Here is a 50,694-nt window from a genome sequence, read left to right as displayed (position 1 = left end):
TATAAATCTGACATTGTACACCACCAAAAATAAAGTTGAAGAGGCTGTGAGTCTAAAATATCAAGGCTGTATCTATACAATGTGTGTGCCTTTGTTTGTTTAAAATTCAGCTTAAATAACTAAGCACCATATGGGAGGTCTGTGTCCCACCACTTATGTTATTGGGACTACACCACTGACTGTATCAAAGAGCCTAACCTAACCTAACCAAGAAAACCATCAGATGAAATTTTCCTGTAAGCTCGTTGATAATTATGATTTTATTTACATGTGTTTAATATTCTGCAGGTGTTGATAGTCATGCCGACAGTCACAAGATTCATGACGGTGGATGAACTGACCCTGGAGGAGGTGAAGACCTTGCAGTCGGACACCCAACATTGTCTTGTCAGCCAGGCCGAGACTGGCATACAACAATACTAGGGTGTTCATTGTGAGTCTTACGCTTTATGTCACTATGACTATCTCACTGTTATGCTCTGTGTCACTATCTCACTGTTATGCTCTGTGTACTATCTCACTGTTATGTCTCTGTGTCATATGACTATCTCACTGTTATGCTCTGTGTCACTATCTCATGTTATGCTCTGTGTCTATCTCACTGTTATGCTCTGTGTCACTATCTCACTGTTATGCTCTGTGTCACTACTCACTGTTATGCTCTGTGTCACTATCTCCTGTTATGCTCTGTGTCACACTATCTCACTGTTATGCTCTGTGTCACTATCTCACTGTTACTCTGTGTCACTATCTCACTGTTATGCTCTGTGTCACTATCTCACTGTTATGCTGTGTCACTATCTCACTGTTATGCTCTGTGTCACTATGCTATCTCACTGTTATGCTCTGTGTCACTATGACTATCTCACTGTTATGCTCTGTGTCCTATACTATCTCACTGTTATGCTCTGTGTCACTATGACTATCTCACTGTTGCTCTGTGTCACTATCTCACTGTTATGCTCTGTGTCACTATCTCACTGTTATGCTCTGTGTCACTATCTCACTGTTATGCTCTGTGTCACTATGACTATCTCTGTTATGCTCTTGTTACTATCTCACTGTTATGCTCTGTGTCACTATCTCACTGTTATGCTCTGTCACTATCTCTTCATGCTCTGTGTTCACTGTATCTCCTGTGTCTGTATCTCACTGTTATTCGTGTCACTATCTCACTGTTATGCTGTGTCACTATCTCACTGTTATGCTCTGTGTCACTATGACTATCTCTGTTATGCTCTGTGTCACTATCTCACTGTTATGCTCTGTGTCACTATCTCACTGTTATGCTGTGTCACTATCTCACTGTTATGCTCTGTCACTATCTACTGTGCTCTGTCACTATCTCACTGTTATGCTCTGCTATGACTATCTTTGTCATCTCACTGTTATGCTCTGTGTCTATGACTATCTCATGTTATGCTCTGTGTCCTGTGACTATCTCACTGTTATGCTCTAGTCACTATCTCACTGTTATGCTCTGTGTCACTATGACTCTGCTGTTATGCTCTGTGTCACTATCTCACTGTTATGCTCTGTCACTTGACTATCTCACTGTTATGCTCTGTGTCACTATGCATCTCACTTGTTATGCTCTGTGTGCTATCTCTGTTATGTCTGTGTCTTGACTATCTCACTGTTATGCTCTTGTCACTAACTATCTCACTGTTATGCTGTGTCACTATGACTATCTCACTGTTATGCTCTGTGTCACTATGACTATCTCACTGTTATGCTCGTCACTATCTCATTATGCTCTGTGTCACTATGACTATCTCTCTGTATTTGTCACTATCTCACTGTTATGCTCTATGTCACTATGACTATCCCACTGTTATGCTCTGTGTACTATCTCACTGTTATGCTCTTATGTCACTATGACTATCTCTCTGTTATGCTGTGTCACTCACTGTTATGCTCTATGTCATATGCTATCTCTTTGTTATGCTCTGTGTTCACTATGATATCTCACTGTTATGCTCTGTGTCACTATCTCACTGTTATGCTCTATGTCACTATGACTATCTCACTGTTATGCTCTGTGTCACTATCTCACTGTTTTGCTCTGTGTCACTTATCTCACTGTTAATGCTCTGTGTCCTATTCTCACTGTTATGCTCTGTGTCACTATGACTATCTCTGTTATGCTCTGTGTCACTATCTTACTGTTATGCTCTGTGTCACTATGACTATCTCTGTTATGCTCTTGTCCTTTTCTGTTATACTGTATGTCACTATGACTATCTCACTGTTATGCTCTGTGTCACTATGACTATCTCCTGTTATGCTCTGTGTCACTATCTCACTGTTATGCTCTATGTCACTATGACTATCTCACTGTTATGCTCTGTGTCACTATGACTATCTCACTGTTATGCTCTGTGTCACTATCTCTCTGTTATGCTCTATGTCACTGTACTATCTCACGTTATGCTCTGTCACTATCTCTCTGTTATGCTCTGTCACTATCTCACTGTTATGCTCTATGTGCTACTCTATCTCCTGTTATGCTCTGTGCACTATGACTTCTCTCTCTGTTATGCTCTGTGTCACTATATCTCTCTGTTATGCTCTATGTCACTATGACTATCTCACTGTTATGCTCTGTGTCACTATGACTATCTGTTATGCTCTGTGTCACTATCTCTCTGTTATGCTCTATGTCACTATGACTATCTCACTGTTATGCTCTGTGTCACATGACTTCTCACTGTTATGCTCTGTTCACTATGCTATCACTCTGTTATGCTCTGTGTCACTATCTCTCTGTATGCTCTGTGTCACTATGACTATCTCACTGTTACTCTGTGTCACTATGACTATCTCTCTGTTATGCTCTGTGTCACTATCTCTGTTATGCTCTATGTCACTATATATCTCTCTGTTATGCTCTCTCACTATGACTATCTCACTGTTATGCTCTGTGTCATGACTATCTCACTGTTATGTCTGTGTCACTATGACTATCTCACTGTTATGCTCTGTGTCACTATCTCCTGTTATGCTCTATGTCATGATATCTCTCTGTTATGCTCTGTGTCACTATCTCGTTATGCTCTGTCACTATGACTATCTCACTGTTATGCTCTGTGTCACTATCTCACTGTTATGCTCTATGTCACTATGACTATCTCTCTGTTATGCTCTGTGTCACTATCTCACTGTTATGCTCTATGTCAATATGACTATCTCTTTTGTTATGCTCTGTGTCACTTTGACTATCTCACTGTTATGCTCTGTGTCACTATCTCACGTTATGCTCTATGTCACTATGACTATCTCCTGTTATGCTCTTGTGTCACTATGACTCTCACTGTTATGCTCTGTGTCACTATGACTATCTCTGTTATGCTCTGTGTCACTATCTCACTGTTATGCTCTGTGTCACTATGACTATCTCTGTTATGCTCTGTGTCACTATCTCTGTTATGCTCTATGTCACTATGACTATCTCACTGTTATGGCTCTGTGTCACTATGACTATCTCACTGTTATGCTCTGTGTCACTATCTCACTGTTATGCTCTATGTCACTATGACTATCTCACTGTTATGCTCTGTCACTATGACTATCTCACTGTTATGCTCTGTGTCACTATCTCACTGTTATGCTCTATGTCACTATGCTATCTCACTTTTATGCTCTGTGTCACTATGACTATCTCACTGTTATGCTCTGTGTCACTATGACTATCTCACTGTTATGCTCTGTGTCACTATCTCACTGTTATGCTCTGTCACTCATGCTATCTCACTGTTAGCATGTCACTATGACTATCTCACTGTTATGCTCTGTGTCACTATCTCTCTGTTATGCTCTGTGTCACTATGATATCTCATGTTATGCTCTGTGTCACTATATTCTCTCTGTTATGCTCTGTGTCACTATCTCTCTGTTATGCTCTATGTCCTATGTTTATCTCACTGTTATGCTCTGTGTCACTGCTCTCTGTTATGCTCTGTGTCACTATCTCACTGTTATGCTCTATGTCATATGACTATCTCACTGTTATGCTCCTTGTGTCACTATGACTATCTCTGTTATGCTGTATATCTCTGTTATGCTCTGTGTCACTATGACTATCTCACTGTTATGCTCTGTGTCACTATCTCACTGTTATGCTCTATGTCACTATGACTATCTCACTGTTATGCTCTGTACTATCTCTCTGTTATGCTCTGTGTCACTATCTCACTGTTATGCTCTATGTCACTATGACTATCTCTGTTATGCTCTGTCCTGTCACTATCTCACTGTTATGCTCTGTGTCACACTATCTCACTGTTATGCTCTATGTCACTATGACTATCTCACTGTTATGCTCTGTGTCACTATGACTATCTCTGTTATGCTCTGTGTCACATGACTATCTCCTGTTATGCTCTGTGTTTCATCTCTCTGTTATGCTCTGTGTCACTATCTCACTGTTATGCTCTGTGTCACTATGACTATCTCTCTTTTATGCTCTGTGTCACTATCTCACTGTTATGCTTCTGTGTCACTATGACTATCTTTTATGCTCTGTGTCACACTATCTCCTGTTATGCTCTGTGTCATATCTCACTGTTATGCTCTGTGTCACTATCTCACTTTCTTTTATGCTCTGTGTCACTGTGACTATCTCACTGTTATGCTCTGTGTCACTATACTATCTCACTGTTATGCTCTGTGTCACTAGACTATCTCACTGTTATGTTCTGTCACTATCTCACTGTTATGCTCTGTATCACTATCTCACTGTTATGCTCTGTGTCACTATCTCCTGTTATGCTCTGTGTCACTATCTCACTGTTATGCTCTGTGTCACTATGACTATCTCACTGTTATGCTCTGTGTCACTTGACTATCTCACTGTTATGCTCTTGTCACTATCTCACTGTTATGCTCTGTATGCTCTCTCACTGTTATGCTCTGTGTCACTATGACTATCTCACTGTGCTCTGTGTCTTTATCTCACTGTTATGCTCTGTGTTCACTATCTCACTGTTATGCTCTGTGTCACTATCTCACTGTTATCTGTTTTCTCACTGTTATGCTCTGTGTCACTATCTCACTGTTATGCTCTGTGTGTCACTATCTCACTGTTATGCTGTGTCACTATCTCACTGTTATGCTCTGTGTCCTTGACTATCTCACTGTTATGCTCTGTGTCACTATCTCACTGTTATGCTCTGTGCTATCTCACTCATGCTCTGTGTCACTATCTCACTTATGCTCTGTGTCACTATCTCACTGTTATGCTCTGTGTCACTATCTCACTGTTATGCCTGTGTCACTATCTCACTGTTATGCTCTGTGTCACTATCTATCTTTATGCTCTGTGTCACTATGACTATCTCACTGTTATGCTCTGTGTCCTACTATCTCCTGTTATGCTCTGTCCTCAATCTCACTGTATGCTCTGTGTCACTATGACTATCTCACTGTTATGCTCTGTGTCACATCTCACTGTTATGCTCTCTGTGTCACTATATTTCTCCTGTTATGCTCTGTGTCACTATACTATCCTGTTATGCTCTGTGTCACTATCACTGTTATGCTCTGTGTCACAATCTCACTGTTATGCTCTGTGTCACTATATCTCACTGTTATGCTTTCTGTCACTATCTCACTGTTATGCTCTGTGTCACTATCTCACTGTTATGCTCTGTGTCACTATCTCACTGTTATGCTCTGTGTCACTATCTATTTATGCTCTGTGTCTATGACTATCTCACTGTTATGCTCTGTGTCACTATGACTATCTCACTGTTATGCTCTGTGTCACTATGACTATCTCACTGTTATGCTCTGTTGTCACTATCTCACTGTTATGCTCTGTGTCACTATGACTATCTCTCTGTTATGCTCTGTGTCACTATGACTATCTCACTGTATGCTCTGTGTCACTATCTCACTTATGCTCTGTGTCACTATGACTATCTCTACTGTTATGCTCTGTGCTATCTCACTGTTATGCTCTATGTCACTATCTCACTTTTATGCTTTGTATCACTATCTCACTTTTATGCTCTGTGTCACTAGACTATCTCACTGTTATGCTCTGTGTCACTATTCTCCTGTTATGTTTTGTCACTGTGACTATCTCACTTATGCTCTGTGTCACTATCTCACTGTTATGTTCTGTGTCACTATGACTATCTCACCGTTATGCTGTGTCACTATCTCACTTTTATGCTTTGCATCACTATCTCTCTGTTGCTCTGTGTCACTATCTCACTGTTATGCTCTGTGTCACTATGACTATCTCACTGTTATGCTCTGTGTCACTATGACTATCTCACTGTTTTGCTCTGTGTCACTATCTCACTGTTATGCTCTGTGTCACTATGACTATCTCTCTGTTATGCTCTGTGTCACCATCTCACTGTTATGCTCTATGTCACTATGACTATCTCACTGTCATGCTCTGTGTCACTATGACTATCTCACTGTTATGTCTGTGTCACTATCTCACTGTTATGCTCTGTGTCACTATGACTATATCACTGTTATGCTCTGTGTCACTGTGACTATTTCATGTCACTATCTCACTGTTATGCTCTGTGTCACTATGACTATCTCACTGTTTTGCTGTGTCACTGTCTCTCTGGTATGCTCTGTGTCACTATCTTACTGTTATGCTCTGTGTCACTATCTCACTTTTATGCTTTGTATCACTATCTCTCTGTTGCTCTGTGTCACTATACTGTTATGCTGTGTGTCACTATGACTAACTGTTATGCTCTGTATGAGCTATCTCACTTATGCTCAATGTCACTATCTCACTGTATGCTCTATGTTACTATGACTATCTCACTGTTATGCTCTGTGTCACTATGACTATCTCAATGTTTTGCTCTGTGTCACTATCTCACTGTTATGCTCTGTGTCACTATCTCACTGTTATGTTCTGTGTCACTATGACTATCTCACTGTTATGCTCTGTGTCACTATGACTATCTCTCTGTTATGCTCTGTGTCACTATCTCACTGTTATGCTCTATGTCACTATGACTATCTCACTGTTATGCTCTCTGTCACTATCTCCTGTTTATGCTCTGTGTCACTATCTCACTGTTATGCTCTTGTCACTATCTCACTGTTATGCTCTTGTCACTATCTCACTGTTATGCTCTGTGTCACTATTCTCACTTTTTATGCTTTGTATCACTATCTCACTGTTATGCTGTGTCACTATCTCACTGTTATGCTCGGTGTCACTATTCTCCTGTTATGCTCTGTGTCACTATCTCACTTATGCTCTATATCACTATCTCACTGTTATGCTCTATGTCACTATGACTATCTCACTGTTATGCTCTGTGTCACTATGACTATCTCACTGTTGCTCTGTGTGTCACTATCTCCTGTTATGCTCTGTGTCACTATGTCACTGTTATGCTCTGTCACTATCTCACTGTTATGCTCTGTGTCATTATCTCACTGTTATGCTCTGTGTCACTATCTCACTTTTTATGCTCTATGTCACTATGACTATCTCACTGTTATGCTCTATGTCACTATGACTATCCCACTCTTATGCTCTATGTCACTATCTCACTGTTATGCTCTATGTCACTATGACTATCCCACTGTTTTCTCTGTGTCACTATCTCACTGTTATGCTCTCTGTCACTATCTTACTGTTATGCTCTCTGTCACTGTCTCACTGTTATGCTCTATGTCACTATCTCACTGTTATGTGTCATTGTCTCACTGTTATGTCTGTCTATCTTACTGTTATGCTCTCTCACTATCTCACTGTTATGTCTGTGTCATTATCACAGTTATGCTCTGTGTCACTATCTCACTGTTATGCTCTCTGTCACTATCTCACTGTTATGCTATCTGTCACTATCACTCACTGTTATGCTCTGTGTCACTATCACTATCTCACTGTTATGCTCTGTGTCACTATCTCACAGTTATGCTCAGTCACTATCTCGCTGTTATGCTCTCTGTCACTATCTCACTGTTATGCTCTCTCACTATCTCACTGTTATGCTCTATGTCCTATGGCCTATCCACTGTTTTCTCTGTGTCACTATCTCCTGTTATGCTCTCTGTCACTATCTCACTGTTATGTCTCTTGTCACTGTCTCACTGTTATGCTCTATGTCACTATCTCACTGTTATGCTCTGTGTCATATCTCACTGTTATGCTCTGTCACTATCTTACTGTTATGCTCTCTCACTATCTCACTGTTATGCTCTGTGTCATTATCTGATTATGCTCTGTCACTATCTCCTGTTATGCTCTCTGTCACTATCTCACTGTTATGCTATCTGTCACTATCTCTCACTGTTATGCTCTGTGTCACTATCACTATCTCACTGTTTATGCTCTGTGTCACTATCTCACAGTTATGCTCGGTCACTATCTCGCTGTTATGCTCTCTGTCACTATTCTCACTGTTATGCTCTCTCACTATCTCACTGTCTCTGTGTCACTATCTCACTGTTATGCTTTGTGTCACTATCTCACTGTTATGCTCTGTGTCACTATCTCACTGTTATGCTCTGTGTCACTATCTCACTGTTATGCTCTGTCACTATCTCACTGTTGCTGTTTTCTTGTCTGTGTTTATTCTGTTATGCTTGTCACTATCTCACTCACATATGCTCTGTGTCACTATGCTATCTCACTGTTATGCTCTGTGTCACTATCTATCTCACTGTTATGCTCTGTGTCACTATCTCCTGTTTGTCTTGTATTTTATGCTCTGTGTCACTATCTCACTGTTATGCTCTGTGTCACTTGACTATCTCACTGTTATGCTCTGTGTCACTATCTCTGTTATGCTCTGTGTCACTATCTCACTGTTATGCTCTGTGTCACTATCTCTTGCTTGCCTATCCTGTGCTGTCACTATCTCACTGTTATGCTCTGTGTCACTATCTTCCACTGTTATGCTCTGTGTCACTTCTCACTTATGCTCTTGTCACTATCTCATGTTATGCTTTGATATCTCATTTTTGTCTGGTCATTCTTTGCTGTCACATTCTTATGCTTGTCACATCCACTGTTATGCTGTTTTTTCACTATCTCACTGTTATGCCTTGTCACTATCATCTCTGTTATGCTCTGTGTCACTATTCTCACTGTTATGCTCTGTCACTATCTCACTGTTATGCCCTGTGTCACTATCTCACTGTTATGCCTGTCACTATCTCACTGTTATGCCTGTGTCATTATCTCACTGTTATGCTCTGTGTCACTATCTCACTGTTATGCTCTTGTCACTATCTCTCAGTTATGCTCTGGTCACTATCATCCACTCTTATGCTCTATGTCACTATCTCACTGTTATGCTCTATGTCACTATCTATCCTACTGTTATGCTCTGTGTCACTATCTCACTGTTATGCTCTGTCACTATCTCCTTTATGCTCTCTTTTTTTTATGTGTTACTTCACATCTACTGTTATGTTCTTCACTCTCACTATCTCACTGTTATTCTCTGTCTGCAGGTGACAGGTGAGGAGAGATACTGAAAGTGGAACATTAGAGTGGGTAGTACTGTTGCTGGGTGGATGGTGGCGTGTCTGAACCAGGGCAGGCTGAAAGAGAATCTGAGTCTTAAGTACATTCTCCTGCTGAAGTGTGCATAATTACATGCATAGGTATTCAGGATCTCTGTAGGTCAGTGTAAGCGACATAGGTAGGTCGTCTGCATGATGAAGTTCAGTAATGGAAGCTTCCGACACCTTTGTTCTTGCCTGGAGTTGTCTTATGTTGAAAAGATCCTTCATCCATTACTCTATGTCCACCCCGTCGCTAAATTGATGTTGAAGAACTTTGACCGGATGCCATTGTGCAGGACACTGCCATTCATGCCGTAGTGGAGTTGCCTCACAATGGCGATGAATTTGGTGGGCAGCCAAACCGGCTGAGGTCCGCCAGAGGGCTTCCCTGTTGACCAAGTCAAAGGCCTTGGTTAGGGATAAAGGCCCTGTACAGATCACGATGCTGTTCTCTGCACCTTTCCTGTATCTGGCAGGCAGCAAAGATCATGTCAATGGTGCCACATGATGGTCTAAAGCCACATTGAGATTCTGGGAGGACTCAGGTAGATAATCTTGCTAGCTACGGACAGCAGTGACATCCCGCAGTAGTTGCCACAGTTGGACCGGTCTCCCTTGTTCTTATAAATATTAACAATGGAGGCGTTTTATGAGCTTGAGGAAGTTCCTCCTTTCCCATATATTCTCCAGGAGAGAGTGGAGACGGCTGGTAAGCAGAGGTCCTCCTGGTTTATACACCTCGTCTGGGATTCCATTAGGCCCTGAAACTTTGTTTTTTCATGTGTTTGATGGCAGTAGTTACCTCATCCAGGGATGGTGGATAGCTGAGATGGGTCAGCTGAGGTACCTGCTGGGTAGTCAGGACATCCACATTGGTGTTTCAGTTGAGCAGTGAATGGTAGTGCTCTTCCAGCATTGAAGCCTTCATCGTCTTTAATTACGAATTACCATCAGATGACTGGAGGGCTGCGCAACGAGTGATTGGCCCATAAAACTTTTAGTGGAATTGAAAATTTGCGCTGTTTGGCGGATTTGCAAATGTTTGTGTTTCACATGCTTTATTTTAAGCCAGTCATTCTTTAAATTAAAGTTCTCGCTGGGCCGCTGCTTTCTTCTTGGCGGAAGGTATCGGCTTTGGTTTGAGACTGAGGGATGTTTTGCCAGTCAGATAAATCAGCATGTTTATCATTGATGAGTACAGTACATTGATTGCCGGGTCATTTACATTAAACCAGTCCTGATGTATTCTTTGATCTGGCCGAGGGTCTCTACAGTTTGTTATATCAGCCCATGTTCGAGTTGGTTTCTGCAAGCAGGCTTTCCGTTAATCCTCCAGACCTTTAGTATTAAAACCTTCTGGAGGCTTGCTGCCTCCGCCATTTTGGGGTGAATGAAGTGAGAGCTGGGCTCTGACAAGTCGATGATCAGTGTCACAGTGGTCTGAGCCACATGGTACGGGTGATGAGGACATCTCGGCGATCTCTTTCTCCGATAATGATGTAGTCAATGAAATGCCAGTGTTTTTGCCACGAACCCTTGAACTTGTCGGCCTGCCTAAACAAGGTGTTGGTGATAGTGAGGTTGTGTAGCACATTCTGGAGGAGGAGTAGGCCGTTGAAATTACACTTGATTAGTCTATTTCACCCTATGGTTCCCTGCCAAATGTCAGCATCTCTACCAACTCTGGCATTGAAGACACAAAGGAGCACAACCTTGTCTCTGGGGATAGAGGTTAGCACTGTCGAGGTCGGCATAAAAGGCCTCCTCGATATCTTCCTCTGCATCCAGTGTTGGGGCGTATGCACTGATGGAGAAGGCATGACATGAGTAATTCAGTGAATCGAACGTCATGAGGCGCTCGTTGATCCCAATAGGAATTTCAGTTAGCCTGTAGGTTGGCATTGGCAGATGGCAAAGTCAACTCCATAAATGCGGTTTCTCTCCAGCAGGCTTATCCTTCCATTAGTTGTAGCCAGACCCCAGTCTGGAACCGGGACTCAATGGCTGCAATGTCGATGTTATACCAAGCCAGCTCTTTCAGGACGCTCATTTGTGCCAGTATCCAGTAGGGTCCTTTCCATGCAACGACCATAAGAGATTGTATTGTTTGTTTTGTTTGGATCTGTGATTTTAATTGTGTTTTTGATGGCATAAGATGACCTTACTGGTGTGCTGCCCAGTCACATTGGATTTTTAGGCAGGCTATGTTAGGGCATGTCTAGCCCCCACCCCATGGGTGAGCAGAGTGGCTCCTCGAAAAGGTTGCTCAGTTGCACAGACAGGACCGGATTGCACTGCTGCCTAGATCCCAGTGCATAAACGACCATCTTATCTGTGCCGTCCATGTGCAGAGTTGTGACTAGAGACTCATCTCTGCCTGTCCCCGTCACTACTTGTAAATGCCTTAGTGAAGGACGTTCAGGTGACGGGCAAGTCGAAAGGAATGATTGAAACCGTCTTTGACTCATTCAATATTTATTAATGGTCAAAACCTGCAGAGAACAAGGCGTTTATTAGTATTACATAATTAGTTAGTCTCACACAATTTCATCTTAATTACAATTGATTATTAAGCATAGCGATATGATACAAAGTTCATAACTCTATTAATCTTAGATACACTTATTCCGCATTGCCTTATTGCTCCAGATAAGGCAGAAACAAGTAGGCATAATTAGTCCACAATATTTCAGTACAGGTAGTTCTGTATAACGCGATAATTGTGTTCTTGTAAAATATCGTGGTTATAGAAAATCGCGTAATAGAAATAACAGGGCTTATGGAGAAAATAGGGTTAGGTGCAGATTACTACTGAAATCGAAAAAAATTTAGTAGTTAGCCTAACACAAAGGATAGCACAGTTCTAAATAAATGTTACATTCATATCTAATAATGAAATCATACAGTAAATGTAACACTTTACCTTGAAAAAATATGAATGTAACTTGATTTTGAGGTTGATTAAATCGAGCTTCTTCTTCGTGTTATATCCTTTCTTTTACGATCATCACTATTCGAATACCAGAACGCTTCTTGAGATATTCTTCTTTTCACAAAGTTACTACAAAATTGAAAGAAGTAAAAATCGAGCAAATGTTATAAATATCGTTCCATCATAAATTTATCAAAACAAACAGAACTCACTGTACTGAGGTATGTTACTAGGCTGCCAAGTGATCAGTATGGTGTTCCAGGATTAAAATGTTTGTTCCAGCCTCTGTGGTCACTAGGCGATCTAGGCCAATCAAACCTGCACTAGAATCAGGACCTCTTGTCTGTACAACACACCCCCGTCCCATGATGTCACAGAAACAGAGATTTAACTGGAGGGTCAACACTCCGGCTAACGCCCACTTCCCATGATGTGCGTGTTCAAGAAGGCATACACGGGTCACTGGCCTTCGGGCCCCGGATACGGCTTGTACATGTACCTGGCACACTACCCCATTGGCTCCTGGGACCACTGCCGTGACCCTGCCTAATGGCCATTTGTTGCAGGAAGATCTTCTCCATTGACCAGGGTGGTTCTATGTACCTCTGTCTTTATGAGTAGTGAAGGTACTCCTCACCCAGCTGTTCTAGGAGCGGTTCTGCTAGGAACTGCACGCGCCGCCACCGTCGTTGATATGAGTCCTTCAGAAGACATCTCCGAAACGAATCGTTTAGATGCGTACCTTTCTGGCGATAGGCGGACGTGGCGTTTCGAATGGCTTATGTATATTGTAACGCCTGTGTGTATGTTATACTGCCGTATCATTTATAGCCTTTATTCAGCCTAGCTAACAGCGTTATTGACAGCGTGTTACCGTATCCCACATGGCAAATTAATATTTCAGCGACATATCTGGAAGCCTGTTAATGTCACTTGCCACATGTTTGCCTAGAGGCTAGTTGACCCCCTACAGAAATGAGGCGCCACCTTCGCCGCTGCCTTCGTTTTGTCGTAAATAGAACCTCGAAAACAGGTGTTTTGTATTGCATCCTGTGAGAATGAAGCATTACCCCGACATATGGCGCGGTGAACCGATTTTTACTGGACCGATATACAAGTGAAATTAAAGTTTGTGCTTAAGACCGGCTTAACTGGACCCTATATGTCAACCACACTTCAATAGCGTCTCTTCAAAAGAATTTATAACGCGCTTTGAAAGTGTCAGTGACATTAATTTCTACCTGCCAAGTGTATAGTGCATTGTGTGTTTAGTGCCATAACTTTATTAACGGTATTTCTAAAGGATTCCCAGGTAAAAGCATGTTCGAGACGTAATATTGAAGGTAGAGTTCAGTGCTGACCTCCCCTTACTTCATACCTGGAGAGAATATGGTGCCCCTCCACCTTCTGGCTGAATTGCTACCCAGTAATATACACACACACACACGTACGAACACACTGACTGCGGCCATTCCTTTATATATATATATATATATATATATATATATATATATATATATATATATATATATATATATATATATATATATATATAATCTACTTATCTGTGTATTTAATTAATTTTTTTTTGTCTGAAATCTTGTTGATACGACAGGCTGACCGGTCAACACTAATTTAAGACACAGTACACAGATTAAGTTATGTTTCGTGCCTTACGCAGTTGTGGAGCCACCACCTGGATGAGTCAGTACGATGACAGCTCGGCAGAGATGGATGACCAGGTTGAACAGGATGCTCCAGCTCCCACCACATCGCTCAGCCCTTCACCTCGATATTCAGCATTGTCTTCAGAGATAATTGCTTTAATGAAGTTTATGAGGGATGAAAGGCGCGAGGACGAAGCTAACAGACTTGTGGAGAATGAAGAAAGAAGGCAAGCAGAGGCAGAGAGAGACCACCAACGGAGATTGGAAGACAGTGCACGGTTTGAAGCTTTGATATCTCGCCTCACTGTTAACCAAGCCCCTGGCTCTAACACTGCCTCGGTATCGACTGATTCAGATACTCATCAATGCTTTCTTCACGCCCCCCAGCCCCACCTAAAGCGCTGCTCAAACACCGCCCATCTTGAAGCCTGATGTGTATTTCCAGACTTTTCGTGAATGGCGGCGACGGTGGACTGATTATGCTACAATGGTGGATCTCCAGAGTTTGTCACAGCCTAAACAACTTATTCAGCTGCGTATGTGCCTGTCCTTGGAAACTCAGCGTGTCTTGGAACATACGTTGCAGGTACCTCCGACCTCTTTGTTGTCTGTAGAGGAGGTACTGGATATTCTACAACGGCACATCAAAGGGCAGCGGAATGAAGCTCTACGCAGGAGGGAATTGTTTAGCTGCAGACAGATGGAGGGCGAGACTTTTGAGGCCTTTTATGTACGACTCAAGAGAGCCTCGGAAGAGGTAGATATATGCCCAGGTAACCACCAGCAGTGCGAGGAGACCCAGTTGAAGCAGGTGATCCTGATGGGTGTTAAGGACGAGGCACTTGTCCAACGCCTCACCTCCCTCGACTCTTCCTCTTCTCTTAAGGATGTGTTGACGATATGTCGCTCCTATGAGGCTGCCAGGTGTGCCACCTCTGCCATCCGAACTCCCCCTACAGCTGTACGCGCTGTGTCCCGGTACAAGAAGGACAAGAAGTCTACCCCAACGCCTTTGCCCACCACGCCCACGCCCGGCTTTTTTTGTAACAACTGTGGTAAGCAGCACAGAACACAGGTGTGTCCGGCTGCTGAGTCTACCTGCAACAGTTGTGACCGTAAGGGCCACTGGTCACTCACAATACGGTGCCCAGCCAAACGCGTCCAGTGCAATGTGTGCGGTCGTCTGGGCCACTACGACAAGTGTTGCCCTTCCAACAAACCCAAGGGACAGCATCGGCGGAAGCTTCAGCGCCCTTCCACCAGTGAGGGCCGCCTACAGTCTTCCAATCAGAAGCATGACGACCCTGGACAACGCTCGAGCCATATTAGGAAGGTGTACTCCCCCTCACGTCCCAGGACCAAAGTCCCCCAGTACATCAGTGTCATTGTGACCAACGGCAGTGTGTCATCCCGTCTTCAGATGTTGCCCGACACCGGTGCTGATGCTACAGTCATCGGTCCCCAGCATTTGCAATGCTTGGGGCTCTCTCTAAGTGATCTAGGACCACCCCCCAAGGATCTCCGCTTTATTGCAGATGGTTCACAGATGGCCCCAGCCCTAGGTTCACTCCAAGCACAGGTCACCTTTGGCAACAGGTCGTGTCAAGCCTGGATTGATGTGCATAACGGTGTCCCGACTCCTTTGCTGTCCTACAGACATTGTCAAGAGTTGGCCATCATCTCCCAGGGCTTCCCTAAACCTATTCTCGAGGTAAAACACGCCAACAGGGTGCACGAAGGGAGCAGCAACTACCCTGCTGTTGCCCTACCCCTACCTCTTGCCAGTGACACCTCTCCTTCGGATGCTCGGAAGTACTTCCTGAAGGAATTCAGCGACGTTCTGGTGACCAAGTCCGCTCTGGAATCCAAGCCTCTCAAGAAGATGGTAGGCCTCCCGATGAGGATCCACCTGAGGGACGACGCGAAGCCCTTCGCTATCTACACCCCTCGACTGGTCCCCCTGGCCTTCCGCGAGGCGGTCAAAAACGAGCTGGACTCCATGGTCGCCCAAGAAATTATTGCACCAACCGGTGATGACCCGTCTCCATGGTGTCACCCTATGGTAGTCGTCGCAAAACCCAAAGGTGGTGTTCGGATCACCACTGACCTCTCCAAGCTCAACAACCAGGTGTCTCGTCCTGCGCACCCTTCTCCCACGCCCTTTGCAACTACAGTATATGCAGTGTGAACCCGAAGGCGCGCTTCTTCACGACGATTGACGCCCTGTGTGGATACTGGCAGATAGAGCTTGCCGAAGAAGACCGACCACTTACAACTTTCATCACCCCGCATGGATGTTACAGTTATTGCCGTGGCCCCATGGGATTCGCCGCTACAGGAGACGCTTTCTGCCTTCGAGGTGATATGGCCCTACAAGGTCTGGCAAACTGTGTGAAAGTGGTCGACGACATACTCGTGTACGATGAGGATTACATGGATCGCCTCTGCCGTATTTACGAGGTACTCAACAGGTGCCGGAAGCACGGCATTGCCCTAAATGCCGACAAGTTTGTTCTGGTCAGCTCTTCAGTGGACTTTTGTGGGTACACCCTCTCAGGGAATGGTATCGCAGCTGACCCGGAAAAGGTCCGCGCCATCACGGATTTTCCCACCCCTGCTAACCTCACTGACTTGAGGTCCTTCATCGGTCTCGTCAACCAGTTAGCAGAGTTTTCGCCGGACATCTCCACAGCTGCCCAACCACTTCGCCCCCTGATGAGCCCCAAGAGGACATTCCTGTGGACCCCAGACCACGACAAGGCCTTCCAGCAAGTGAAACAGGCCCTGTCTAGTCCACCTGTCCTCGCCACGTTTGACCCAGCCTTGCCGACAGTTCTGCAGACAGATGCCTCACGCTTGTACGGCGTGGGATACGCCCTATTGCAGGATCACGGTGGAGGCCAGTTCCGGCTCGTTCAGTGTGGCTCGCGTTTCCTCTCTGACACTGAGATGCGCTACGCCACTATTGAGTTGGAGCTGTTGGCTGTGGTTTGGGCGATGTCCAAGTGCAGGTCTTACCTCATAGGCCTGCAACACTTTCACCTAGTGACCGACCATCGCCCGCTTGTCCCGATCCTCAACCACTACACGCTGGACGCCGTTGAGAACCCTCGCCTCCAGCGTCTGAAAGAGAAGCTCTCGGCGTACATCTTCACAGCAGTGTGGCGTGCTGGTAAGGAGCTCTGCATCCCTGATGCCTTATCCCGCTCTCCTGTCAGCCGCCCTACTCCAGAAGACCATGTGCTTGACGCCGACCTCGCTCATTCTGTCAGGACTGTGGTCACTCTACACGCCGTCCAATCCCTTCGTTTGGACCTGTCAACAGATGATGACAAGGCAATGGAGGACCTTCGAACAGCGGCCCGAGATTACCCTTCCTACGTCCGACTCGTCGAGTGTGTGGGAAATGGATTTACTAGCAACCACTATGAATCGGCTGCTTGTGCAATTAACCAGTCCGTTCACATATATTTATATTTGGGTTTAAGGAATGAAACCCAAACGGTAGTTCCTTTGTTTTATTATAAAAGGTTGTATATATAATTCCTGAGTGTAGATCAACCGTAAGTCTCACTGTCTAGGAGTGAATGAGAAGGGGACGGCGTTTATGTATTATAAACGTTAGGTCACGTCCTTATGATATGAGTTGAGGTGAGCTACTGAAGCTTAAGGGCCACGCAGTGCGGGCTTACAGAAATGCTGACTATGGGTCTCGCCCTCTAGGGAGAGTTGCCCGCTCACGTGTCCAACTCATGTCTTACTCATAGACAGTGGAAAGTTACAGGGTGGTGAATCTGAATATAATATCAGATGTATTGACCCATTTATATAATATGTTCTGTTGATGAGACAGGGGCCCATTACAGCTATGACCTTCACAACACCCTGCTCCCATATTGGAAACTCCGCGATGAACTCTACTGCGACGGGGACCTTGTTCTGTACGGAGCACGTGTAGTTGTCCCTGCTGCCTCACGTCCCCACGTCTTGGCTCGCCTCCACGACAGTCACCGTGGAGCTGAGGCCACCAAATGACGGGTACGACAGACTGTGTTTTGGCCCGGCATCAACTCCGACATCTCCAATGTTGTCCGTGAGTGTGAGCCCTGCCAAGTATTACAACCCAGCCAGCAGCAGGAACCCTTCATGAGTGACGACAACCCCACCCGCCCCTTTGAGTCTGTGTCGGCCGACTTTTTCTCTGTGTCAGGAAAGTCCTTCCTTGTTATCGTCGACCGTCTCTCTGGTTGGCCGGTTGTCGTCAAGTGCGGTAATGACACGACGTCTGCCGCCACCACCAGCAAGTTCCGCCACTACTTCCGTGACGTGGGCGTTCCTGTGCGCCTGTGAACCGACGGAGGGCCTCAGTTCACAAGCCGGGACTTTGCTGTGTTCCTTGACCGATGGGGAGTCCGGCATGTGTTGTCATCGCCCCATTACCCGCAGTCCAACGGCCACGCTGAGGCTGCTGTCAAATCCCTGAAGCACCTCATCCTTAAGGTGGCCCCTTCTGGGAATATTGACTGCGAGGCCTTCGACCGGGGTCTTCTTGAACTCTGCAACACACCTAACTACACCGGACACTCCCCTGCCCAGGTCTTGTATGGACGCCTCCTTCGTTCTTGTGTCCCTGCTCACCCTCAATCCTTCTCCAAGGAGTGGCAGGCCAAGACAGAGAATTGTGATCGCCGAGCCGCCGAACGTGTTCAAGACGTCGTTGCCCGCTACAACGACCACGCCCGTTCTCTCCCCAGGTTGAGTGTCGGCACCCAAGTCCGTGTTCAGGACCCGACCTCCCTACGTTGGGACAAAGTGGGCGTAGTCATGGATCTCGGTAGGTCACGGGACTACCAGGTGCGGTTACCCAGTGGTTGTGTGTGGTGGAGGAACCGCCGTTTTCTCCACCCCGTAACAACGCCTTCTGCTGACCCCACCACCAGTGTTGAGTCCCATACCTTTTCCAGTGTTTCAAGTCCCTCGACGCTCAGAACGGATCCAAAAGAAAAGGTCCGCTCAAGACTTTGCTATGAGCGTATAGGGGGGAGGGAGGTGTATGTATATTATGTATGTGCTCCATTTATATACACTATTTATTCAGCCTAGCTAGCAGCGTGTGGCAATGTATTTACCATGTCCCACACGCTTAATTAATGTGCCTGGCGACATATGGGAGCTGTTAATGTATCACTTGCCACATGTTGCCTAGAGGCTAGTTGACCCCCCATACAGAGTAAGGAGCGCCACCTTCCTTGTGTACCTTCGTTTATCCAGTAAATAGAACCTACGAAAACTCTACAGGTGTTTGTGTTTGCTCCTGTAGATAGAACTTGATACCCAGAACACATGCAGAGTGCATCTGTATCTAGAGACTCCAACACCTCCAGGTGCACTGCACGAGTAGCTAGGCAGGTGAATATACAGCCACATCTCTTGGTACTCTTTCGTCCTTGTCTTACTGTGAACGGGCCAAAGCAATCACTGCCCCTTTAAGTAAAGGGACGCTCCCCTGGCTTGGTCCGGTCTTCGGGCAGCATGGCTTCCCTTTGCTTAGTGGGCTTCCAATTTTTACGGCGGCAAGTGACACACTCCTTGATTGCCTTGTCGAGCAGAGAGCAGCAACGGGCTATCCATAACTCACACCGGAGTATGGACAGTGTATGTTCTCTCCCGGAATGGCCAGCGCCCACCGCTTGTGTTTCCCGCACTATAAGTTTGGTCACTGGGTGGTCTCTGGGCAGTAGTATTGGTCCAGTTCTTTCTTTGGCATCTTGTAACCTTCCTCCTACTCTGAGCAGCCCGTCTTGGCCTAGGTATGGCTCTAGTCGGTACAGTTGACTTTGTCGTGGCAGCTGTCAGTGCTGCAGGAGGCTCATCTCCTCACCATAGGCCTCCCGTTGCAGGAACCGAATGATGTCCCACTTGGAATTGCGCAGTTCAGGCAATTCCAGCGGCTTCGATGTTGCACCCTGAAAGTCGTGTCTCAGGATGCTGAATACTCGCCTGATTCAGGATACACCTCTCTGCAGTGCATGCAATGATGAGTACCTGCTTCATAGCAGTTGCATTATGGCATCGGCGTTATTTCCTGCTGTGGCTAATGACACTTCCTCGAGCTTATCCTCGGGATCATTCTCAAGTTCGTATTTTATTCCAGTTCTCTCGGCCAATACTCCTCAGGTAGAGGCAAAATGGAGGGACCATCAAGCCATCTGCATTTCTTTAACATGTCTTCAACTTGTATGCCTCTTGTAGCATCATCTGCTGGATTCTATCTTGATCCTACATGTCTCCATTGGGCCTTCTCCTTGACTTCGTTTATAGCCGAGTTCCTGTTGGCAACGAAGGTATGGAAACGTTTCTCTAGGTTGGCGATGTACTTGAGCACAATCATACTGTCCGCCCAGAACATGGATTCTTCAAGTGGGACTCCAATTTCACTCCTGATAGTCTGGTCTGCTCTTGTTGCCAGGACTGCAGCACAGAGTTCTCGCCTTGGAACCGTTAGCTGTTTAGAGGGACCAGACGAGCCTTGCCGCGGACGAAAGAACATCCGGCATTACCTTCATTATCTACGGTCCGTAGGTACGTCACAACTGCGTAGGCCACTTGTGAGGCGTCACAGAAGTGATGAAGTGGCACGACCCAGGCCCTCGGGTCTGTAGCAGCGAGGAACTTTGAAGTTTAACAGTGATTTCAAATCTTCAAGCCAGCGTAACCACTTGTGAAGGTTTTGCTTAGCAATGTGTTCATCCCAGTCCTTCTTTCGCCTGCATTCGTCTTGGAAAATGAGCTTGACTTTGATGATGAAAGGGCAGATGAATCCTAGAGGGTCATACACCGAGCTTACCACTGCTAGTAAGCCCCTTTTTGTCGGCGGTCGGGTGGGAACCTGAACCTTTGCTGCAAACTGGTTTCCGTTCAGGTCCCACATGACTTCCAAGGCCCTCTCCATGGGTAGGTCTCACACATCCCAGGTTCACTTCCTTCACTCCTGCATGTTGACTTTCAAATGGTATCGTGTTGAGGACTTCCTTGTCGTTGCCGATCCATTTTGTGAGTTTCAAACCTCCCAGGGATAGAAGATGTCGCAACTGCCGAGATGTCATAATTGCTTCTTTTGGTTCAGTTACTGACAGGAGCAGGTCGTCTACATAGAAGTTTGATTTCGCACTATTTGCGGCATGCGAGAACCCATCTCCGAAGTCTTGGAAGGTCCGTTGCAGAGCATAGGCCACGCACGAGGGACTCCACACTCTCCTAAGAGATGCACTGTCATCCTACATGTCATTGTCGTTTGTGTCAATGCTCCACCTTCTCGCCATTAGGGCGATCGGCTCTCGTCTAAACCGAATGAGCACTCCCATCAATTTGTTGTTTAGGTCTGGTCCTTGGAGCACTTGGGTGTTGAGTGAAGTCTTCGTGAAGACTGCTGCACAATCGAAGACTATTCGTACCTTGTCTGGTTTGTTGGGGTTCAGTACTTGGTGATGAGGTAAATACCAGCTACTTCCACCGGAAGTACAGGTTGACAATCCCTTATCCGAAATCCTTGAAGCCAGAGGTATTTCTGATTTTTTCGGTTTTCAGGATGCGGTGTTTTTTTTATTATTCCACATTGGGGCTTAGCTTAAAATATAATGAATACTATAGAATATAGTATTAATAATAATAATATTGTTAGTTTATTATAGTAGCCATTAATATTGACAATAATAATAATACAGTAATAATCCTAGTCTAGTGCTCGTGTTTCTCACTTTTGACTTTTTTCTATTCATGTATTTCTTTTTATTATTATTATTATTATTATTATTAGTATTATATTTTATTATTATTATTATTATTAGTATTATTATTATTATTATTATTATTATTATCATTATTTTATTTTGGTGTATTTTTTATTAAAATTTTTATTTACTATGAATAATTATTTTAATTATTATTACTATTACATTTTCGCCCTCCAGGCCCCGATGGGGGTCAGTGATCTATACCTGGGTGGGCTAATCCCTTAAAAAAAAAAAAAAAAGTTTTGCCCCACAAAAAAAAAACCTTTAGGATTTCAGAGTTTTTCGTTTTTCGGAATTTTGGATAAAGTGTTGTCAACCTGTATATTGTACCTTCTCTGCTAAGGGAAGTGTCTTAGTGCACTTATAGGAGAACACTTAAGTGAGGTGTTCACTGGGTAACAAGTGATATGAGTTTGCCCGCTCTCTCCTGCTCAGGCATGAGACGCTAGGAGGAGTGGGCGAGCTATTTGCAAAATCAGCTTGACCTCTGGCTCAACCTCTGATGAAGTTGCAGACCTCAGCATGTATGACATGAGCTACAGCTACTCCTCGACTTATGACATACTCGACCTATGACCGCCCCAGCCGTACCCAAAAAAAATAAAATTACGTATTTTCGAGTCCCAACGTTAGTGATCGCGCTGTGTACTGACAAAATTTTCGTTTGTAATTCCCTTTAAAATGGCTGGCAAGAGTAAAAGTGAGAGTTCTCGTGGTGCTGAGAAGAAAAAGAGACACCCAGAAATTTATGTTAATCTACCCAAAGATACATTTGAAATTTTTTACATTATTAAAATGTACTATGTACAAACATTTTGCAAATATATGTCACTTATATTCAAATTAATAACTATCTTATAAGAATTCCAGTAATGTAAATTATATTCTCCCCGGTCACATCTATGACATTTTATAAGCAAAAACCAAAAACTCAATCTAAATGACATAAATATATAAATAAATACTTCACTAGACCTTCGGCGCCAACTGTGAAGAAGTACGCCACTGTCACCTCCCCTTCCTCCAGCCCTCACCTCCCCTCCCTACCAGCCAGGGTTTGGTGGTTATACAGTAGGCTTTAAGTTTTTATCTTATATATTATCACAGACTAACGTTAGGAGAATATTATTTGCATTGATGGACTCCTTGCAAGACAGTGAATAATTTGAATATAAACATCATAAATTTTGCACAAGAGATAAAAATTTTAGTACATTAGTATTTTTTGAGTAGATTTACATAAATTTCTTCATTTATTTTATTCATTTTCAGCTCCTCCCCAACTTACGACGGGGTTAGGGACCCAAATTCAGGTCGTAAGTCGAAATGGTCGTAAGTCGGAAATGCTTAAATAATACCCAGAAAATAAAAAATGGGTCTCTTTTTCTTCTCAGCACCACAAAACTCTCACTTTTATGCTTGCCAGCCATTTTAAAGTGAATTACAAACGAAAATTTTCTTTGTGTACTGACATTGGGACTCGAAAATATGTAATTTGACAAAATTTTGGTATGACTGAGGCAGGTCGTAAGTGGGGTGGTCGTAAGTCGAGCAGGTCGTAAGGCGGGGAGAAGCTGTACATGCACACATCATACTAAAAGAAATAAATGACCTAAGTGCAAACCTGTCCCGTACATGGACTAAATGATTAGGATGCTAAAATTTTTGTCTAGTGCAAATTATAGCTTGTTTATATTCAAATTAATCACTATCTTACTAGAATTCCAGCAATGTAAAATATATTTTCCCCAGTCATTTCGGTGGCAAATTATAAGAGAAAAGCTTAGTTAATCTTAAGGACTAATAAATAAATAAACACAGACTATGGCGCCAAATATCAAACATATCACCTCACCTCCCGCTCCCCGCCCCCCACGCTTCCTCCCTCCATCTCTCCGTCTCCCCCATCTGCCCAGCCAGGGTTTTAGGCTTGCAGTTTTTATCTTATATAATATCTCAGACTAAAGTTAGAATATAATTTGCATTACTGGAATCCTTGCCAGACAGCAAATAATTTGAATACAAACGTCATATATTTTGCACAAGAGCTAAAAATTAATCACCTGTATCACATTACAGTAGTGATTTAAGAGTTCTAGTGTATAAGCGCACAGCCAGACCCTCGACTTACAACTGCTACGACGCACTGCCGGGACTTACTTAATAGGATTTTTATTAATTTTTATTATTATTTTTTTTTTTTTTTTTTTCTCAAATGACACGCATTTCCTATACCGAAACGTTTCCAGTTAATGTAGTCTCCATGTATAATTAGAAAATTATGGGGTATTCTATGCATTCAGCTGACTACATTAAAAGGTAAGTGCTGTCACACTGTATCCATTCCTCATTATTCATTACTTTTACTGTACTGTATTTCATTGTAGATTATTTATTTAAAAAAAAAAAAAAAATTCTTTGTTTATCTATGTCGGACTTACGACCTGGATTTGGGTCCCTAACCCCGTCGTAAGTCGGGGTCTAGGTGTACAGTGATCCCTCGGTTAACGAATTACCTTCCATAAGAATATTCAATTTGGTTAACGAATTCCTTAAGAATTCCTCGCAACATGTTTTCGTCTGCTCACCAGTTGTAGTATTAGTCCGCCAATACAGTAATCGGTTCTAGGGCTTAAATTGGTTACCATTTTAGTAAATATCAAGAAGGTTGTACTATTCAATAATTTTCCAAGTTTTATATTAAATTTTTTAGTCATTTTAACAATTATTTAACATAATTGAAGTACAGGAAACTAGTTTTTAGCGCGCCAAACAACCACTCAACTCGCCAAACAGGCGTCAGTTTGTCTCTCTGGTCAGTAGAGGTAAGATCTTGCCGAGACTCTTGAACATAAACTATTTTTTACGTTTTTACAGTACAATTATTGGTAATTCTAAAAATTTATTTAACATATTGACAATATTCAGGTAGTCCCTGACTTACGACCACATGGACTTACGTCCATTGGTACTTACGACCTGCTCTGACCGTACGTCCATCGGGACATACGACTGTGACCTTCGTGACCAAAAATATTTTCAAATGATGCGCGCATTTTCTATACCGAAACGTTTCCGTCCCGGGCGAGAGGGTGGTGCGTCTCGGGTCGCCTCGTGGGTACACTCATTCAGTGGAGAGCTTAGTTGGTGTTTGGCTATCGTATCCTGTACTGATCGCGCTGTGAACTTTCGTTATTATCGTATTTAATTGACTTTATAATGACTGGAAAGCGTAAAAGTGAGAGTGCTGGTGGTGTTCCAAGGAAAAGGAGACAGGCAATTACTTTTGAGATGAAAATGAAGATAATAACGCAGCATGAGAATGGAAAAACAGTAGCAACAATCTCACGCGACCTAGGTTTCTCTCACTCGACTATATCCACTATTCTGAAGGACAAGGAACGTATTTGTGAAGTAGTGAAAAGAACAACACCTATAAAGGGAACTATAATATCAAAGAGAAGACAAGGTCCTATTCACGATATGGAAAAATTATTGGTGATCTGGATAGTAGACCAGATACAGAAGCGTGTACCCTTAAGCCTTCTAACCATACAGGCTAAAGCAAGAAGCCTGTTCCAAAGCCTGAAGGAGCAGGCAGGAGATGAATGTGATCAAACCTTTACAGGAAGTCATGGGTGGTTTAATAGATTTAAAAAACGCTACAGTCTACACAATGTGAAGGTGAGTGGAGAGGCAGCTAGTGCCGATGTTGGTGCTGCCGAAGCTTTTAAGGAGGAGTTGGATGAAGTGATTGTGGAAGGGAATTATTTGCCTGAGCAAATATTCAATGTGGATGTGACTGGATTATTGTCGAAGCGCATGCCTGAGCGGACTTACATCCACAAAGAGGCGAAAACAATGCCAGGATTCAAGGCATTCAAGGACAGAATTACACTTCTGTTGGGGGGGGGAATGTTGCTGGTTTCAAGCTAAAGCCCTTCATGATCTATCATTCAGAGAACCCCAGGGCTTTTAAACATGTCAGCAAGCACACACTGCCAGTGTTTTATCGCAGTAATAAGAAAGCCTGGATGACCTTAGCACTGTTTGAGGATTGGTTCATGACTTGTTTCATTCCACGAGCCAAGGAGTATTGTCTGCAACAACAGATTCCATTCAAGATTTTACTGATTTTGGATAATGCTCCGGGACACCCACCACACCTGGACGACATGCACTCTGATGTTAAGGTAGTGTACATTAGGGTGTGTCAATTTAGGGGGTGAACTGGCTAAATTGAAAATCGAGTAATTTGGTAGCAATTTATTGTAGTCTTTAAGCATGCAAAACAATATTCTGGCATAAATTTTTTTTTATAATAAGTCCTACCTACATCAAATGGATTTTTAAATGTACATATTTGTGAATTTATAACATAACCAGCGTTTGCACACATGTTACTGTTTCAAGTTTCAAATTATTATATTTTATTATCCGTAGTCTATTTGAAAGTAACCAATGCCTTCATACTCTCTTTGCTTTGGTTTCTTGTCATCAGTAGTCTGCTTGCTATTTGTGCTTTGATGTAACCTTCTCGCCTCTCGTGGCTGTAAACATGGCCCGCTGCTTCTGTGACCATTTTCACACATCTCTCCACACTTTGAGTGTGGGAAGGCCACTTCGGCACCTGCATTGGAGTCTCTTTAAGGTTTCTCAATTCTTGGCTAGTTAGACTTGTTGTCAATGGTGGCTCTAAGACTTCCAAACTCAAGTCAACCAATTCTGACAATTTGGTGGCATTGACGTTTATTGGGGGAACTTTTCTTGAATGAAACGAACAGTCTCCCAACTGGTCGTCATCTATTAGCGTTCCTCTAATCTTTAGAATGACTTCTACAGCCTCGGTTCGGAGATTGGTACATTGACTGCAAAGCATTGCTTGCAAAACTGCTTCTGATCGAGCATACCAAGCGGACCTTCTTGCCACAGGTAACACGATGTCCCTCACTACCTTCCTCTGTGTTCTTACTAGCTGCAATTGAAACAAAAGGTGATTGGGCCCATCCACCCACATAGGATTAAGTTTCACACTAAACCACTGGGGAAGATAAACTCCAATAATAAATTCAACAATTAACCTCAAATTCTTCAGCACTTTGCCCTTCAATTCGTGTTTGGAAATCCAAATCCTGCAGAAACGAAGAGCTGTAGTTAACCAACGGCTGTGACTGACAGGTCCAATCTCCAAGAGAGCCAATGACTGAGGCACTTCTCCTGATCTTATTGCTTGGGCAATACGATAAGCATAGGATTGATCTGTGCTGAGATCTTTGATGACTCCTTCAGACAACGCCGGAAGGGGAGGGCCAACTTCGACCTTTGGAAAGGTTGTATTTATTTCTAGTTGTGTTGCTTCATCCAGCATGATGCCAAGGGGACCTGACCACTTGTTGTTGCTCTTTGTAGGACCATCAAGTTCCTGGATGAGATGACGAAGAGGTAGCTCGCCTGTATGTAAATCACATACAATCCAAACAAGTCTTCTTCCTAGTTTTTTCTCTAAATGCGTCATTACACCCCCCTGCCATCCGGTGTTCACTGCAGTTGAATCTCCACCAACAGCCTGCAGTGAACTGCCAAGTCCTCTCTCCTGAACCCAACATAAAATATGATCAGCAATGACCTCTGCATGTTTCTTCCCTTCTACTTCAGTTTCGGGAGCAAAGTGAAACAAAAACCGACCACCAGGCTCAGAACAGACAGAGTAGTGTTCTTCTTTGATGAGACCTGGAAACTTTCTGTTCACTCCCTCTACTTCTAGCAAAACTTTTGTGTCATCTATTCTTCCATCAAACAAAAGACAGGAGAGCCCTCCCTCGCTTAAATCTTTTTCATGCTGATCAGATATTTCCTTCATTATTTTTTCTTGTGCTCTTCTAATTTTATTATGATCTATCACCAAAGATACATCCTCTCGGCTGATGAGGCCTGCATCTATCCAAGCGGCAGTTGCAATTTCTGCAGCCTCACGAAGTCCAGCATGGTGGCGAATACTAGCTAAAGCAATGTTTGAAATATTTCTTGTGTTGTATTTCATTTTCTTTGGTAAAGGTTCAGATGGCTCTTTGGAACTATCATCTGATGTTGCTTCCTGTTCATCAGAAGAACTATCAAAGAAGTGATAAACATCTTGACACAGCTCTTCCTCTCTTTGGATGGCTTCTTCACTCTTCATTTTCTTCTTTTGTTCCCTCTCTCGGATTTGTTCTCTCTTCTTGGCATTAGCAATCTGCTTCTTTGTTTCTGAATAATCTATTGAACCCATTTGCATACTTCCTTGGCCTTCTGCCTTTGTCCTCTGTGCCTTTATAAATTCAAGCTCTAAAACAGGGATCTTCTTTTCACGAGGACAACCACAATCAATGTGGGAATTATTTTCTCTCTTACCTGAGTGAGAACAGTTGGATTCAGAACATAATTGTATGGAGCACTTGCAGGTCAAAATGTCAGAGTATCAAGTGTGTGCAGAAATTCATTTTTCCTGGCCAAGTTTCCTTTACCAAGTGATGTTTCAACTGCTTTGTGCCATAATTTCGTTAGTTTTAGCTCAACAGTTCGACACTGATTAATCACAGGTGGTTTGAATAGTGCATTAGCTTTTGTCCATTGATGCAGAAGAGGGACTATCATGTCATTTATGAGTTCTTTATCTGTATAGTTCCTTCTGTCCTTTGCATTTTTTTCTCGAAGGAGTAACCCTAATCTTAGCATGTCTCTCACTGTTGGAAGTTCTGATACAGGAAGCTCCTTCCCTTTACCAACTAGCAGGCTCAAGTGGGTTGACAACTGACTTCTTGTCTTCAATTTTGACATCTTCACACTATCTGACAAATAGAAAAATATTTCAATGTTTCATAATTCAATTGTTGTTTCAAAAAATATCAATTTGTTTATCAAAAATGCTGTAACAGAAATAACATAATAATTTCTTAGAACATAATGTTTTATACAATGATATAAGTAACTGCGACAATCAATATGCCCTACTTACAATAATTAAAATGTAGAATTCGTCTGGTAGAGTAGGTGCAAGTGCAATGAGAGCAAACCACCGTCTATGATATCTAGAAGGAGAGTGAGCCGGGCGCCTTATCCTCACGCTTGGTACAAGTCAAAACAAGAATTAAACTGTCCCACACGGAGAGCCTGTTCATGTTCATGTTCTGACATGCATATTGTACACAAGCTATAGAACCATAAAATACTCCATAATCCATATGCTTACATGAGATTAGTTAATATCAAGTGAATAATTCTAATCAAGTCTCATTAATTTGTTGAAATACTGATATTTGAAACTTTAAGGTATAATTGATGTAGGTGAGGGTTATTTCAATTCATTTTTGTTTGCTAATCTCAAGTTTAGACATAAAGAGGCACAATATTTTGACTACCAAAATTGATTTTTAACATGTTGACAAAATTGACACACCCTAGTGTACATGCCACCTAACACTACCTCTATCATCCAACCCATGGATCAAGGTGCTATTGCTGCCTTTAAAGTGTATTATTTACGCACGACCTTCGCTCAGGCTGTTGCTGCTACTGAAGATGAGAAGACGCTCAGAGTTTTGGAAGGAGTACAACATTTTGTCATATATAAAGAACATTAGTGCAGCTTGGGATCAGGTTACAAAACATTGCATGAATGGACTATGGAAGAAAATCCTGTAAAGATATGTGAACAGTTTCAAAGGATTTAATGAAAATGAAGTTATTTCAGATATTAGTAACAAGATAGTGGAGTTAGGTAAACAGCTGGAGTTAGAAATTGATACTGAAGATGTTGGACAGTTGGTTGAAAGTGTAGCAGAAGAACTCAGTAACGAGGATCTTATTGAACTAGATGCACAGAAAGTTGCAGAGGAAGAAGAGAGACAAAATGTAGAAGAAGAGCCTGCACCCCCAAAAAGTTTTCAGTGAAACATATGGCAGAGGCATTTGCTACAATTAATAAAGCAATGCAAATGTTTGATGACATGGATCAAAATTATGAGCGTTATGCCAAAGTTGACAGAATGATCCAAGATTCACTTGCTTGCTACAGAGAAATTTATAATGAAAAGAAAAAGAAAACTGTGCAGTCTAAATTGGACACCTATTTCAAGAAGTCCCCCAGTACTGGCTCCTCACGCCCCACCAGTGCTGCCTCTTCACTCCCTCAAGATGATCCAATACCTTCAACCAGCAAGTTACCACAGTACATAAACCTGTCTGAAGAAAGCGACATTGATGACCCACCCAGCCCTGTCTCCTCTTCTGCTTCTTCCAATTAATATAGTCTCCATGTATCCTGTAAATAGAAAATTATGGGGTCCCTGTGTGCATTCAGCTGACTACATTTAAGGTAAGTGCTCAGTCACACTGTATCCATTCATCATTATTTATTACTTTTACTGTACTGTATTTCATTGTAGATTTTTTGTATTTTATTTATTTTTTTTAATTTATTTTTTATTTTTTTTTTTATCTATGTCGGACTTATGACCATGTCGGACTTACGACCTGGATTTGGGTCCCTAACCCCGTCGTAAGTCGGGGAGCACCTGTATATAGTGGAATGCAATGTTGATTTAAAGAAAATAATCTTGAAGTACACCAAGTGAACTAAAAATTTTATGGATGAAATGACAGCATGAAGCATGGGGTGATTTCTCTTCCATCCTCACTGCCTTCTCTTCTCCCTTCTCCTCTACCCCCACTTCTAATTCCCATCATCATCAACCAGGAGCCTTCTACATACACACCTCAAAGTTAGTGTACTTTACTGCATTTTTTTATGTAATTTATGTAATTTTCGGTGAGCTGGAACCAATTACCCAAAATCCCATTGAAATAATGGTTTCTGTTAACGAACAACCTTCTGGAACGAATTGTGTTCGTTAACCGAGGGACCACTGTACAGGTATATATACCTGTATAGTGATTTAAGGCCGATTTCGGGGATTTTTAAAAGTGTTTCTGACTTTATGCAGTGTTTGGCTTTATGTTGTATGTATACTTTTTCTGTGAGTTGTAACCAGTTGTGTTTGTTAATCAAGGGACCACTGTATTATTTTCGCATTTTCGACTTACAACCTGGATTTGGGTCCCTAACCCCATTGTAAGTCGAAGAGCCGCTGTATTCTCTTATGATCAGCCTCTTATAATTATTATACCGTGTTCTAGTATGATCAGCATCTTATAATTTTTATACAGTATTCTCTTATGATCAGTCTTATAATTATTATACAGTGTTTGCATATGATCAGCCTCCGCGTATATGAGTAGATGCACCGCGTAAAATGGGCATTCCGTTTCTGGCAGGGTACCGCGTAAATGACAAAACGCGTAAATGAAACCCGCGTAAACCGAGGTATTACTGTACAGGAAATAGTTTTTAACGCGCCAAACAGCCACTCGACTCACCAAACAGGCGTCAGTTTGTCTCTCTGCTCAGTAGAGGTAACATCTTGCTTGAGACTCCCTTGAACATAAACTATTTTTACTTTTTTACAGTACAATTATTGGTCATTCTTAAGTTTATTTAACATATTGACAATATACAGTGCAGTGCAGTGTTGATTTAAAGAAAATAATCTTGAATTACACCAAGTGAACTTAAAATTTTATGATGAAATGGCAACATGTAGCATGAGGTGACTTCTCTTCCACCGCAATGCCTTCTCTTCTCCCTTCTCCTCCACCCCCACTTCTAATTCCCATCATCATCATCATCAACCAGAAGCCTTCTACATGCACACCTCAAAGTAAGTGTACTTTACTGCATTTATTTTTAGTTTGTATGTAATTTACGGTGAGCTGGGTAATTGGTTCCAGCTCCTTGGTTAACGAAATTTCGGTTAATGAATTACCTTCCATAAGATTCTTAACTTCGGTTAACGAGCATTCCCTGGATTAACGAATTCCTTACTAGCGCCCCTCCACATGTTTTCGCTTGCACACTAGCTGTCGTATTAGTCCGCCAATACAGTAATCGGTTCTAGGGCTTAAATTCCTTAAATTTTTTTTGTAAATATCAAGAAGTTTGTAATATTCAATAATTTTTAAAGTCTTATAGGCGTATTAAAATTTTAGTCATTTTAACAATTATTTAACATAATTTAAGTACAGGGAAACTAATTTTTAGCGCGCCAAACAGCCTGTCAACACACCATACAGGCGGCAGTCTCTGTGTCTTTTCAGTGGAGGTAACATCTTGCTTCAGACTCGCCTTCAACATAAACGCTTTTTTTCTGTGTTTCCAGTCACATTATTGGTCATTTTGAAATTTATTTTACATATTGACAATATATAATGCAGTGCAGTGTTGATTTAAAGAAAATAATCTTGAATTACACCAAGAGAACTAAACTTTTATGGGTGAAATGGCGCCATGGGGTGACTTCTCTTCCAACCCAATGCCTTCCCTTGTCCTCCACCCCCACTTCTAATTCCCATCATCATCATCATCAACCAGGAGCCTTCTACATACACACCTCAAAGCAAGTGTATAAGTGTACTTTACTACCTTTTTTGTTGACTTTAGGCAATTTTCAGTGAGCTAGAACGAATTACCCCAAAACCCATTGAAACAATGGTTTCGGTTAACGAGAAACCTTCTGAAACGAATTGTGCTCGTTAACCGAGGGACCACTGCATATACATTTTATTTTATTTTATTTTATTTTATTTTAATTTATTTTATTTTATTTTATTATTTGTTCAACAGGGTAAAATAGAGGAGAACTTGCGACCATACAAGAAGGGAAGTGTCACCAAGAAAAAACTTAAGATTAATGAAGGTAAATATAGAATCTAGCCTCATTTACCCTCCTGAGATAACCTAACACTAACATAACACTCACTAACACTGACATAACTCACCCTAACACTAACATAACTCACCCTAACACTGACATAACTCACCCTAACACTGACATAACTCACCCTAACACTGACATAACTCACCCTAACACTGACATAACACACACTAACACTGACATAACTCACCCTAACACTGACATAACTCACCCTAACACTGACAAAACTCACCTTAACACTGACATAACACTCACTAACACTAACATAACACTCAACACTGACATAACTCACTGACATAACTCACCCTAACACTGACATAACTCACCCTAACACTGACATAACACTCACTAACACTGACATAACTCACCCTAACACTGACATAACTCACCCTAACACTGACATAACTCACCCTAACACTAACATAACACTCACTAACACTGACATAACTCACCCTAACACTGACAACTCACCCTAACACTGACATAACTCACCCTAACACTAACATAACACTCACTAACACTGACATAACACTCACTAACACTAACATAACACTCACTAACACTGACATAATTCACCCTAACACTGACATAACTCACCCTAACACTAACATAACACTCACTAACACTGACATAACTCACCCTAACACTGACATAACTCACCCTAACACTGACATCACTCACCCTAACACTGACATAACTCACCCTAACACTAACATAACACTCACTAACACTAACATAACACTCACTAACACTGACATAACTCACCCTAACACTGACATAACTCACACTAACACTAACATAACACTCACTAACACTGACATAACTCACCCTAACACTGACATAACTCACCCTAACACTGACATAACTCACCCTAACACTAACATAACACTCACTAACACTGACATAACTCACCCTAACACTGACATAACTCACCCTAACACTGATATAACTCACCCTAACACTAATATAACACTCACTAACACTGACATAACTCACCCTAACACTGACATAACTCACCCTAACACTGACATAACTCACCCTAACACTGGCATAACTCATCCTAACACTGACATAACACACCCTAACGCTGACATAACTCACCCTAACACTAACATAACTCATCCTAACACTGACATAACACACCCTAACACTAACATAACACACCCTAACACTAACATAACTCACCCTAACACTGAGATAACTCACCCTAACACTGACGCAACACTCACTACTCTGACGCCCAGCTCACTAACACTGACGCCAACACTCACTAACTCTGACGCAACTCACCTAACACTAACATAACTCCTGACGCACACCCTAACATAACGCCCAGCACTCACTAACTCTGACGCCAGCTCACCTAACACTGACACCAGCTCCTTTAACACTGACATAACGCTCCTCCAACATAACGCAACACTCACTAACGCTGACATAGCTCACTCCAACACTAACGCAACGCTCACTAACACTGACTAACTCACTAACACTGACGCCAGCACTCGCTAACGCTAACTGCCACTCAGTAACGCTGACGCCAACTCACTAACACTAACATAACACTCACTAACACTGACGCCAGCTCTAACGCGGCCCAACTCACCTAACACTGACGCAACGCTCACTAACACTGACGCAACACTCACTAACACTGACGCCAGCTCACCCTAACACTGACGCAACTCACCCCTAACACGACACAACGCTCACCAACGCTGACGCTAGCTCACCCTAACACTGACGCCAACTCGCCCAACACTGACGCCAACGCTCACTAACACTAACGCAACGCTCACTAACACTGACGCAACTCACCCTAACATGACGCTCCCTAACGCAACATAACGCTCACTAACGCGAGCGCCAATCACTAACACTGACGCAAACTCACCCTAACGCGACATAACTCCCCTAACGCAGTCGCCTTCACTTGCTGACATAGCTCACCCTAACGCGACGCCAACTCACCCTAACATAACATAACGCTCACTAACACTGACGCCAACTCACTAACGCACGATAACTCTGACGCGCTCACCTAACACTGACGCCAGCTCACCCTAACACTAACATAACACTCACTAACACTGACGCAACACTCACTAACACTAACGCAACACTCACCTAACACTGACGCAACGCTCACTAACACGACGCAATTCACCCTAACACTGACGCAACTCACCCTAACACCTAACATACACGCTCACTAACACTGACGCCCAGCTCACCCTAACACTGGCCATAGCTCACCCTAACACTGACGCCAGCTCACCCTAACCTAACGCCAACGCTCACTAACACTAACGCAACGCTCACTAACGCGACGCAATTCACTCCAACGCTGACCGCTCACTAACTCCTAACGCCAACACTAACGCAGCATCACTGACACAACTCCTACACTGACGCCAGCTCACTGACACTGACGCCAACTCACTAACGCTAACATAACACTCACTTCAACACTGACCACTCACCCTAACACTATTATAACTCACCCTAACACTGACGCAGCTCACTAACACTGACGCCAACTCACTAACGCTGGCAACTCACTTCAACACTGACCGCTCGCATACTTGCTGACGCTCACTAACACTGACGCCAACTCCCCTAACACTGACGCCGCTCACTAACACTGACATAACGCACCCTAACCAGACACTAACTGGCATAACGCCTCAACACTGACGCCAGCACACCCTAACGCCCCAACGCACCCTAACGCCAACGCACTAACACTAACGCCAACTCACCCTGACTCACAACACGCACAACGCGATTAATGACACACCGTAACTGACCGCAACACACCCATAACACTAACGCAACACACCCTAACACACTGGACGCTCGCCCTAACACAACGTAACACCATAACACTAACGCCAGCACGCACCCTAACATACCACACCCTAACACTAACATAACACACCCTAACACTAACATAACTCACCCTAACACTAACATAACTCACTCTAACACTAACATAACACACTTTAACACTGACATAACTCACCCTAACACTGACATAACTCACCCTAACACTGACATAACACTCACTAACACTGACATAACTCGCCCTAACACTGACTTAACTCACCCTAACACTAACATAACTCACCCTAACACTGACATAACTCACCCTAACATAACACACCCTAACACTAACATAACACACCCTAACACTAACATAACACACCCTAACATTAACATAACACACCCTAACACTGACATAACTCTCCCTAACACTGACATAACACACCCTAACACTAACATAACACACCCTAACACTGACATAACACACCCTAACACTGACATAACACACTAACTGCAACATAACCAAGCCTAACACAACCTAACCTAACACAGCCTAACACTAACACAACTTAACACTAACATAATACTTAACAATGTAACCTAACATGGACATCCCCCCCCCCTCCCGGTAGAAATATGATGTTTAAGTGTCAGGTGAAATAGCTGGGGTGGTTAATCTTCAGGTGATGTATTATGTATCTCAACTATTTCTTCTCTATATAAAGGTTCTGGGTAAGATAATTTTGTGTTTGTTTGTTGTTTCAGTTATGCCAAATGGAGAATTTGGCGACTCCGTGGATATGACGTGTAGTGACGACACGGCCGTCGCCTTGGACGAACACCTAAGGAAAATCCATGGGGACTCATGGATAATGGCGAGGGGCATCCAAATTAATCCGTATTATGGATGGGAAGACAACGTGAAGTACACGATTGTTTTAGGACTGCAGTGTGTGGGAGAGGGTGAAGTGTGGCTTGTGTCATGTAGACCCCCAATCACCAAGAAACCCATAAAAAATTTGACCACGATTAGTCAGTGCAACAACCCCATAAACAAAAGAACATTGTTTGCAGTTATCAATGAAATCATTAAGAAACCACAAAGAACTACAAAAGGAACATATCACTTAATCCTATGTTTGGTCGATCCCACCTGCCTAGAGCACAACGCCCCCAGAAAGAACCTTCCACTTCACATGTTCCTGAATGATTATAGCATAAAAAATCTCCCTGGTGTCATCTCCAGAGGCGACATAATCCAAGTGAAGAACATGGTGGTACGTTGACCCTGTGTATAGCTCTGTATGGTATAGTGGTGGTGTACTCTACACCCTCTCTGTAAAGTTCTCTCGTTCGTGTACAATTATCTAAACGCTCTATGACCAAGGTACAGTATTAGGGTGTTTAATCATCAGGTGAAATAAGTCTTAGTGTTCAGGTGATATATATATATATATATATATATATATATATATATATATATATATATATATATATATATATATATATATATATATATATATATATATATATATATATATATATATATATATATATATATATATATATATTGATAAAATCACACGAAAATGGAAACAACGAGTACCTTAGCTGTCTTTATTCAAGACATTTTCAGAGGCAACTGATTACATGGACAGAGAGAGGCTTAAATATACAGGATGACCTAAAAACATGAGGTCAGGTCATAATGATGACATCCACTAATCCCACACCAACACACACGAGAGAGCTTAAGAGAAGGGTGGTGACGTGACCAGACAGGTCAGGTCAGAAAAGGGACCCACAAAATAATTATCATACATCAAGATCAAAGGTTTTCAAAGCATTTTAACCTGGGCCACTGACAAATAAATTTATGTAACATATTATCAGTTTTGAACTGACCATCACTAAGGTTTATTGATTTTAATTCCTTAATCAAACTAGCTTCAACCAGAAGTCTTTCTGTGACACAAGATGATTGAATACTTCTAAGCTTCCAATGGGTGATTATTATTCCTAACATGAACGAACAAGGCACTGCTTTCAGTTGCAGTTCTGATATTATACTTATGTTGTTTGATTCTGAGCTGCAGTGTTTTTCCTGTCTGACCTACATAATTACAATTACATTTGCTACATGGAATACAATAAACACTTCCATTTACATTCAAACTTGGGCTATTCCTTATTAACATATTGGTAATGGTTGAGTCATACTTGAAAACAACATTAATATTTAGAAGCGAGGACCGAACTAACGGACAATTCATTACGATAGGGCAGAGTCAAACCAGACAAGTTCTACACTTAAGAATATTTTGACTCTGCCCTATAGTCAATAAATTTTCCATCATTTTTGATTTTATCAAGTTTATCTATCAGTTTTCAGTGTCTATGAAATATATTATTATATTTTTTATATATATATATATATATATATATATATATATATTATATATATATATATATATATATATATATATATATATATATATATATATATATATATATATATATATATATATTACAGTAGTTGTTTAAAATGCTAATTAACACCCCTCCACCAGGGCAGTGTTTGTGTTTAATCATGTCATATAAGTTAAGGTGCCCTATCTTTACCTGAGCCTATCTATTTGTGCTGTCCAATGAAGGAAGATTTTTGTTTTTAAATTCATTTCAGGTGAATTGCATCAGCATCGCTCATATGGAAAAATATATTCCTCCAAATCAGTGGCAGCTACCCGTCATCAATGGGCCCGCGACTTAGTAGCCGTGACAGACAAAGAACTATGTGTTGACGGGCAAGTTTATGACATAATGTACAGTCAACGTGAGTAGTCAGGATGTTGCTGAATCCAGATCACGTGTGTGGCGCGCTGAATGTGTGAACAACGTGTCAGTTCCTGGCCCCTTCACTTTTCCTGTGTGGTTTGTCACTGTTCCCCACACTACCCACATCACTGTTCCCCCACACTACCCATCCTGTTCCCCACACTACCCACCATCACTGTTTCCCCACACTCCACCATCACTGTTCCCCACTACCCACCATCCACTGTTCCCCACACTACCACCATCCACTGTTCCCCACACTACCCACCATCACTGTTCCCCCTCTACCCACCATCACCACCATCATTGTTCCCCACTACCCACCATCACTGTTCCCCTACCCACCATCACTATTCCCCACACTACCCTCATCACTGTTCCCCACACTACCACCATCCTGTTCCCCACACTACCCACCATCACTGTTCCCCACACACCTACCATCACTGTCCCCTACCTACCATCACTTTCCCCACACTACCCACCATCCACTGTTCCCCACACTACCTACCATCACTGTTCCCCACACTACCTACCCACTGTTCCCCACACCTACCATCACTGTTCCCCACACTACCCTACCATCCTGTTCCCCACACTACCTACCATCTCTTCCCCACCACCTACCATCACTGTTCCCCACACTACCTACCATCTTCATCCCCACTACCTGCTGTTCCCCACACACCCACTGCATCTGTTCCCCACACTACCTGCAACACTGTTCCCCACACTACCTACCATCACTGTTCCCCACACTACCTACCATCACTGTTCCCCACTACCTACCATCACTGTTTCCCCACTACCTACCATCACTGTTCCCCACACCATCACTGTTCCCCACACACTACCTACATCACTGTTCCCACACTACCTACCATCACTGTTCCCCACACTACCTCACCATACTTCATTCCCCACACTACCCACCATCCTGTTCCCCACTACCCACCATCCACTGTTCCCCCTACCCACATCACTGTTTCCACACCCATCACTGTTCCCCACACTACCTACCATCCTTTCTTCCCCACCTACCTACCATCACTGTTTCCCCCACTACCTACCATCACTGTTTCCCCCACACTGCCTCATCACTGTTCCCACACTACCTGCATCACTGTTCCCCACACTACCTACCATCACTGTTCCCCACACTACCCTGTACAGTTCCCCACTGCCCCCATCACTGTTTCCCCACACTACCACCATCACTGTTCCCCACACTACCTACATCACTGTTCCCCACTCTACCCACCATCACTGTTCCCCACACTACCCACCATCACTGTTCCCCACTCTACCCACCATCACTGTTCCCCACACCACCTGTCACCTTTCCCACTACACCATCACTGTTCCCCACTACCCATCACTGTTCCCCACACTACCCACACTCATTCCCCATCACTGTTCCCCACTACCTGCCATCATGTTTCACACACTGCCTCATCCCATTTCCACCCATCACTGTTCCTCCACACTGCCCCACCATCACTGTTCCCCACACTACCATCACTGTTCCCCACACTACCTACATCACTGTTCCCCACACCTACCATCACTGTTCCCCCACACCTACCATCACTGTTCCCCACACTACCCCTCATCACTGTTCCCCACACTACCATCACTGTTCCCCACACTACCTACCATCACTGTTCCCCACACTGCCTGCCACACTTTCATTCCCCACACTCCTACCATCACTCTTTCCCCACACCTACCTGCATCACTGTTCCCCACACTACCTGCATCACTGTTCCCCACACTACCATCACTGTTCACACACTACCTACATCACTGTTCCCACACTACCTACCATCACTGTTCCCCCACTACCTACCATCACTGTTCCCCCCACACCTACCATCACTGTTCCCCACACTACCTACCATCACTGTTCACACTACCTACCATCACTGTTCCCCCACACTACCCACCATCCTGTTCCCCACCCACCATCCCCTGCCCACCATCACGTTCCCCTACCCATCACTGTTACACTACCTACCATCACTGTTCCCCACACTACCCCACCATCACTGTTCCACACCACCACCATCACTGTTCCCCCTACTTACCATCACTGTTCCCACACTACTTACCATCACTGTTCCCCACACTACCTGCATCACTGTTCCCCCACACACTGCCCTACCATCACTGTTTCCCCACACTGCCCTGCCATCCTCTTCACACTGCCTCTCACCACACTGCCTGCATCACTGCACACACCTCCATCACTGTTCCCCACACTGCCTACCATCACTGTTCCCCACACTTGCCTACCATCCTGTTCCCCACACTACCCACCATCACTGTTTCCCCACACTACCCACCATCTGTTTCCCCACACTACCTACCATCACTGTTCACACCATCACTATTTCCCCCCACTACCCACCATCACTGTTTCCCCCACTACCTACCTTCACTGTTTCCCCTCACTACCTACATCACTGTTCCCCACACTACCACCATCACTGTTCCCCCACACTACCCACCATCCCTGTTCCCCACACTACCCATCACTGTTCCCCCACTACCCACCATCACTGTTCCCCACACTACCCACCATCACTGTTCCCCACACCCACCATCACTGTTCCCCACACTACCCACCATCACTGTTCCCCACACTACCCACCATCACTGTTCCCCACACTACCTACACTCCTGTTCCCCACACTACCGCATCCTGTTCCCCACACTACCTACCATCACTGTTCCACACTACCCACCATCACTGTTTCCCACACTACCCACCATCACTGTTTACACTACCCACCATCACTGTTCCCCACACTACCCATCACTGTTCCCCACACTACCCACCATCCACTGTTCCCCATCACTGTTCCCCACACTACCTACCATCACTGTTCCCCCACTACCTACCATCACTGTTCCCCACACTACCTACCATCACTGTTCCCCACACTACCTACCATCCTGTCCCACACACCTACCATCACTGTTCCCCACACTACCTACCATCACTGTTCCCCACACTACCTACCTTCCACTGTTTCCCCACACTACCTACATCACTGTTCCCCACACTACCTACCATCACTGTTCCCCACACTACCTACCATCACTGTTTCCCCACTACCTACCCATCACTGTTCCCCACCTACCTACCATCACTGTTCCCCCACACTACCTACCATCACTGTTTTCCCCCACTACCCACCGTCACTGTTCCCCACTGCCCACCATCACTGTTCCCCACACTACCCCATCACTGTTCCCCACCTGCCATCACTGTTCCCCCACCTGCCTGCCATCACTGTTCCACACTGCCACCATCACTGTTCCCCACACTACCCACATCCTGTTTACACTACCTACCATCACTGTTTACACTACCTACATCACTGTTCCCCACACTACCATCCTGTTCCCCCACACTACCTGCATCACTGTTCCCCCACTACCTACCATCAGCAGTTTCCCCACACTACCCACCATCACTGTTCCCCCACACTACCCACCATCACTGTTACACTACCCCACCATCCCTGTTCCCCACTACCCATCCCTGCTGTTCCCCACACCTACTGCTGTTCCCTCAGTTGCCTACCATCACTGTTCCCCACACACCACCATCACTGTTTCCCCACACTACCCACCATCCTGTTCACTACCCACCAATCACTGTTCCCCACTGCACCCACCATCACTGTTCCCCACTCCACCATCACTGTTCCCCACACTACCACCATCACTGTTCCCCACACTGCCTACCATCACTGTTCCTACCATCACACATTTCCCCACTACCCTCATCACTGTTTCCCCACTGCACCCATCACTGTTCCCCACACTACCCACCATCACTGTTCCACACTACCTACCATCACTGTTCCCCACACTACCTACCATCACTGTTTCCCCACACTACCATCACTGTTCCCCACACCTACCTACCATCACTGTTCCCCTACCTACCTTCCACCTCACTACCTACCATCACTGTTCCCCCACACTACCTGCATCACTGTTTACACTACCCACCATCACTGTTCCCCACACTACCCATCACTGTTCCCCACTACCTCATCACTGTCCACTACCGCATCACTGTTTCCCCACTACCCACCATCTTTTCATTCCCCCACACTGCCACCATCCTGTTCCCCACACACTACCTACCATCACTGTTCCCCACACACCATCACTGTTCCCCACACTACCTACCATCTGTTCCCCACACTCACCTAACTTCACTGTTCCTCACACCTACCATCCTGTTCCCCACCTACCCACCATCCACTTTCCCCACACCACCCACCATCACTGTTCCCACACTACCCACCATCACTGTTCCCCACACCACCCACCATCACTGTTCCCCACCTACCCACCATACCTTTCCCCACCATCACATTTCCCCACACTACCTACCATCCACTGTTCCCCTACTACCATCACTGTTCCCCACACTACCCACCATCACTGTTCCCCACACTACCCACCATCACTGTTCCCCCACACTACCCACCATCACTGTTCCCCACATCCTCATCTTTCGTTTACACACCCATCACTGTTCCCCACACTACCCACCATCACTGTTCCACACTACCTGCATCACCTGTTCCCCCACACTACCTACACTGTTTCCCCTCCACTGCCACCATCTCTCATTTCCCCACTACCCCACCATCACTGTTCCCCACACTGCCCACCATCACTGTTCCACATACCCACCATCACTGTTCCCCACACCCACCATCACTGTTCCCCACACTCACCTGCCATCCTGTTTCCACTGCCTGCCATCCTGCTACCCACCATCCTGTTCCCCACTACCCACCATCCTTGTTCCCCCCACACTACCCACCATCACTGTTCCCCACTACCCACCATCACTGTTCCCCACACTACCCACCATCACTGTTCCCCACACACTACCCACCATCACTGTTTCCCCACACTACCCACCATCACTGTTCCCACCATCACTGTTCACACTACCCACCATCACTTCCCCCACACCACCATCATTTCCCCCCACTACCCACCATCACTGTTCCCCACTACCCACCATCACTTTTTCCCCACACTACCCCCATCACTGTTCCCCACACTACCCACCATCACTGTTTCCCCACTACCCACCATCACTGTTCCCCACACTGCCCACCATCACTTCCCACACACCACCCACCATCCTGTTTCCACACTGCCACCATCACTCATTTCACACACCACCCATCACCACTTTCCACTACCCACCATCACTGTTCCCCACACTGCCCACCATCACTGTTTCCACACTACCTACCATCATTTCCCCAAGCTACCATCACTGTTCCACCTACCTACCATCACTGTTTCCCCCTGCATCTCACACACACCATCACTGTTCCCCACACTACCTACCATCACTGTTCCCCACACTACCTGCCATCACTGTTTCCCCACACTACCTACCATCACTGTTTCCCCACTACCTACCATCACTGTTCCCCACTGCCTACCATCACTGTTTCCCCACTACCTACCATCACTGTTCCCCACACTACCCACATCACTGTTCACACACTACCTGCATCACTGTTCCCCACCTACCATCACTGTTCCCCACACTACCCACCATCACTGTTCCCCCACTACCTACCATCACTGTTCCACACCACATGCTGTTCCCCACACTACCTGCATCACTGTTTCCCCACACACTGCCTACCATCACTGTTCCCCACACTACCTACATCACTGTTTCTCCACACTACCCACCATCACTGTTCCCACACTACCCACCATCACTGTTCCCCACACTACCCACCATCACTGTTCCCCACACTACCCCATCCTGTTCCCCACTACCCACCATCACTGTTCCCACTACCACCATCACTGTTCCCCACACTACCTATCCTTCCCCACTACCTACCATCACTGTTTCCCCACTACCCACCATCACTGTTCCCCACACTACCCACCATCACTGTTCCCCACTACCCACCATCACTGTTTCCACACTACCCACCATCACTGTTTCCCCACACCCCACCATCACTGTTTCCCCACACACTACCCACCATCACTGTTCCCCACACTACCTACCATCACTGCCCACACTACCCACCATCACTGTTCCCCACTACCCTGCATCACTGTTCCCCACACTACCCACCATCACTGTTTCCCCACACTACCCACCATCACTGTTCCCCACTACCCACCATCACTGTTCCCCACACTGCCTACCATCACTTTCCCACACTACCTGCCATCACTGTTCCCACTCTTACCATCACTGTTTACACTACCCACCATCACTGTTTCCCACACTACCCACCATCACTGTTCCCTACACTACTTACCATCACTGTTTACCTACCCTACCATCACTGTTCCCCCACACTGCCTACCATCACTGTTTCCCCCACTACCTACCATCACTGTTTCCCCACACTACCATCACTGTTTCCCACTACCTACCATCACTGTTCCCCTACCTACCATCACTGTTTCCCACACTACCTACCATCACTTGTTCCCCCCACTACCTACCATCACTGTTCCCCCACCTACCATCACTGTTCCCCACTACCTACCTTCCTGTTCCCCTCAGTACACCATCACTGTTCCCCACTACCCTGCCACTGTTCCACACTACCACCATCACTGTTCCCCACTACCCACCATCCTGTTCCCCACACTACCCACCATATGTTCACACTACCATCCTGTTCCCCACACCACCCACCATCACCTGTTCCCCACACTACCTGCCATCACTGTTCACACTACCTACCATCTGTTTCCACACTACCCACCATCACTGTTCCCCTACACTACCCACCATCACTGTTCACACACTACCCAACATCACTGTTCCCCCACACTACCATCACTGTTCCCCCACACTACCTACCATCACTGTTTCCCCCACACTACTTGCCATCACTGTTCCCCCACACTACCCACCATCACAGTTCCCCACACTACCTACCATCACTGTTCTACACTACTTACCATCACTGTTCCCCACACTACCTACCATCACTGTTCCCCACACCTACCATCACTGTTCCCACACACACCATCACTGTTCCCCACACTGCCTGCATCATTCCACACTGACTGCCATCTGCTGTTCCTCACACTACCTACCTCACTGTTTCCCACACCTACCTGCAATCACTGTTTCACACACTACCTGCCATCACTGTTTCACTACCCACCATCACTGTTTCACTGCCCACCATCTGCTGTTTCCCTACCCACCATCACTGTTTCCCCACACTACCTACCATCACTGTTCCCCACACTACCTGCATCACTGTTTCCCCCACACTACCTACATCACTGTTCTCCACACCACCCTCACTGTTCCCCACACCTCCCTCACTGTTTCAATACCCAGCATACTGTTTACACCCACCATCACTGTTTCCCCACACTACCAGCATCACTGTTTCCCACTACTACCATCACTGTTTCCCACACACTCTACCGTCATATTGTTTCCACACTACCTACCATCACTGTTTCCCACACTACATCTCTTGTGTTTCTCTAAGAGAACATTTGTGCATAATAGTTGTAATAAAGTCCCCCCCGACCCACTGTTAATTCAGATTGGAGGTGCAGCTGTATATTTGTGATGTATTAGAGATGATGGGCTTAAAATGTATGTGAAGGCTTTAAGTTTATTTCAATAAACAAAGACTCTTAAAGTCAATAATATTTCAATAAACAACAGACTCTTAAAGTCAATATTTCCAATAAACAACAGACTCTTAAGAGTCAATATATTTTCAATAAACACATGACTCTTAAAGTCAATAATATTTCAATAAGCACATGACTCTTAAAGTCTATAATATTTCAATAAACAACAGGACTAAAAGTCAATAATATTTTCAATAAACAACAGGACTCTTAAGTCAATTTATTTCAATAAACAACAGGACTCTTAAAGTCAATATGTTTCAATAAACAACAGGACTCTTGAAGTCAATAATATTTCAATAAACAACAGGACTCTTAAAGTCAATAATATTTTCAATAAACAACAGGACTCTTAAGAGTCAATAATATTTCAATAAACAACAGGACTTTCTTAAAGTCAATAATATTTCAATAAACAACATGACTCTTAAGTCATTTTCTCCCTTTAACATTGTTTGTGTTTCTGAGGAGAGATATGTACATCTCAAGGGTAGTTGGCTAAACATTGCTCTGAGTTCCTCCACAAGGTGAAGTACATTGTACAGTGAAAAAACAAGGGAATGTTGCAGAAAAGGTATCTCTCTCTCTCTCTATTAAGTAATTTCCATTAAAATACATAATAACAATATATTCACTAGACATAATGTATATAGTCCTTGTTTATTGTCTTGGGTAGTACGATTCACTACACTTAATATAGTCGCTGTGTCCATGTGATTGGTTGGTGAATATTGTCCCAATAGTTTTTCCTAGATTGGCCTCATTGATATTATTCGAGTAAATATACTCTCTAGGTTTTCTAAGTTTAGATATAGTTAAGTTACCATGATACACAGTAAAACATCGTGAAAAAATCCGGATGCCGGATATCCGGACACCTGAAATCATTACTTTTGGCTTTCAAAGCTTTTTTTAAATTAGTTGGCTTTTTTTGTGAGTGCGTGAGTGAATAGATAGCTTTATTATTTACATAATTCTTATATTGAATTAGTATAATTTAGCTAATTTGTTAGTTTTGTAGTTAGCTTGTCTGAAATGTAGAGTTGAGGCACTATAAATCTTTTTTTGTGTGTGTGTTATGCGTGAAGCATACAGCTACATGGCGGCAACAAGCGACCTTGATTAGCCACTTTAAACAAGCAATCAAACTTTTGACAACGTATGTAATTTAGTCTCTCTTTCCATTTTACAAGTACAAGCCCATAATAATGGATCATAAGTTGATAATCTTAGTTGTGTTGAAGAAGAAAGAACACATTGAGATTGGTGTTAAACTTGAAATAATTAAGACTAGAACATTATTAGCGAGCAATGCTGTTCTAATAAACATACGGCATTGAAAGGAAGTCAACAATTATGATATAAAAAACTAAAAATAAAATCATAGAATTCACAACTTCTTTTTTGAGCCTTGGTAAATTGCTGTGAGAAAAATTGTACATAAATTTTAGATTAGAAAGTCTTGATAAGTGTTTGCATGATGGTTTTTTGTTAAAACGATCAGAAGGTATAGCAATTTTCTGGGCGGTGCTTATTGAAAGCAAAGTCTTTTAAGAAACAAATGGACATTGAATCGGGTGAGCATTTAGTGATGGATGGCTTAAATTTCAAGACTCGTCATGGTATGGACAGTTAGATATTGTTGGAGAAGAATAGATTGGCGATACACAAGCAGCAACAAAATATGGTGCTCATTTGAAAAATTGTAAGTGACTATGATCTCACAGCTATCAAATTTATAATGCTGATGGTTAAGTTTTACTGGGTGTTTGCCCTAGCTTTGGCTGCAAAACAAAAATGCAACAGGTTTTAGTTATAGAAATATTAACCGTTTTGTATGCTAATGCTTCAGGTCGCTTATAAATTAGCTTTGGTGATTGGCAATTGCGCCCAGACGCTAAGGATTTGTGCGCGCATGACTATACAGCCCAACAAGTTGCGTTGATAAGACATGTTCGTTATTGGTTTTGTTCATGATTTTGTTTCATCAGTTTGTCAGAACTTAAGATAGGGAAGCCTGCAAATACAAAGTGCCTGCTTCTTCGACAACTGTGAGGGCCTTGCTGAATCAAAGAGTGTATGATTGCATTAATATTTGTATGTTGCGCTTAGCGTGCATGTTGATTCCATGGTCAAGTGTTCGATTTTTGAATGTCGTATAAAATGATTTTTTGCGGCAATGAATATGATGTCAACCTGCATTTCGCGCGGTTTTCGTTCAGGATGCATATTTTCGCGGAATGTGAATACAGTCAGCCTGGATGCACAAGTGTGGCAGGTTGTGGCTGGTGATGTTTGCGGATGTGGTGTGATCAGGAAAAAGATTTTTGAGGTGCAGAACTGATGGAACTGTGTTATATCTGGAGAAACCTCTCTTAAGCAATGCTGCTGACATGAAGATTGGATACACATTGGCGATGATATTGAGGTTGACCTTTTCACTGTCAGAAATCATTTAAGCGTTACAACTCTGAAAAGGTATTTCAAGAATCTGTGAACGAAGTTATGAAGAAAAATATCTTGGGCTGCTTGCTGAAAAGAAATTGGAACCGGTTATTAAGTTGTGGAACAGACATAGCTTGAGTCTTCAAGGCGCCATGCATGTAAACATGGTGCAGAATAATCTTATCACAAAATTACAAAGGTCGTAAACAAGGTGATATGTGAAAGTGTTTAAAGAGCAGTGTCAAGCGGTGCAGCAGATGCGGTAGAAGCTGCAGGTGTTCCGTCACAAGCGGTGCAGCGGGCGATATAAGTGGTGAAAGAATAGAATAAATGTTTATTTTTTTTGTTTTGTACTTTATTTTTAGGAATGTTTTGTTAATAAACTAGATAAATTATCGGTTGTAAATAATTCTGCTTTTCATTTTGTTTTAGTGTATTTTCTTTTGCATTTTCATTTTAAAATGATTTCAGCATTACACTTTTTGAGAAAAAATTTGTTAAATACATTAAGTGTTGACTTTATTTTCTTTAAAGCTTCTTTCGTTTTGTTTAATAAAGCATGCTTTATTTGCTAATGAATAAACTTGTAAAATGTGCATTTCATCCTTCTTTATTTCTTTAAATTTGAATTTTTAAAGTACTGCCTGAGAATCAGAAAATCATCCGACGGGCCAATCTGAGCAGTCTGATTTTTGGAACTTTGTATTTAGAAGACTGTAGGGAGGGAGAGTCCATTATATGGAGGTACCGGTAGTCCATTATATGTAGGGTCTGTTAGAAACTCTCCTCCATCTAATGGATTATATGGAGGTAGGAGTCCATTATATGGAGGTCTCACTGTATTTGTGGACATTTAGAGAACATATCCCCCTCCCTGTGTGACTGTGTTGTTGTTGTTGTGCAGAGAGGACAACGTCCAGGAATTACAACCTCACAGAGTAAAGATGAGCAGAAGGCGACTCCATGGATTTGTTGATGACAGTGTGTGATTTACAGCCTTTTCTCTTCCCAAGTGGGTGTACAGTGTATATATTATATATATATATATATATATATTTATATATATATATATATATATATATATATATATATATATATATATATATATATATATATTTTTATATATATATATATATATATGGTTGCCGTGAACCTGGTTGAACTGCCCATGCCATTGTGTGATGTCAGTAGCATTTGCAATCCAGCTGGTATGAAACACGAGGTACCATATATACTTAATTTTAGTCCATATAACATGCTGACATTGAACATATAATCAACGACCAGCTGGATTGGGTAAAATGCTACTGACATCCACATAAATGGCACGGCAGTTCACAATGAGGGTTCATGTGCCATCAGCTCGAGAACAGGCTTTGTGTGAAATATAACATAGTCTAGGAACTGCTTTTAGTGTCTTTTGTGGCATGGTCGGTAGCTTCCCCTGGTCCCACACAGTAGGTCGAGGGTTTGAGTCCTGGCTGGTGAGGTCGTGATTATAATAGATAATATGATGTGTGATATATTTAACAGTGCCCAGACATGCAAACTCCCCAATACACCAAAGACGAGACCTCAGACAGTGATGCAGGATCCCAGCAAAACATCTCAAGTCTCCAGGTTAGTGAATTTTTGAGTGTTTTTGGTTAGTGTTCCCTTGATTGTGTTAGTGTAGTGGATTGAGGACAAATACACACATAACCTGAACCCAACCAGACCAGGTATAGGTCAAGAATGTGGACAGCTAGGGGTAGTTATGATGATGATGATCAAGGTAGAAATTCTCCCTTTTCAGGTAGCCAGCCAGGATAATAGAACCAAATAGTTACTAGCCCTTCCAAAAATTTTACAAGACATTAAAAACATTCAAATTTCAATAGTTGACATATACTAAATAGGCCTCGTGAGATAGTTGTATACTTTGACACTTTATTTAACATAATAGCAAAACGTAAATTATATTCGTTGTAAACACTGGCATTCACAACGTATTATTATAATATGGATAATCTCTTACTTAACCCTATGCCTTGGGCTAGGTGGTGTAACCGCATTCATGTGGGTAAACGGGGAAAATAAATTTGTCCAAAATTTTTTAATCTTTATAAATGATAAAACAATAAAAAACGAAGAAAACTATACAGTCAACCTCACTTTACGTGGTTAATATAACCCGTACCGCG

General features: G+C 43.5%; 1 protein-coding gene across 1 annotated transcript; it reads left to right on the top strand.

Moving 5' to 3' along the window:
* Positions 1 to 32,591: 32,591 nt before the first annotated feature.
* On the top strand, positions 32,592 to 36,942 carry LOC121857748. Its single transcript, XM_042353882.1, has 2 exons — positions 32,592 to 32,689; positions 36,299 to 36,942. The coding sequence occupies exon 2, from the start codon at positions 36,301 to 36,303 to the stop codon at positions 36,817 to 36,819; it is 519 nt and encodes a 172-aa protein (XP_042209816.1). The 5' UTR covers positions 32,592 to 32,689; positions 36,299 to 36,300; the 3' UTR covers positions 36,820 to 36,942.
* The last annotated feature ends 13,752 nt before the right edge of the window (positions 36,943 to 50,694 follow it).

This window comes from Homarus americanus, unplaced genomic scaffold, assembly GCF_018991925.1.
Source record: "Homarus americanus isolate GMGI-L3 unplaced genomic scaffold, GMGI_Hamer_2.0 scaffold38211, whole genome shotgun sequence".
Lineage (NCBI taxonomy): Eukaryota > Metazoa > Arthropoda > Malacostraca > Decapoda > Nephropidae > Homarus > Homarus americanus.
Note: the sequence above shows the minus strand (reverse complement) of the source record. Positions and strands in the feature narration are given on the sequence as shown.

Bases quoted from the DNA above. Each gene is read 5' to 3' on its own strand.
- LOC121857748 (XM_042353882.1), top strand. From the start codon at position 36,301: ATGCCAAATGGAGAATTTGGCGACTCCGTGGATATGACGTGTAGTGAC.